Raw genomic sequence first — 69,685 nt, 5'->3', positions numbered from 1 at the left:
AAGAAACAAAAGAAAATCTCTCTCAATATCTCTCTCTCTCTCTCTCTCTCTCTCTCTCTCTCTCTCTCTCTCTCTCACACACACACACACACACACACACACACACACACACACACACACACACACACGAATATTATTCATCCCTAAAGAATGAAAGTATGTCATATGCAGGAAAAACAGATGGACCTGGAAGTCATCATGTTAAACAAGATTAGCCAGATTCAGAAAGACAGGTGTTGCCAGGTGTAGGGGCACACACTTTTCATCCCAGTATTCAGAAGGCAGAGGCAGGTGGATCTCTGTGAATCTGAGGCCAGCCTAGTCTACATAGTGAGTTCCACGCCAGCCAGAATTATATAGTGAGAACCTGTCTCAAGATAAGAGAGAAAAATAAAGTGTCATGCTTCCCTTCACATGTGGAATCTGGGAGGGATGAAAGCAGAAGGGACTCTAGGAGGGAGAAGGATGGGAAGGGAGGGGCAGACAAGGAGGGGAAGACACCATCCAAGTCTGTTACCATACAAACAAACAGGATCTGTCACATGGAACTCATTATTTTGTACATTTAATGTACACTAATAAAAACAGAAACTGGTAGAGAGATATGTATGACATTCGGTCTACCATTTTAAGCATATTTAAGTGTACAAATCAGAGGCATTAAGAACTGTAGAGGGAAAAACAGCATTCGCTCTACCTTTCACAGTTCTTTTAATAACTGAGAGTAAAGCAAACAGAAGCTTAACAAGGTGTACCCCTCAAGCACACAGGGAGGAGCCCAGTGAAGGAACTAATCATGAAGAGGTAGCTTAGAGGCTCGCCCTCTCGGGACTGAGATACAGCTCAGAAGACCCATCAGGCAACTCACAACTGCCTACAACTCCAACTCTAGGGGACAAAACGCCCTCTCCTGGCCTCCACTGGCACTGCACTCACATGTGCGTGCACATGCACACTTAAAAATAAAAAATAATCTTAAAAGAAGAAAATCAGGCTTGAATGGAAGTCAGGAAGGCATACAGACTAGTACAACAGCATGGGACTCCTTGGTTTCGGTCATGCACACACCCCACTCTGACCTAGCAACCTGCAAGCAACCCCACCCACCTTGGGCTGCATGCATGCCAACTTGGAACAGCAGAGGTTTCTCCTTCGCTGAAGTCCAGCACTATTCTATTGCATCATACTCTGCCTGTGTCTGGTAAGAAGACAGGCAAGGGCTGCCATACCCTGCTGCATCAGTGTTTTGACCAATTGTCTTTTAGTGATTATATCCCAGTGCATGCAGCAGCAGCACCTGGCACATTAGGCACTTAATTATTTTTTTAAAAAAAGGCATGAGAAACTAGTGGTCTAGACTGTGTGAATGAAGGACGAACCCACACCTGGGCACGACCTAGACAGCTCTACACCTGTCTCCCAGAGGTTGGGCTCCTACGCCAGGCTGGTGCGTCGGGGAAGAGCCTGATCTGTCTGGACCTGAGGAAATCAGACACTCCCCAACCTGGGTGTGTCACCTTTACCTCAGCCTGCTGTATCACTGGAGGCCAAGCCCTGCCATCCCTGGGTGAGTAACCAAACAGTAACCCGGGGAGGTGTAGCTGAGGAATTCCTTCCTCAGGGACACGTGAGGCCCACTCACTGCATGCCAGACTGCCCTGCAGCAATGCCACCATCAGCTGCCTGCCTGCTGACTCTGCCAGGTGACCCCTGAGGAGCGTTGGGATGTGGCTGCTGCTTCGGAGCTTCTGCTTTTAGGGAGGTCTCACTGTGTAGCCCAGACAGACTCAAACTCTGGACTCTCCTTCAGCCTCCTCGATGCTGAGATGACAGTGGGTGACTTTGCCTACCCAGCATAAGCTTTTCACCTCGCACAATCCCAGCAGGAGAGCCAAGCTACCAGAAACAACAGAATGCTTCCATCGGTTGCTGCTCCATCTTGATGTATTTAACTTGGCACGGTGACAAGTGGCTGTTTTCTTTGTTTGTTTGAGACAGGGTTTCTCTGTGTCGCCCTGGCCATCCTGGAATTCACTCTGTAGACCAGGCTGGCCTAGAACCAGATATTTGCCTGCTTCGGGTGCTGGGACTAAAGGTGTGCGCCACCATCAGCAGGCCAGGTGGCAGCTTTCTTAAGAAAGAGCCATCACAGACATGTGACCCCAACACTCAAGAAGCTGAGGCAGGAGGATCATAAATTCTAGGTTAGCCTGAGCTACATAGTAAGACTCTATCCCAAAAAACAAAAACAAGGAGGAGGAAGACGAGGAGAGGGGAAAAGTGTGGTACACACTGTAATTCTAGTTCTTGGAAGGCTGAGGGAAGAGGACCATGAGTTCCAGGCCTGCCTGGGCTACATGAGACCTTTCTCAAAAACAGAGACAAAAAGAAGAATGAGACGCTGACATCGGCTCTGACCTGTCTGCAGCCCTGACCCACATCCCTGTCTTTCCTATACTCCTGATCCCAAGAATGAATGCCACTCATGTTGGCAGTGGGGGTGCTGAGGAAACACTTCATAAATTACTTGTGGGGTCCTCACAGCCACCGTCATCCAGGGAGCCATCATGTGATGCCAGTCTTCTTTGACCAGACCTGAGTGTCTCTATCCATGCCACTTGCCAAGTCCTAGAGAAGTAGGAATCCAGAGGGCTCTGGAGTGGATGTCAAAGCCCTTCCTTACCCCAAGAGGGTAAAAAGTATGTTTGCGTGGAGACAGAAGGCATGGCCAGCAACCTGTAAAGTGTCAGACCCCAGGCCAACTACGGGGCAGCATGAGGATCCCCAAGATCGGAACGCAAACAGAGCAAGGACTGAGTCTGCAGCAGTGACAGGGTCCGGAAGTAAGCATCACAATGACAGCTACTATTTTCTTTTCTTCCTGAGAACCTTGAGTAACCACTTTGTGATATTGTGATTTATAATGACACATACACCACCCCATTCCCAGTACAGCGCTCATAAGATGCTTGGAATTCTCTAAATTATTCATAATAAGCCCTTTCAACCCCAGTGTATGCTAATGAGGTGACTCGTAGGAATATGGAGCTGGGTCCTGGGAAACAAAGTGTGACCAGAAGACTGGAAGGTCCAGCCCCACCCATGACTAGGGAGGTAGAGGCAGGCAGTTTGCGTCAACTTCCAGGGGCCAAGAAGCTCATGACTCATGCCCTGGGACTAAGTCTCCCCAAAGGAGGGGTTCAGCTTCCACAGAGATGAACACATGGGGTGCTGGCAGGGTGGATCCCCAGAGGAGAGGCAGCGCTACGCCCCTCAACTGCTAAGCAATCATCTTACTGCTGAAATGGTAATTCCCAGACCTTTTTGAAACACGGTTTTCCATTGTGTGCATGCTAGTGGCAGTCAGAAGACGACCTGTGGGAGTCGGGTCTCTCCTTCAATCACATGGGCCCCAGGACCAAACTCAGGTTGGTCAGCAGGTACCTTTCCTGATAAGCCACCTCACCAGTGCCCCTCTCCCACACAGGGTATGAGAAAGAGAGGCAGAGGGGCAGAGAGAGACAGAGACAGAGACAGAGAGACAGAGGGGGGGCAGAGAGAGACAGAGAGAGAGAGAGAGAGAGACAGAGACAGAGACAGAGAGACAGAAAGAGAGGGGGGCAGAGAGGCAGAGAGAGAGAGAGCGGCTTCTCTGAGTTCCGTGGGGGTTCTGGGAACCTCTGATTTGTAGCCAGTCAGTCAGGAGGTCAAACTGAGGCAGCCGTGAAGCTAGCTGCAGACTGCAGGTTCCATGTCAACTCTATGCAGTTCGGAGCTGATCTCAATCACAAGTTGGCCACTGGCAGTGGAGAACGGGTCGCTGTGGGGAAAACCACCCCTAACGGTATCAGAAATAAACTACAGACAGTAGTTGACACCGGACAGAGAGAAACAGGATGTTTCTTCCACAACTTTGAGCACAGCTCTTCTGCAAAGGCTCTGTAAATAGGGCAAAATCACCAGCATTACCCTCATCACCACCATCACCCCCACCCCCCACCCCCCACCGCCCCAGTGCTGAGGATGGAGCCCTTGGCTTCCTCCATGCTAGGCAAGTCCCACCACTGTGCTGCGTCCTCAGCCCCACGCGGACATTCCTAACCAGCATGTTTCTTAATGAGGTAGTTCGGGTTCACAATCAACCTCAGCAGCCCCTCCCACCTGCACACCTCCTTTCAGAATGACTTTCGACACTCCTAGACATCATCAGGATAAAGTCTTGGTTGGCCCAGTGGCTTGCTCAACTTAGGGCAGTGGTTCTCAACCTCGATTATGCTGCGACCCTTTAATACAGTTCCTCATGTTGTGGTGACCACTGCCATAAAATTATTTTCACTGCTACTTTGTGACTGTAATTTTGCTACTGTTATGAATTGTAAATATCTGTGTTTTCTGATGGTCTTAGGTGACCCCTGTGAAAGGGTCGTTCAACACCCCAAAGGAGTCATGACCCACAGCTTGAGGACCACTGACTTAGTGGAGGCAGGAGTCAGAACCTTGTGTGACTCCAAAGCCCTGGCAACAAGAGGCCTCTTGGTGTCTGGCTTATGCAGCCATGCTGAGGGAAGATGATGTCATCTAAGGAGGACTGGGAGGCCTGGGGATGAGTGCTGAGGCTTCAGGTGAGGACTGATATCTACTGCCAGGCCAGAGCCCTGACCTGTCTTCCCCAGCAGAGCTCCCATCTGACAGAGTAGCAGCAAAAGGTCCCAGACCCCAGATATATGACCAAAATGGGGGCTGAGTCATCAAGACTTAGGGGAGGGGCTTAGCAGATTGAAGATAAGAAGAATATTTGTTAAAACTGACCCTTCTGTCTACCCAGCTCTGATGAGTTATTAATATCCTCTACCTGGAATCTCAATCCTTTTCTGCCTCTTACAATGACTTGTGTGTGATCCTTACAGGGCAGGGGCCAGGACCCTAGGAGAGGTGTTACCAGCCGAACTTGGAGAGGTGACAGAAGAAAATGAATCTCACTCACCATCATTATAGCCCTCAGTTCTGGGTGGGAGCCAGACCTACTTAGCTTCATTTGGGGAACCTGAGGAGTAGAAGGATAGTGCTTGGTACCTCTGCCACCAGGAAACAGAGTCTCCAGATAAGATTCATAACCCTGGAATAATGATGGCCCACTCAAGACCGTATGCAAATGTATGGGTTGAGTGGATGCTCTATAGCTCACAGATATGCCTGGGGTTATTAGAGAAGGACTGAGGTGGGAGTGGGCCTGGAGCAGAACCCTGAAAATGGAAAGGACTCATTAGGGTGGGGGGTCCCTTAGTGTGGTCATGGAGAGGAGAGAAGTATAACACATCAGCCTGGGTACAAAGCGGGGAGCCAGCGTGGGAACCCTCCACTGTCGTTTATTTCACCTAGCGCTGCCTGATTCCTGGGGATGGTCAATGCCCTCAGATCTAACACTAGCAAGGCCTGGTTAAAGTTCTAGGGGAAACACAAGACCTCTAGGGAAACGTGTCTGTCACCAAAGCAGGCCCAAGAGAAGCAGGAATCAAGGTGGGGCCTGGTCTAGAAGGGCTTTGCTGATGCTTGGTTTAGGAGAAGGTGAACACTGCCACACTGGTGGCTCCGTCCAGACGGCTCCATCAAGCAGGCTACCTACTGGCTTCTGTGCACAACTCCACGCTCAGCCCCATAGGAGGCATCTCTTGGCCAATGTTTTTGCCAGTTTACAGGGACACTCTGCTCTTAGGGAAGATCCATGTCAGAAACTTTTCTGGGAAGCTACACTTCCCCAGTGCTCCTTCTCCACTCCTTTGCGGGTGCCTGGTCCCCTGACAGCCTGCTCCCTGGTTCTTCCTGTCATTTCACAGTGCCCAGGGGTATGGTGGGGGTGTGCACCCACTACACTACACAGAAATAAAGAACATTCCCACCCACCAACTCTTCAACTCGGGAGGGGCTATTTTAGGCTGCACCTGCCCCAAGGAAAGATCAACAGCCAATGTCCTTATTTACATGTGGAAAGGCTGAGTCATGGCACTGACTTATCAAGGCATCCTCAACACTCCAGTGACTCAGTGAGGTCAATATGCCACCAAACCCAACAGACAACTTTATGCCTTCAGGCCCTACTGTGTGCACGGTTATGGGGCTTAGCCAGAGCCAACACTTCCCGCTGTGGTCCTACATGAATGCAGCCCAGCATCATGAGGTCAATAACGCTGGAATCCTAGCTAAGTGTGGTAGCTCAGGCCTGTAATTACAGTATTCAGGTTTAGGCAAGAGGATCTGGAGTTCAGGCAAGCCAGGGCTACATATCAAGTTCAAGGCTAGCCTGAGTTATATGGAGAGACCCTATATTAAAATGAACAAACAAGTCGGGCGGTGGTGGTGGTGGTGCACGCCTTTAATCCTAGCACTTGGGAAGCAGAGGCAGGTGGATCTCTGTGAGTTCGAGGCCAGCCTGGGCTACAGAGTGAGTTCCAGGAAAGGCACAAAGCTACACAGAGAAACCCTGTTTCGAAAAACAAAAAACAAAAACAAACAAACAAAAATGAACAAACAAAAAACAGCAAGGGATATGATTTTGCCTGGGATGTTAAATCCTCTGGACACACTGAGAGGCAACCCATACACACACGCAGGCACACACACAGAGGCAGATAGATAGATGATCAAAAGACAAACAGACAGACAGACACCTCCTGTATGCAAAGGACTTGCTAATAACAAGTTTGTGGATCCTGTGGTTTTATTTCTCTGAGAGACACAGCACCAACGGAGTCTGTCCATTTTGTTACAACTGTTAAGTACAACCTTTTTTATGGTGAAGCATCCCTAACAGGGCTCTGTAGAGTTACAAGTGAGTGTTTGCCAAGCATGTAGGAGGCCCTAGCTTCAATCCAGAATAATCTTTAAAAAAAAAAAAAAAGTAATTCTGAAGTATCACCAGGTTGAAACTTCCAGTCTCACTGTAGATCCAGCCTGAAAAGGCCAGATCCCCAACTCTAGGTACTAGGGCCAGGCCCTACTCAGACTTGGACATCTGACTACTTGGCTTTCTCATCCCATCACCCAGGACACCACCCCATCCATCCATCTTCACTGCTCAGCTCCAGCAGCAGCAGGAATTCGAGCAGCAGCTGTGAAGAGCAGTTTAGGACCCAAAGTGCCCAGAGGCATGTACTGCCCAACTCTCCACACTTCCTACAAGTCTAGTGAGTGTGTACACCTGTTGAATCTTTCTAAGGCTCGTACTGAGGAATCAGCATTTACTCTCATTGCTCGTTTTCTCCTATTCCTTCCCCTTCCAATAAATATCTTTAATCTTTCTCTTCCATCTTAATCTTCTCTTTTCTCCCAGCCCCAGTGGGATTGGGGATCAAATCTAGCCTTGTGCATGCTAGGTAAGCACCATCCTGAGCCATATCTCTAGCCTGTCATACTCATCTTTGCTAGAAGACATCAGGTCACTCTACAAAGGAGGTGAGAAAGAAATAGGACGAGGGAAGGAAGGAGGGAGTCAGGGAGAGAGACAGAGAGAAAGAACACTATGGACACTGGAAACATACCTAACAATCAAATTACAAAGTTACATTTAACTTCACTCTGGGGCTCCTGCTGTGTAGTTACCAGAAACATTTACATTTTTGCTTTTTAAAAAATTATTATTAAAAACACATCCTGGCTGGTGAGATGGCTCAGCAGGTAAAGGTACCTGCTACCAGGCCTGCTGACCCAAGTTCAATTCCCAGAACCCACATGGTTAGAAGGAGCGAACTGACTCCCTCAAGTTGAACACACACACACACACACACACACACACACAAATCCCAGTGAAGATAAACAGAAGCTGAACTCTGGGCACTACTAGGGAAAAGTAAAACAGTGGACCTACTATGGAAAACAGTGAGGACAAAGTGAAGCAGAATCACCACATGACCCAGGACCCAGGAATGCCATACCTGAGTGGGCACTCAGTGTCTGAGTAGACACTCAGAAACAGCTACCTCAGCCTGGCCAGTCTCTGCAACACTGTGGGCGGCAACCCCCGAGAGGGAACTGCAGTCCTCCCAGACAAAGTGTTCATTACCCTTCATCCACAGTGCCTGCGACGAAGAACGTCTCATACGCAAGGGTGCTTGGGATTGGGGAACACTTTCAGGGATCTCACTGGTGGAGCACCTTCAGTCTGGATCAGAAAGCCCACACGTGGGCCAGTGCGATGGCTCAGCGGGCAGAGGCCACCAAGCCTGACGACCTGAGTTCTATCTACCTGAGCCCCACATGGTGGAGGGACCCTGACCTCCACATGCACACCGCGGCACACACACACACCACACAGATAAATGTGGTAATAAAAACTTGGAGCATCTGGGTAAAGCAGTAGACTGGAAGCTGCCTCCATAGGACCCAGCGAAAAGTCACAATGAGTAAAAACAGACTATTCCAAAAAGAGGCGGAACTTTGGGAAAATCACAAAGGTGGTGCCCGAACAGCTGAGAAATACAAAGAAAAAGATGGGCGAACCAAAGGACAGGGAGCAAGCCAAGCACAACTCCGGACACAGCTCCCTGGCAGGGGAGAAGCAGAAGCCTCATCCAAGAGGAAAGCCAGGCAGCCCTGATGAGGAGGCTGGCGGTTCACCCTCACGACAGCCAGCCCCACAAACCTCAGGGCCTATTGGGAGTTTTGGTGAGACGATATTCCTTCTGGCCAACGGATCCACAAGTGAAGAGGAATCCCATTCCATGGCCTGGGGCCACCTTGAGAGGCAGCCTACTACTTCAAACTGAGGACCCTGGGGGCTGGAACAAGGAACCACCATAGGTCAGGGAGATGGAATCGAACCTGTCCTCGCTGTCGGGTCGAACAGCCCTGGGAGGCAGGTGTGTGGAGAGCACAGGGCTAGATAACGACAAGCCAACAAGTGCACGCAGCAGGCAGTTCAGCTCAGGCCAGGAAGAGGGAAAGGTGGCCTTGATCTCAGGGCCTGGAAGCAGACTCCATCAACTGAGAAGAGCCCTGAGGTCTCACAGCCCGAGCCGAGGCCAACAGGGTTAACCTGTAGCACCTGGCCGCTCGGAAGCTCCTGTGGCTGACCCCTGTAGCAGGAAGGCCGGTATTTAGGAGGTTTGGATACAGGAAGTCAGGTCCTCCGTGTGGACACATTACAACACTCTAGCTACTTCCCCCACTCTAAAAACTTGAAAGAGTCCTTCAGCTGTGACATCAGGAACCCAGCAGGTAGGATCCAGAGTTTCAGGGCAGACTGATGAGAAGGGAAGCTACCACAGTGAAGACGGCTCTAGCAACCATCAGATGCTGGTCCAGTGCAGGCTCAGCACCACCACAAGCCTTGGAAAGGCGAGAGTCCACACAACCTCCTGGCCCTCCCTGCGCATCTAACTAGCAGTCTCCCATTTTCGAGGATCCAGAAACCTGCTCCAACAATACTAAAAGCTGCAAGAGAAAAACACCAAGTCACTGACAAAAGAGAATATAATCTCAGATTTCTAATCAGCAATAATATAAATCAGGAAAGCACGAAGCAGTGGTTCAAGCCTTGAAAGTCAGTACCTATCAGCCACGGCTGAATGTCCAGCAAAGCTACTGCTTACAACGACATGAGACTGACACTCTGCTTATTGTGCCCAGAGGGCAATTATCTTTTTTTTTTTTTTTAATATTTTTATTTACTTTTTAAATTTAATTGTTTTTTTCTTTTTTAAAAAAAATATTTATTTATTTATTATGTATACAGTGTTCTGTCTGCACAACAGAAGAGGGCACCAGATCTCATTACAGATGGTTGTGAGCCACTATGTGGTTGCTGGGAATTGAACTCAAGACCTCTGGAAAAACAGCCAGTGCTCTTAACCTCTGAGCCATCTCTCCAGCCCAGGCAATTATCTTTTACCTGACAGAAGAATAAGGACATGTCAAGGCAAGCACAAACTATGGCAGTTCATGGCCACTAGGTCTTACTTCAGAGGATACATAAAGGAACAATATACACAGAGGAGCGCTACGTAAGGAATCCATCATGTCTAGCACAGTAAATCAGCAAACCCTTAATACCAACAGGGAGAAAGAAAAACAAACAAACTAACTAAACCCAACCAACCAGGAAAACAAACAAGAAAATTAAAGCAACTAGCAAACATTCTCAATAATAACCTTAAGTGTAAACGGCTCAACTTGCCAAGAGACACAGACACTGACTGGATTGAAAAGCAAGGTCCACCTACTGGGCAGGTCATCCAAAGTAAAAATCAACAAAGACCTCAGAGTTAAATTACACCATAGGTCCCATGGACTAACAGATCCACAAGATGTCCCATCTAACAGATATGGGATATCTATTCTCTAAACAGCCTACAGAACATTCTAAAACAGACCACAATGTAAGTTTCCACAAGCACACAACCCCACCTAGCTTTAGCCACTTAACCTTTATTTTAGCAAGGTGTCAAAAACAAAGGGGCGGGAGCTCTTCAACAAATGGTGCTAGGGAGGCTAGGTATTCACGCGAGAAACAATGGAACTAAATCTGCATCTCTCACAGCGCACAAACATTACTTTAAAATGGATCCAAGACCTTTCTGTGAGATGAGAAACTGCTTGAGAAAGCATCCATAAAACACAGGCATGGGGTGGGGTGGGGGGTGGGAGGTGGGGATGGCCACTCACATGCTTTGAGGGGTCAGGCCTGGCCACGGGCAGGGAAAGCCACCCCATGAACAACCAGCATCCCCCCTTTTTTGTTTACTGGTGATGAACAAAAGTCAGAAGAAGGGGCAATGCTATCATTAGACTACCTCCTGTTGAATGGGAGCGTCCAAGTCCTCGGGGCAGGCGTGATCTTCACTGTCATGGTGTCACAGGGGGTCGCAGGCCTCTGGCTCTGTAATAACAAGTGTTTAAAAGTCTACCCAGCCTGGTACAAAGCTTCCAGTACAGCCAGGGTTGTTACACACACACACACACACACACACACACACACACACACACACTGTCTCCAAAAATCAAAAACCAAAAACCATATAAAAAAGAAAAAGAAAAAGAAAAAGCAAGAAAAGAGAAATCTTTTGGATGTGTTGTTGAAGACATCCAGACAGGAAGTTTATGAAGCAGGGTGAGACTAGTAGGATTAAGAAAAAGAGAATGGGGTTTAAGAAGGGCATGTCCAATTCCATATTGGACTGCCAACGAGCCACTGGCCAGAGGCATCAAGCTGCTCCTTATGTTTTTGGAGCTCCATCTGGAGATGTCAGATCTTGTCTTTTACTATACCTGACTGGTTAACACAGAAGCAACATCCCTCCCTGAGGAAGAAACAAAGACCACCTCTCTCTGTTGTTAGTGAATCCAATCCTCTAGGACTTTGTAGCTCTACGGCCAGTGAGTCTACTTGGCCCTGAAAGGTAAGGATGGTCTGAACAACGCATTGGAGAACCTGGATGAACTGAGAAGTAAATCAACAGTGTAGCTAGGGGACTAGTCATCCCGCTGTCCAGTGTTGACACCAGCGGTTCTATCCAGGACTGCTAGAAAGGGTATGACCTGAACAGCTCATCTGTCACACCATGCTGCTATAAACCCTGTGATGGGAATCAGCAAGGGTTCTTCACCTAGTATCTAGGTACCACCCCTAGTTTTAGAAAAAGGAATACCAGGGCACAAGTCCCAGACCACCCAGGGGGTAGGAAGTGGTAAATTGAGTGCCATAAAGAATTCGAGGCATTGTGCATGTCTGGGCATAGGGTCTGGGTGGTAGTACTAAGGGTTATGGTATTATTACAGTCTGTAGAATCCAGTGTGCCCTGGAAGTGTGTTCCTGAAGAGTTAAAGCAGTCTGTGATATGAAAGAGAGAGATGTGGGAGAGATAAGGGATGGTAGTGCTATTTGGCTTAGAGCAATTATTAAGTGTCGAGGTGAGAGTCTACTAAGACAATGGGCAAGGCCACAAATGGTGGTCATGAGTTTGACCTGGAGGGACACACAACCAACATTCTCCAAAGTGACCAGGCAGAGTGTTACTTAATAGGTAATGCTTGGAGGTTAAAGGCTGAAACAAGAGATGGTGTGACAGGGAGGTAGTATCAATATCGTCTAAGATGATACTATGAGGGAGGTAAGGACCACTGAGGAGCTTTGGACCACTTCTACTGTGTCTATACCCAGGGGTTGAGAGTGGGGCATGTACCATCTGTATTTTGATGGTGCCTGATGGGAGGCCGTGATAAATGCTATAGTAAAGTTTACCCATGACCCCCGTCTCCCATCCGGGGTGCCATGGGTTCTTATTTAGGATATAAAAGATCCCTCACTTTGCACAAATGGTAGAATACCTTCCTGAATATGCATCATGTCTCCTATAGGACCAATAAGGGCAGCCTCCACAAGTCTCTGCCAATGTTGACAGTAATCTCTAGAGAGAAAGCAAGCATAGGGGACAAGTGTTTTAGAAGTTGATGTAGATGTTACAGGGACAAGTATTTCCTTTTGGCAACCTGCTGGTGAGCAGTCTCCATAACCCACCACGCAAGTGGTCTGGTTGAACCATTACATATAGATTTCATAAACCTCTGAAATTTTAATATAACAATAGCATAGAGGGTGAAAGAAATCTGGAACACTTTTCATTAACTGAGATCCCTTTCTTATACCTTTACAACGTACGTACCTTAAGACACCAGCTTTCCCATCCTCGGACACTTGCATAGTCTCCCATTGCTTACTTCAGCGTTCACGATCCCAGACCTTTATAACCCTTTCTTAGACCCCCAGAGCTTATTTCCGCTTTCACGGTCTCCATCCAACCATTTACCACAGACATGAGTAGTTATCACCGAGAACAGTCACGGCAAAGCAAGTTCCTCCAGATCCTTCTGTCCTCCTCTCCTCTTTCTGTCACAGTCTGGTGGCCCACGTGACACGGGACAGAGATTGGAGAGGGAGTCATAACCCAACTCCAGAGCTAGCTTTCCAACAAGGCAGAACAATTTTAATATCACCCTCACTCAAAAGACATCTGAATCCCTGCAAAACTGAATCTAGTGGCCAGAAAGCCCAGAAATAAATTCTAAGCCCTTGCCCTCAAAGTAGTCATGGCAAGTGGCATTAGCGGTGATGGCTGGCAGCTAGCAGCATCAGAGGGGGGGAAAAAACAATAAATACAGAAGATAGAAAGCTCACACACTCACAGGAGACCAGTCAGAAGCAAAACATGCAGTCAGAAGCAAAACATGCAGTGGCCATCATCACTCATACATTTAGCTGAGCCTGACCCATTTGCATCTCTGCTTCCATATCTGTCACAAGACTTATGGACACACCAGAAAACACAGATTCATTTGCACAGACAGACAGAAAAAAACTTTCCAAACAACCAGGACCAAGTAGGTGGGTGGCATCTGCTTCTGCACTGGATGGGAGTGAAAAGATTTTGTACTTGGATGATGATTTTGTTTGTCTACATGGGGGGGTTGGGGTGTCACATACTGGGGGATGCACCTGGGAGGCCAGCAAGGGAAAAGGTGTTGGATTGTGTGATTTGGAGGAAGAGGAGGAGGGCAATGATCAGCAAGCCTGGGGTCCAGTGGAATGGAGGAGTAAAAGAAACAGAAGCTCCTATTTGGGCTAAGAGGTCCCTTTCCAGCAAGGGGACAGGACAGGCTGGCACTACTAGGAAGGAGCGGGTAAGGTGCCGGTCCCTAAAGATACAAAACTAAGTGGTAGGATTTGGTGAGGCTGGTAAGCTGTCCCCCTAACCTGATGATAGAGGAACTAGGAGAAGTGCACCCCTAAAACAACGTCAGGACAAGCAGGTGGCCCCAGTGTCCAAAAGGAAGGCGATAGATGCCCTGATACTGTGGAATTCACCTGAAGTTTCCTGTCAGAGATGTCTGCGGTTGGGTCCAGACTCCCCGTCATCCATGGCCAGACCAGGAAGTTGGCTAAAGGGCGACCTGGGCTTGATGTCCTCACATCACGAGGGACATGGAGGCAGTCAACACCCCAATGCCTTTCTTGATGGCACCGTGGACATGGTTCAGGTGGTTCACGGGGGGTTTGGACAAGCCTGGGATCTGTGAAACTTCTGACTGCATTTGAAACAGGGACCTGGAGCTTCTCAGGTTTTGGGAGGCCAGGGAGCCTTGGCAGTTGTTATGGCCTGTCGAAAGGCCTTTGCCAGCATCAAGTATTTTTGTTTGGGGGCTTTTTCATGTCCCCCATGGTACACGTTAAAGGCCATTGCTAAGACTTCTGCCTGTGGTGTCAGGGATCCTTTCTTTAGACATTTAGGTTTGCCCTAATATCAGGGAAACTCCGGGAGAAGTAGTAGGTCGTGAGAAGTTCCTTTCCATCTGGGGTCTTAAGATCCAGTTTGATATATATTAAGAGGGCCTTCATAAGGCAGTCTAGGAATTGGATCAGTTTTTTGTGTTTGACCTGGATGACCTCTTAGATTTTTTCATAATTAGCACATTAAGGGTGGCCTTGTGGAGACTGGCCAGGAGGCAAATTATAAATTGGTCTGCAGCTCAAATGCCCTCAGCAGTATTGTAGTTCCATTCCTGGTCCTGGTCGGGACCACCTCAGGAGCATTAGTTTGGCGGATTTCATCTGTGTGTACCCTAGCCTGGTCCCAGACTCGCTCGCACTCCTCAGGGAGGCTACTGGTGAGAATCGTAGATTGGGAGATATACTAGAACTCTTTAATGACAGTGATCGAGAGAGATCGCCTAATAAGAAAGGAGTATGTACCCTGACCAAGTCGTCCACCCCATCAACACCACAAAGGGCCAGATTAGGCCGGGGAAGGGGGGAAGAGAGGGAGGGGTTCCATGGTGGGAGGACTAAGGGCTGCCAGTGGGCTGAAGGTGGGGGCCAGGGAGATTGATTAGGGTGGCCTGTCTGAAAAGGGAGGGGCGGGAGGAGAAAGAGCTGTGGGTTGACGCCAACAGCAGGGAGGCCGAATCCAGAGTGGTTTGGGCTTCATAGCTGGGAAGTTAGTGGTGAACAGCAAGAACAGAGCGAGGACTTGAAGAGTGTAAGAGGAAGCTGGAAACACAGGGGATGGGACTCTTTCCATTTCCCCCATCATTCACAGTATTTGTAAAGGCCTCAAATAATACTAGGATCTAGCATGCCATTAGGTGGCCATTTGGATTGATTGTCTAAGGGGTACTGAGGCCAAATTTGATTGGAAAGATGAGCAAATTTAGGGCCCTTCAGATCGGGTGCTACATGGAGAGCCTGAAAGTTTTCTAAAGGCATCCCAAGGGGGAATGAGAGGGTGTGGAAAACCGTTCCCATGCATGAGAAGGGGAAAGAAAAATGTCACTGCAGCCTGTAGTCACAGGTCTCCCCAGGACTCAAGGAGGACTGAATGAGAACCAAGTTGTTCATGGGTCACCAACACTCAACAGGGGCCAGGAGCTTAGGCTGACTAAGCCAGAGGAGGGACTCAGCACCTGGTATCCGGGCTTTGTAGAGGACAGAAGACCAGGACAAAAACCGAGCTCTACAAGGGTGTGTGTGTGTCATTCACGGGAAAGGGTTGGGGAATGGAGTCGCAAAAGCCCTAAGGGTCTAGAGGAGCTGAGGGATTGTGGCAGCTCTGGAGGGAAGGCAGAAAAGGGCAGGAAGGGGAGCAATAGCTCAGTTAGGCCTAAGGAAACCAGGATGGCAGCTCCAAGGGTGGGGGATGGGGTCAGGTGAAGAGGGCCAGCCAATTAGCGCCTTAGAGATCTGGCTGGTCTGGGAGCACCTCTGCTGCCAAGAGTGCCAGAGGGATGCTGTATGCTCAATGGTCACCTCCTTGGACTCAGAGAAATGTTTACACTGACCAAAGGGGAAACTTACCTAATTGCCACTGTTGGATGGGGTGTCGAGTGATTGGTGAGCCAACGTTCTGTTGCAGTGGACTGGAGATGAGGGATAGGGTCCCAGTGCAACTCAGACCCCGAGGGGGCGTACAAACTCCAGGAGAGCCCATCCAAGTCACAGCAGCAATGTAAGTGTTGCAGCTCTAAGGGGAAAGGTATCTTGGCAGCTGGGAGCCAAGGAATACCACAAAGTCACCACCGCATTACAAACCTCACGTAAGAGATTTACTGTACTAAGAGGGGAAAAAAGACCCAGGAGGGTGGCTGGGTCTGCTTGGGTGAGAAGAAGCAGAGGACTGAGCAGAAGACAGCGTTTATATAGGGTTTCTGGGGAGCGGGGAGTACTTTCCAGGGTGGCCTGAAATTGGAGGGATTATGTGGCCTAATCTTGGGGCAAGTTCAGAGATTGGTGGGATTTATTTTCTGTAGGGCAGGGCCTGGCTACTCTCCCACCTCAGGGCAAGGGCAAGGCTGGGCTGCTCACTTTGAGGGGTCAGGCCTGGCCACCAGAGTAGTCTAGGGATGGAGCCTGGTGGCCAGAGGTCTCTAGGGGCAGGGCTTACACCAGGAGTCTCTGAGCACACTGGCAGGGAGAGCCGTCCTGCTGCCAAGAGTTGTCATGAGTAGCCAACACCACAGACACTGCCACGTGACCCCAAGCCCTCAGGGCTGCCAGTGTGTACCTTATAGGACGTGCATTCCTGGTGTCACATTCTGTTGAGCGTGAGTCTCCTAACTATGAACGATACTTCACAACTGCTTCAGGAAAACTGATTCACAGTGCTTGCTCTTGAGAGGCTGGTGCCCACAGACTGCTTCTGCTTTCAGCTGCCATCTCAACTGACTGATATGACAGGAGTCCGACAGTTTGAATACAAAGTGGCCCCCAAGGCTCCTAGGGTGACTGACTGCCTGGTCCCCAGCTGGCAGCACTGCTCTTGCAGTAGAAAAGTTTGGGCTGATCTAGCAGATCCCCTGGAGACTGCCTCTGAAGCATGATCCCCAGTCCCTTCCTGTCTGCCAGGAAGGGAGACCCTCCTCTACCATCCTCCACTGGTGATCACGACTTAATGAACCCCGTCCTGCCCCAGGTCCTTCAGCTGAGAAGCCACCATGACTGTTACTAATTAATAGCTGCTCCAGTGCACAGGAGGGAGTTCCCAGCAGGCCGGCTTCTCTCGGAAGGCAGTGCAGGGACGCTGACCGACACACAGTCTGATTCTTTCTACCCCGCACTGTCCACTGAACTCTGCGCAACTCCACACTGCAGATTAAATTTTAACCACAGTCCCATGCTTCTGTGGGGGTGAGGGAGTGCTGGGGGTTGAATTCAGGACTTTACAGGACAGGCAAATGCTCTCCAATGAGCTACATCTCTGGTTCCACAGTCCCATGTGTAATGTTGGGCCAGCCCCAATCATATTACAAAAACCAAATGATCACCCACTACCATTTGGCTTGCTATCACTCAAATGCAAAATTCCCACCAGGAAGGCTTGGACAGCCCCACTCCTTGCAGAATCAGGTACTCTGGTCCTAGTGAGTTCTCCATGGGAGGGTTTCACGTAGAAATTTCACACAGAAGGCATTTCATGCAATAAGAGTAACGTCAAAATGATCTACCAACAGGCAGGTTTTGTGAGAGCTTTAATGGCACAAAATGTTTATAGCTACAAGTTACACGTGTTCTGTAAACTGTAAGGAATGTCGAGAGTGCTGACGAGACAGACGAAGGATGCTCATCACTCTGGCTCAGTTAATGCCAGCAGTTCCAACAACTGGTTCACTGTGAGATTCGTCTCACGGGTGAGTCTCCATTTCACTCTTTACTGTAACTGAGTGACTCTGCTGTGCTGTTCTCTGTGGCGCTTTCCTCTTGACTTACAAACATCTGAGCCAGTTTTCATCAAACTTAAAACGAAGCCTGCTTTCCATTCCAAATTGTAAACAGGAATAAAGCTTTTCAAACATTATCTTAAATTTCAACTCCTGGTTGAATTCTGCTTTGCAATAGGACAATCTGTTTTCACTCAATGAGAATCTGTGTAGGAACATAAACATCCCGTATGTCAGGGTTGCAAATCAACACCACACAAGCTCACTGGTGGGCAGTTGTACTGTGACGTGTTCCATGATCTTACTGATACTTTCACACATGGTAAAACTAAACTCAGCTGTAATGTAGAAACAAAATCCTCAGTGTCCCCACAGTCCGATGGCACTGCTGATAAACTGCTACTGAACTTATGAAGAAGGTGACGTCTGCCTGTGAGATCACCTAATGAGCGACTGCTCTGCTTGCTCACACACAAGCACTGCCGACCGTGCTGTAGTTTAGCTTCAGCAGCCTTGCCAATCTGATTCAGGCTTTTCAAAAACAAACAAACAAATAAACAGGCCACCGGCTTTACTTTCTTCCTAAAGAAATTCAAATACAAACACTTGAAATAAATAGGCGAGAAGGCAAATCAAGCGTCACCAGGTTTAAGAGCAAGACAGGAAAAGGGCAAAAGACGCCCACAATCCTTTAGACATTAAATGCTAGAAAGAAAATAACTCACAAAAACTATTTTGGATATATTATCTTTCTTAAAGATAAACAGCTATGTTCTTGAAAAAACGATAGAAATGTCTTCCTAGCTGTGTTACTTTCCATTTCCATATAACACACCAATTTTATAACCCTTTATGTGAGAGAGGAGTTAGTTTCTACATGCTAGCAAACCTGGTTGCCATATTTATTCAAGTCAACCTGGTGCACCATGTAGGTTGCTAGCTTTGAAATTCACAAAGGTTCTTTCTGCAACTATAGCAAGTCTACATCATAAACAGTAATTAATTATATATAAAACAGAATCCTTTAGAGTCATGCTATGTTCTTTAATCCAACAAAATCTACTTGAGATAATCTGCAGTCCCGATGCTGTCTAACAATTTGGTCCTAGCGCTTCACATTTTAGAAACAGACAAAAGAGAGTCTGCCATTCAAAGAATTTTCTGAGTATTGCAGAACTGAAAAGACAGCTATGTGAGAAAGTCACCAGGGCCTGGGAGATCCTAGGGACGCATTGAGAAGACCGCAGCCAACGGCAGGAAGTAAGGGACCACAGAGAATGAATGGCATCTTTCCAGAACTTTGTCAACTCTTCCCAAAATCCAGGTCTGCTTTCTGAAGATACACAAGTGCTTGGAGTAACTCTGAAGTTATTCTTCAGAGTGCAAAGGCTTCAGGGTGTAAGCAAAGCTTCCTAAGACAAGAAGCCTCTAGTAACACCACAAATCAGACTCGTTCCAAGTCTCTTCTTAGAAAAAAAAGAGAGAGAGAGAAAAGAAACTAGAAAAACAAGTAAAGAAAGTCATGAGAAATTCACATGCAGATAACACATGAAAATACCAAACGCACAAAAATCTCAAAAGCAATTTCATGTATGTCTAGGCCTGAGGCATTCCTTAAAAATAAAGATTCTCTATCATAGAAAAGATAGCATTGCAACATACTAATGTTAGAATCTGCCAGTATGTTCTAGCCTTCTATTTCCTATCTGTCACTCCTACAGGCAGAACAGGAGGCTTAGGAAAACAGTGGTTCCAAAGCTGGTTGAAAGTAATTTTTATTGCCCAGGATATTTTTTTCCTTGTGTCTTGCTTTTTTTTTTTGGTTTTGTTTTCTTTTGTTTTTAATAACTATAAATTCAAGCTTAGGGAAGCTTGTTTTTGTCCTGGAAAACAAAAACTAAACAAAGCTTTTATAGTATTGTTTGCAAACCTGACCTCATTTAGAAAGAGATGTAGTTGCATGGCTAGAATCCAGTTTCTAGCATGGATGATGCAGGTGTGACTCTGGTGGTACTAAGAGGAGACGATGGCATTGTTGACAAGATTATCATCTGCTGGTGGCATTGCTGAAAAAAGCCCTTGCAAATTTCTAAACGACAGTAAACTCTGTTAGGAATCTCTAAAGTGTCTTACAGGCCAAAAAGGGAACAAGGTTAGTAAAATGCCTCACAGAGCCTGAGGAAAATACTGGATTTGAGAGTTACTGGAATTGGGTATGTAAAAATGGGGTTGTAGGTTGGGGATCATGCTTACAATAGGTCTCAAATTCAAACTACAATACACCACTTCACAGGCCACGCGCATTTCCAGAGGCTTTTCGTTTCCCTCAGTAGGTGCTGGCAGAAGGTGTGCTCAGTCGTTTTCCAATATAGATGCTGAAAGGAAGCAGAGCGTATCATGGCCTGTCCATTCCCACAATTCCCCCAGCCCGGCCGGCCCATAGGTCATCTCTATTGAAAGCCTCAGCAAACACGTCCCAGACTCCCTGAGCCTCCACCCCTCTTCTTCCCTGTCTGCTAATCACGCATGCTCCCACTGAGTTACAGCCCACCGACTAGCTCAGCCCAGATGGTTTTACAGGGTTCCGTCTACCCATTAAGTCAGGACTGGAAATCACAAGGGCAGTGATGTTAGGACCAGGTCAAGCTAGGAAAAAAAGAGACCCCTTCAAAACTCAAAACAGTCTTCCCCAGCCCTCAAGTGTTTCTGTTTGGATAAATGTTCTACTGCTATTTCAGATCTAAAGAGATGGTCACAGAGACAGTGCTTTTAAGATGGGACCTAATGTGAGTTTCCAACACCAAGCAAGAAAACGACCCCTTCCACAGCAAAAGCAGAGTGCCAAGGAAAACAAATGGCACAATCCTCAACATAGTAATAGCAATTTTTAAGACCCTTAAAAATATTCACCTGCAGCAAGAGTTAAACTTAATTAAAGCAACAAAAACAGCTTAAAGATACAGGAAAGCAAGAAATATTGCCAGGCCTCAAAACCAAGCTTTTTAAGGTAAATGAACTGAACAGTTGCTATTAAGCAGGTATTGGTAAGAGTCCTCCCAAGCTGCACAGTGCTCCTACCCTGCTTCCTCCACAAGTGCCTCCTACGCCACTGTCTGTAAATACCGGCCCTGTCTTTACCAGCAGGTCCTCTACCAAGGAGACGGTAAAAGATGCACATGTGCCCATGCTCCAGAGCAGGCACTTCCCTCTGCTATGCTGAACCACTCACAGCAAGATCAGGGATGATCCACTTTCCATGCATCAGATACAGAAAATGACTCACTGCACATGCTCATAGTGTGGCAGGTAGGTCTTGGAAAATTAATTAAGCTAATGCTTACAAATTGAAATCCTTCTGAAGTATATTTTCTTAAATATTCAAATCAAGAGAAAAAAGCCATTAATTGAAAAAACATGCCACAAGTTAATGAATTAAGGTAAACATGAGGCTGACTTTTGAATAAATGCCACAAAGTTAAAAGAAAAAGACAGTACCTACAGCAGTCTACCAGTGTATTCAAGAATCATCCTCCACAATGGTGTGTTTTACCATCTGGGGGGAAAACCATTTTGCATTTACTCCTACATTTATATTGAATAACATAAATTACTCACAATTAGCTAAATTTTAAATAACTCAAAAAAGACAAGTAATCATGGAAGAACCCCCTTGGGCAGTACTACCCAGGGAAGGAAGGAGCGCAGACGGCTCTTTTGATCTGAACACCTTACTGCCCATTACCAGTAAGTAATGCACTGGCATCAGGGTACTTACCCTAGCCCCAAAGCCAACACGTGAGAGAGGAAGAGAGACGGGATGAAGACCTTTAGGAACTCGGCAGAGAAAATGCCCCCTTTCTTCATGGCTCCACTCTTCCTCATGCTGAGAGACACAGCACGTTTAGGGTGTCTGAAATGGAACTCTCTGGGGAAGAAGTTGAGACAGAGACTGGGTTCAGAACACAAGATTCGGGACTACACCAGCCCTGAAGACAAGCACATAAAACACACCACCAAGACGCATGCAGGACTTACTTGGGTGGGATGTTTTCAGGTCTACTGGACCAGTCTGATACCCAGTCTGCACTTTTCTTCAAAGCCTCAACTTCTTTCTCTCCTTCAACAACTTCTTCTTCTGACTAAAAAGAATTCAAATAGTGAGAGGAGAGGAACAAGAGAAAAACAGAAAAGGAAGACCAATTCCTTTAAATACAAAAAAAAACCTAAAAAGTTATGCATTAGTCATTTTTATGTAGGAAACAATCTGTTTTCTGAAACGGCTCCAAACTGACCTAAGAGCATACCAGAAGAGCAAGTGAGCCTGACAGAGGCTGCACTGAAGGACAGACCTTGCAAAAGCCCTCATTAGGGAGGTGACGACACCCTGGAGCTGATGCTGTTGAACCTAAGGATGCACACGAACAGTTTACTATATCTTATTTTCAACTGCATTTAAATTTTTCAGAACTAGAAAAAAATAAAGAGAACACACCAAAAAAGATGTGGAAACAAAATAAATCGATGAGAAAGTTGGCAGAGATGTGGTAAATCACAATGCTGCCAAACACCTGAGAGAGAGCAACATCTACTTAAGCTGCTCACATGCACTAATCTTGACCTTGGTCAATCCCCAAACAGAAATTGTGCACTCCATTCTACTGAGGAGGGCAGGGCTTGTGTGGAAGAAAAAAAAAAAGTTTACATTTCCACAAGCTTTTTCTTGTTTTCCTTTCTTTGAGAAAGTATCTTGTTCTGTAGCCTAGGCTGACCTGTAATTCATTATGTAGCCCAGGGTGGCCTTTCACCTCCCAAGTGCTGGGATTATAGACTTGAGCTACCATGCCTGGAAAGCTCTCCTTTAACAGAAACTAAGGGGATGAGAAACTAAAAATGATACATTAGTTGTATTTACTCAGTTTTAAGGAATGTGAGGCTGCGACTGCAAAGTACAGTCTTAAAACTACTGAACACTCTGATTTTTGACTAACAGGTGAAACCACCCGGTCCACTCACAGACACTGTCCACAGCTCCACCTGGTCCACTCACAGACACTGTCCACAGCTCCACCCAGTCCACTCACAGACACTGTCCACAGCTCCACGTGGTCCACTCACAGGACACTTTCCCACAGCTCCAGCTCCTAGAGACTCAGCAGTCTGGGAAAGGAGCTTAAGCCTGGCTCTACACATAATGCCAGTTGACCACCAAATCCAGGCCAAAGTGCAGGGGATGTTTGCAAGCCTTTGTCAGCTCCGTCCTTATCTAATTCTGCTGAAGCTGGCAGATTCCACTGAATAACAACACAATGCAACATTTAGGACGGACGGACAGAGCTTTGTCCAGCAGGCACTGAGACTCCTCAGCATCATGAGCTGGCTCTCTGGAGTAACCCTGAAGTCATCCCGGGCAGAAACAAGTCAGCAGCCACACGGCAAGCACTGAGCAGTCTGGTCGCACCATTTCTGAGTCTCCGGCCTGTTCTGATTTGACTTGGGTGGTGCTGTTTAGTTAGGAGGGTGGTGCCTGCGCTAGAGCACACATGTGTAGAGGCTGCTTTCCTCCTTCTACCACGTGGGGGCTGGGGCTCCAATGTGGGATGGGACTGAGGTGGTCAGGCCACCTCGCTGGCCCTCTTCTTACTTTGGTTTGATTTCAGCAATGCTGGAGACTTCAGCCTAGGGCCTCCAGCATGCTAGCAAGGGCTTTACCTCAGTCACTCCTCCCCAGCCTTACAGCAGTTTGTTCTGCTCAGTTCCTCCTCGGGTCTCCCAGGATTTCTAACTGCCTGCCGGTTTGGTTTAGGAGTTTTTGAACAAATTAGTACTTTATCATTTTCAGAGAAAACAAAGTGAGATTTGTGCTCTGAATTTTTCAAGATAATGGGATTTTCTTGAATGAAAAGGGGAATGAAATAAAGTTACTTTTGAATTCATACAGTTGTTTAAATCCATGGACATATTTCTCACCTTTCTTTAATGTTTACTATAGCTCTGCATTTCCTTTATAAATCTTAAACTTGTCAGTCCCAGGTTCAGGGAGAGGGTGGGTGAGACAGCCTCACCAAACACTCAAGGCTGGCCTCAAACTTACTTATAGCCTTGGCTAGCCTTCAGACCTCATGATTCTCAGCTCTGAATTCAGAAACTACAATACAGATCTTAACATCATGTTTGGTCCGTTTTGAGGTTTTGAATCATCTTCCTGTAATTAAAGAATATGGCAAAAGGGCACCTCACCTAACCACACAGGACTTTGCTCTTTGCTCATCCCGTCAAACTGTCCTGGGAGGTGGGAGGGTTGGTCCTTATTTCATACCCATTTAGTTCTGCATTCTCTGGCCCACCTCCAGCTCTCTTAAGGTCTCTAAACAAGGATCTTAAACTTCATGCCTGTATCCACATATAGATAAACCAGTCTCACAAGACCAAAAAGGAGGCCATTTCCAAAGACAGCAACCCCATGCTGGACCCATCCTAAAAAAAACAACACAATGTCTTCATGAGACTGTGAGTCTGCATGAGACTGAGTAGATTTCTTGCTACACAATGGAGCCTCATCAATACCATCATCCTTTCAGTAAGAGGAGGAACACTTTGCCCTGGCTGTGCCTGCTTAGGAATCCCCCTCACAGGGTTCTGCAGACCTCTCAGCTCATTTGCATGCCTAGTCTCCGGGGACTGATTCCCTTCAGAGGTTAGTTTCAGTGGAAGGACTGGAACACAGGCTTAGATTTGCTTTCAGTCCTGGTTCTAACACTGACTTGCTTTGTCATCTCAGGTGATAACCACATGAAGACAAAGTGTCTCTCTCCCCATTTCCCCGGTAGAATAACATTATCCCCAACCCCGCAACTGGACTGAGAATCTTAGCACCCAGAACAACACATTGGTAATCACTGGTGTCTCTTCTCATTCTCTGGGTAAAGCTGGAACATGACATCTCATTTAGTCCTCGCAGGCACACATAAGAAAATGAACAGCCTTAGTCAACTGTTCTTAACTTTCTAACAAAAAAACCTTTCTCATTCATGAAATATCATTTGCCTAATCCCTGGTGACTAATTTTTCAATTATTTCTTTAATCTTAAAACTATAAATGCTTTATATGCAATATAAAGCATCATCTACTAATATAGCTCCCTTATTTTAAAATTCTTACTCCACAGACCCAACACTGTCTTTATAGCATTACACTACCTTGCCAAAACCCATGCTTGTCCTCGCTGGCCAGTCCATCAGCCTGACTTATCTCCTGCTTAAGGTCAATCTCACTGACAACCTATCACTGACAATCTAACAAGCTCTCGAGCTCCCGCTCGCTCTCCCTCCCCCCTCCCTCCCTCCCTCCCCCTCCCCCTCCCTCCCTCTCTCTCACTCACTCACTCACACACAGATTTCTTTCTAATTCTATGATGGCTGCATTCAGCCCTAAAATCGAAGTTAAACTCAGTGACCACATGTGAGTCAGGGCTGTACACATCAGTGTTTCACTGAGCTAGCAGAAGTGCCCAGGGAGGATGGGGTGGGGCTGGGGGGGAGACAGAGCTCTGAAGGCAAAGGAGCTTGGGAAAGACTTGGCTTCAGCTGGCGTCTTTCTCTTTGGGCTCCGCACAGCCTGACAAGACAACTCATGGGGCAAGGACACAGGACTGCCACTTATTTGACTTCCGAGTGAGTTTATGGAGCTTCCCCACAGAGGACTACTCTTGAAGACACTTTTTGGAAAATGTCTAAGCAAAAGCTATCAGACTGAAGAACATCTGTAGCAGAGTACCAACTCTCTCCCCTCTACTGCCCAGGGGATCCCTTTTTGCCACGAACTTCATGTGCTCTTTCCACACCAGTTACAGCATCCTGCATATGGCCAAAAGAGAGTTAACTATTTCGGCCAACTACTACCAAGCTTCTTTATACGACAAAGTACATCACAGAGTAAACTGGTGCTGCAAGTTTCAGCATGCGAGCGGCTAGAGTGAGCTTAAGTAAGGCACTGCCGAGTGCGTGGACTTCCAGCCTCAGAAAGTACCGAAGGGAGAGCAGTGAGAGCGGAAAGCTGTGCAGGCTTCTGGCAGAAGACTAGAAGCACGGCACTAGGCACACAGCTCTAGCACAGGGGCCTGTGCTTGTGCAGTGAGAGAACACCACAAACAAGACATCTGCAGGCCTCCCTCAGATTCCACCAGTAACTTTCAGTTGAGCACAACAGAGTTTAAGAAACAAGGAATTCCTGCCCTCAGTTTACTGTCTTTATGCCTGCTGTAGCCTTAAGGGCCAGCCTTATACAACTGGGACCAGGCCCAGCAGTCAAAGGGACAGGTCCATGAGCTCACCGAGGCGCTGTTTCCCTCTGTACTCTGGCTAGAAGCACCAATCTTGGTAGAGCAACACTCCAGAGGCTTCAGAATGCAATCAGGCTTGGAGCCCAGCTCCATATTTCAGCCAATGAACTTTAGAGACTCTTGTGTGCTTTCCAAATCCAAGCAGAACACACACCCACCTGAGAGCTATGGTCCCTGCTGGTGTGCATCTCAACATCAAACATGATCTGTCCATCTTCCTGTGGTGAAGGGCTAGGAAAGAGAGCACTCAGTCATTAGTCTGTACTTGTTTTTTACACTTTACTTATTTTTCTGGACATGTATGTCTCTGTGTGTGGCTGCAAATATGTCCTGGTGCACATGTGAAAGTCAGTGGACAACGATTGGGAGTCTATTCTCCCCTCCCACATGTGGGCTCCTGGAACTAGAACTCAGGTCGTTGGGCTTGGCAACAATCACCTTTATCAACTGAGCCATCTGGCTAGCCTCATTCAGTAGTTTTAATTCTTGTTCTGTCATATCTTAAGACTTCACTGAAAAACAGAAAATGAAAGTTACAGCCAAATAGCTTTGAAACAGGAGCAAATTTAGAGTCTATCGGCCGGGCGGTGGTGGCACACGCCTTTAATCCCAGCACTTGGGAGGCAGAGGCAGGCAGATCTCTATGAGTTCGAGGCCAGCCTGGTCTCCAAAGCGAGTTCCAGGAAAGGCGCAAAGCTAAACAGAGAAACCCTGTCTTGAAAAACAAAAACAAAAACAAACAAACAAAAAAATTTAGAGTCTATCTAACACCAAAGAAGCAAATCATATGTTGAGAGTAAGTGGCAAATGTAATGGGGTGATCTCATAGTGACAAGCCACAATACATGGCCTGCAGATGTGGAAGCACCACGCTTTCTTGTTGTGCCGCTGTCCAATAATGGTGAAATCACCTTCAAAATCCAAACAGCCTGAGTTCTTTTGTAACAAGCCCCCAGACCTTCGCACAACTGACTTCATGCAGGAGGCACCATTCTGACCTTAAAATCCAGCACACAGGCCCCAACACCTGCCAAAGCAGGAGCAAAGACTTAATCCATCAAAAACCCAAACCATAATTCCAGGATCCAAGAAAGCCCCTAAATGTACTCACTTTGCTTTCTGGCTTCTTGCTACCTGAAGTGTGCCAACCAGGATGTGGGTTGTGTGCATAAAGACAAACGGTGAAGCCTGGGGATGCATGATTCAGGCTGGCTCCCTGTGCAGCCGCTGGCTGCCAATACAAGCTTCCTATTCAGCTTTAAGAGTGTCTATCTATATGTGTTCTTTGATGGAAGTACCTCACAACACTTTCTCTCAACACTGTTGTGCATACACAACTCTTCAACATTTCTCAGTCTCTTTAGAGCAGCGTTTCACATCTGGTGGGCTGCAACCTCTTTCACAGGGGTCGCATATCAAATATCCTACATATCAGATATTTATATTTAAAATCATAACATAGCAAAATTACAGTTATGAAGTGGAATAAAAACAATTTTATGGTTGGGGGTCACCACAACACAAAGAAATGTGTTAAAGGGTTGCAGCATTAGGAAAGTTGAAAACCACTGCTTTAGAGAATTCTGTAAGGCATGACCTGTTTTTGTGGTCCTGTCAGGATTTGTCTTTTTCATTGCCACCCTCTTGTGAGTATACACTACAGCTTTTTATTAGGAGAGAGAGAGGAGGGGAGGGAGGGAGGGAGGGGGGGGAGAGAGAGAGAGAGAGAGACAGAGAGAGAGAGAGAGAGAGAGAGAGAGAGAGAGAGAGAGAGAGAGAGACCCCGTGGAGGACAGAGGGAATACGCGGAGAGAGCTACACTACAGCTTTTAAAGGCTACAAGACACATGTGTTGGCTAGTTTCATGTCACTTGATACAGCAAGAGTCATTTTCGAAGAGGGGCCTGTGGACAAGCCTATAGTGAATTCTCCTGATTACTGATCAATGTGGAGGGCCCAGCTCACTGTGAGCAGTGCCATCCCTGGGCTGCTGGTCCTGGGTGCCTAAGAAAACAGGCTGAACAAGCCTGGAGGAGCAAGCCAGTAAGCAGCATCTCTTGGCCTCTGCTTCGGTCCTTGCCTAGAGTTCTTGCCCTGACTTCCCTAGATGATGGACTATAAGCTGTAAGATGAAACAAACCCTTTCCTCAAATTGTTCTGGGTCAGGGTGTTCATCATAGCACAGAAACCTTAAGACAGTATGTGATATCGCCAGATTGAACGCAAAAGTAGATGAGAATATAGATGTCTTGTTGAGCCAGAAATTAAAGAGGTCTGCAAAACTGTAAAACAACTGCTATTATTCATAACATTTTTGGTGATGGAGCTGAGCATGGTGACACACGCCTTTAATCCCAGCACCTGGGAGGCAGAGGCAGGTAGATCTCTGTGTGTTTGAGCCCAGCCTGGCCTACATCAATGTTCCAAGATAACCAATATTACAAAAACCCCATCTCAAACAAACAAGCAAACAAGAACGCCAAAAACAAAACAAATCAAAACTTTGTTATGGGAAACAGTTATTTTTCATCATGAAAGAATTATGTATGGGAGAAAGAATTACGTATGGATCGCTGAAATGGCTCCGTGGGGAAAGGCACTTCTTGCCTGCAATCTGAGCTTGATTCCCAGAACTTATGTAAAGGTATAGGGAGAGAACCCAATTCAAGAAGTTGCCCTCTGACCTACACACAATACACTGTGGCACGTATGCTCGAGAAAAGCATATGCATATATATAATCAATTTTTTTTCAAAAGGAGTCTTAAATGGGAATAGAAAAGGTTCACATCAAACAAGCATTATATAAATTTAGAAAAATTTTATCTTGGACAAGCATGTCCAGCTTCAGAAGCTGCAGCACAGAAAGCACACAAGACAAGGAATTCCTGTCTTCAGTTTACTGTCTTTGTGCTGCTAACACTATGGCATCCAGCCCCAGATACCTATAATGGGTCCGAGAGTCAAAATGACAGGTCGATAAGCCCACGGAAGTGCTGCTTTCCCTCTGCACTCTGTGCTGTTGACACCAATATTGTTAGAGAACTGCACCCTTCTTCACTAGTAAGCTGCTCACACCTGGCGATTCCGAATGCCATCAAGCTGGGAGCCCAGCTCCTCTCAGGCTCAGCTGGGGAGCCTGCAAGCCACTGTGCTGCACTTGTCCTGCACCGACAGCCAAGGGGGGAGCTCGAGGGGAGGTTCACACTGGGCTTTTAGAAACTGCCTGGGGTGGCAGAACAGAGCACAAGGCAAGGCATGCTGGCACATCTTCTAACCACCACTGCAGTGTCTGTCCTCGGACTCAAAGATCCACCTGCCTCTGTCTCTGGAATGCTGGGATTAAAGATTTGTACCTCCACACCTGGCATGGGATAACTTTTTAACTAAACATCTATAAAACAGGCTAGGCCTGGTCGCGTAGGCCTGAAATCCCAGCTATTCTAGACTCTGGGGCAGGGAATTTTCAAGTTCAATGCTTGCCCAGGCTACAGAGCAAGTTTAATCCCAGCCTGTGCCACTCAGAAGGACAGTTCCAAAACCAGAGTCACAAGAGGGCTAGGGATGCAGAGCAGCTCTTGCCCAGCATGCCAGAGGCACTGGGTTCAGTCCTCAGTACCAAGACAAGAAAGGGAAGAGAAGAGGAGGAAATGTACATCAGCTGAGATTACTATCCAACAAGTCTAAGAACCCCTCCACCTTCAAGAAAACACTTCCTAATAACTTCAACTACAAGTCAAATGACAGGAATCTTGAAGGCACCTTTTCTGTTGCAGCGTAGTGCTGTGCATGTTTGCTATACACATGTGTGTGCAGGTGCAAGTGTATGTCCTTGTGGAAGCTGAAAGTGACTCTCACTAGTGCCCTCTGTTGTTCTCTATCTTACTGTGAGGCAGTGTCTAACTGGACCTGGAACCCACTGTCTCAGTGAGACTAGATGGCCAGGGAGCCCCTTTGCTGTTCTTCTTCATTCAGGAACCTGACCTAAGCGGACCCCAGGAAGATGAGTTCACAGTCCATCACACACATCACTGCCATCATAAGCTAAACCGGATGCCCAACAAGCTAGTGACTTCTTTGCACCTTGTGAACAATGGGCTCGTGGACACATGGTACCAACGATCAGGCTCATGCATGCACATGTACAAAAATAGGCTACAGAGGACGAAAACCATCAGAAACCCAAACAGAAAGCTCTAGAAATCCTTCATCTAAATCCTGGATCTAAAACTTGATTCTGGCCAGGCACGGTGGCACACACCTTTAATCCCCGCACTCAAGAACTCTGTAAGTTCAAGGGCAGCCTGGTCTACATAAAGTTCTAGGACAGCCAGGGCTATGCAGAGACCCTGTCACAAAAACAAACAAAAACACTGAAAGACAGTTCTGCAGCCTCCAGAACTGATGGCAACTGTTGAGAAAGAACCATGCGCTCACTTCTGCTTGTGACAGGAGACAGAGACAACACGGAGGTGGCAGGGTGCTCACTGTGCCAAACAGCCAACAAACCCGTCCTCCAGCTGCCTTGGAGACAGAACTGGGTCATAAGACATGCAGGAAGGTCAGCTGCAGTTTAACTTTCTCTTTTTCTCAAATATTAACCATGTGCTTTAGACAAATTTCCTCCTTCAGACATAACTACCCTGCTGCTTCCATTTTTAAATACCCCTCAATCTCCTTCCTGCACACATGCATCTTCAACGTGGTGAATCATCAGCTAGCTGCAAATGAACCAGATCATCGAGGCATCCCGTAGTCTATGAGGCTAACATCCTGCTGGGAACTTTTCCCTACTTTTGGAGATGGGTTATCACTGTGTACTGTTATGTAGCCCAGGCAGACCTTCAACTTGTGGCAATCCTCCTGCTCAGCCTCTTGAGTGATGAAACCATAGGTATGTCTTACCTATATCCAGCTTACAACTGTTCATGTTATTTAATACCTAGTCTCTCAGGAAGGAAAGGGAAAAAGGCTCAGATGCAGCAAATGAAGTAACCACTTGTTTTCCTCTCCTTCCTACATCTTTCTGTGTATTTACTCCTCACCGTAACAGTCCACAATGACTGGGATCAGCTCTCCAGACGGAAACAGTCATGCAGTGAGATGGAAGTAACTGTTCCTCTGAGAGAATCTATGGCCTTCAGCACACTGTTTATTGAGTGCCACACAGACATGGCTGGAACCTCCATCAACTTGCAGGTGCTATGCGCAGAGCACTTACTGAACGCCTCATGTGTGCCAGCCTGTTACTGTGAAGGGTGCAAAAAGGCCACATGGTCCCTGCCTCTGGCTGCCCAGAAAGAGAGACAGAATGTTACTGTGACTCATAACAGGCTAAAAAACAAAGGAAAATGGGAAACTCACATTAACTCTGTAAGTTTACATTAATGGTGCTAAATTTTATTTTCACTTTAAAATTGCGTTTAGTTTGTGTGTGTAGACACCTGTACATGTGTGGCTGTGCATGTGGAGGCCAGAGGACAACCTGAGGAAATCAGTTCTTTCCTTCCACCACGTGGGACCCAGGATGAAATGCAGGTCAACAAAGCTTAGCAGCAATGCCTTCATCAGCTTGACCAGTTTGCTGGCCTGCTACTCAATTTGAAACACCTGAAAATAATTCAGTCTGAGAATAAAAATAACAATGGGGGGAGGGGGCAACAGCGAGCACTCTGGTGCCTATCCATTAGCTTTTCAGTTTTTAATTTTTCTTGAGACACGATCTCACCATAAAGCCACGACTAGCCTGGAACTCGAGATGTATGTAGACCATGCTGGCCTCAAACTCACAGGCTGCCTCTGCCTCCCAAGTGCTGAGATTAAAGGTGTGCATCACCATGCCTGGCCTAGCTGTCTAGTTTAAACATGTACGCTACAATAAATCTGGAGGCCTATTCTCTTAATGACTATTTAAGCAAACGAGCCTTCTCCTAATGAGAATTACCTTCATAACTATTCAACTCCTGACTTACACCACACAGGGCCTTCACATACCTGTCACAGTGAGAACTTCCTCTTGAGCTGCTCTGTCCTGACTCATGCTGTGCATCCAGAAGGATCTTCTCCATGTCTCCATTGTGGATTGAGGATGAGGAAGGGACGTGCTCCAGCCCCCCATTCTTCCCGTTGCCATTCTCATTGCCATTGCTGCTGTTCATGGGGAGCTCCACCCAGGAACCTGTTGGACGGGTCAGATAACAAGTCAGAACCATAGTGGGGTTGAAATCCCTCCTATGCACACAGATGGCCATATGCTGAGTTCAGATAAGAATTCTGACTTGACTCAAACTGAAGCCAAAGTATTCTGAAGAAAATAAACACACAGAAAGTCCGAATCCATGTTGTTCTGCTCCCAAAGGAACTCATGCATTAAATCCACTCGGAAGGTAGAAATCTAAAACTAAAGAAGACGTGCTTTCCGGCCACTTTCCTTTCTGATTAAATCTTCATTTATGTCCAATCAATGCTTCGGTGAAAACTCAGGCTGTTCTTCAAACACTGTCTGCCTCTCCCTTTACTAGACAGGCCGTTACCTTTAACGTTTCAGTTACACACAAACAGACTGCCGTCGGTGCCACAGGGTCTGCACCAAATTAAACCAACACATGACTTAGAGACATCACACAGCTCACCTCAACAGGGTGACAGTTGTCTCCTAACTAACACAAACTGAAAAGCTCCTGGAGTAGAAACCTGAATGTAATCACAAAGCTCTCACTTTGATCCCAAACCCAGAGCGTGCATTAATGCAGCTGGTCCTTAATAAACAAAATGAAATTAAAAACGGGGGTGTGGGGAGCATCGGCTCCGTCCCACCGATGTGTGTCTCCTTTCCTTCCTGCCACACTCTTTCAAGTCTTTCTCTTCCACACTGAACGTACCTTATCAGGTGGTTCCTTCCCTTTTCTCTCCCAAGACCTCTACTTTCTAGGGTTTTCATTAAGTCCTGATTGTGTGCAGGAGGAGAAGCCACTGCAGATGGGCTACAGGCAGAGAAGTTTGGGATAGACAGTTGAAGGGGGTGGGGCCACAGGAAAAGGGGATTGGCCTTTGTAATCTGCATGTTCTTCAAAATTCTTATTGGCCCAATAAGCTGAATGACTAAGGTGCTTAAATTTTAATAGGAATCAGTAACAATGGCCAATTATTCAACTTCACAAAAAAGAAATACTCTACATTCCCTTCTGAACAGTACTTCGCTTTAGGAAATGTGACCAACAGCCAGATACAGTGCTCACATCTGCACTTGGGAGTCTGAGGCAGGATGAGTGATGATCAAGAGTAAGTCTGAGCCTGGCTTGGACTACAGAGTAAAGCCCTATCTCAAAAGAAAATGGAAAAACAAACAAAATTCCCCCAAACTAAAACCCTACAACCTCCAAAATATAACCAAGCAGGTCAGCAGAGCCAAATCTCTAAATTTTTAGCACATCAATCCAAATCACCAAAAGAACGCCTCAAACCCTAAAATGCACTCCAAATGAGGCAATGACAGCGGATCCAGCAGGAGGGTGAGCTCCCCTAAGGGAGGAATGGACTCCAGCACTTTACCCCTTCTGTCCTCCTCCTCACCAGTCAACAGAGCTCGTGACAGAGGGAACCTACTTCCCAGAGCTGCCAGAACTAACCAGCGACATCAACACCAGCAAACAGCTTCCATACCAAGGAGTTTGCATCTGTTACTAAAGAGTTAGCCTGTCCTCTCAATCAAAGGCAGCCTATTCCCCAGCAGTCCTGAAATCACCAATGAATCCCAAACAAGACAGGAACACAACAGCACCTGGCCTCATTCTACATCTACGTGAAGATGGGCATGGATGAGAACCCAGGAGGAGGAGCAAATAAAACCAGTATCACTAAGAAAGATCTAGTATAATTAACTATTCAGAGTGTCCGTGGAGAGGGGACAAACGTGCCAGAGCACGTCTAAATTTAGATCTCTGTAAACTATTCTAGAGGGAGGACGAAGAGAACAATCTTTCCCTATTCCCACTGCTTGTAGGGTTTTCAAATGTCTGTTAAAACCAATGGGGGGCTGGAGAGATGGCTCAGAGGTTAAGAGCACGGGCTGCTCTTCCAGAGGTCCTGAGTTCAATTCCCAGCAACCACATGGTGGCTCACAACCACCTGTAATGAGATCTGGTGCCCTCTTCTGGCCTGCAAGGACACATGTAGGCAGAATACTGTATACCTAATAAATAAATAAATCTAAAAAAAAAAAAAAAAAAAAAAAAAACCAATGGGATTGGTTCTTGTAGACAGCCCAATGTGCAAAATAAACAAAAGCTTTAAACAAAGCCCAGGGCTGCTCTGGCAGGAGCACTAAGGACCCAGGGCTCCAGACAGGTCTCGAGACAATCACCATGTGCTTGGAGAATTTAATCAAAGAATGCCCACAGAACTGGGTTTCTGCTCTTCACTTTACTGAAGGACTTCTAAGCCACCAGTCAACTCTATTTTCTGCATTAAACATACATGGCCACTACCCTAACATAAGGAACTTGAGAAGACACACCTAGAAAAGCTTAAAAATGACCCCTGCTGTGGCCTCAACAGACTGGAGCACACTGCCCCCATTCCCACCTTAAGGCAGAAGGTATTCGAGTGGCATATACCAGCACTACAGTTAACAGCACAGGCTGAAACCATACCCCGTGCTAATGCTTACAGCTTATACCAGGACAGGTGCCTTAACCTCTGTGTCTCAGTTTCCTTATCTGTAAACAGGGATAATAGCCATATCTATTTCAGAATTATCAGGAGGGCAAAAATAAAGCACACAGAAAATTACAGAGAAATGCCACATACAGGTCAGTCACTATGATAAGTATATTCTTTATGTCTTCAAAAACACTGGATTGCAAAAGTATGTTCCTTGAATACAGAAATGTCAGTACATAAAACTAAGAATCAGGACTAGAGAAATGGCTCAGCAGTTAAAAGCACTGGCTGCTCTTGCAGAAGACAAGGGTTTAATTCCCAGCACCCACATGGTGGCTCACAGCCATCTATTACTTCAGTTTCAAAGGATCCCTACTTCCTTTCTGGAATCCTTGGACACTAGGCACATGCAAGCAAAACACTCACACATTTATTTTTTTTTTTAATCTTAAAAACAAGTCCTAATAATTCTTCTCTCCTCCCATCCTAGTGCCTAGTTTTGTTGTTTGTTTTTGTGGGACTGAGGACTGAACACAGGTACAACAGGCCTAGCGCACAGGTGTTCTGCCTCTGTATATAACCAAAGCTTTGATTTTTATTTTCTGGGAACTCATAGCGTCTGTAACCCCAGTTCCAGGGGATCCAACACCCTCACACATACATACATGCAGGCAGAACACCAATGTACATAAAATAAAAATTAAAAAATTAAAATTATTTATTTTACTTATTTACTTATAGGGTTTTTTTGTTTGTTTGTTTGTTTTTTTAGACAGGGCTTCTCTGTGTACCCCTGGCTGTCCTAGAACTCACTCTATAGACCAGGCTGGCCTCAAAAGGAAAAAAAAATTTTTTTTTTTTTTTTCCGAGACAGGATTTCTCTGTGTAACAGTACTAGCTATCCTGGAACTCGATTTGTAGATCAAGCTGGCCTGGAACTCACAGAGATGCACCTGCCTGTGGTGATATATTGTGTACCCTAGTGAAATTTTCCTGAAGATCAGAGGACAGAACAAGCCACTAGATTAAACAGAAGCCAGGCAGTGGTGGCACACACCTTTAATCCTAGCACTCAGGAGGCAGAGATCCATCTGGATCTCTTTGAGTTCAAAGCAACCCTGGACTACATGAGATTGACTCAGTCTAGAAGAGAAACAAAGTCAGGCAGTGGTAGCACATAATTTTAACCCCAGTATTTGGGAATCACACCTTTAATCCCACCAAGAAAGGTATATAAGGCATGAGGAGACAGGAACTAGAAGCTTTTTCAGGCTGAGGAGTCCTAGAGGTAAGAGGTGTCTGTGGCTTGTTCCTCTGTCTCTCTGATCTTTCAGCATTTACCCCAATATCTGGCCCCGGGTTTTTTATCAAAAGATCTTTTAGAATTCGTGTTACATCTGCCTCTGCCTCTTAAGTGCTGGGATTAAATGAATGTGCCACTGCTGCCCAGCTAAAAGACAAATTTTTAAATAAACAAATGGAATTGTACTGTGTGTGTGTGTGTATATATATATATATGTGTGTGTGTATATATATATATACATATATAAATATATATATATGTATGTATGTTCCTCTAAGTCACGATTCTCAACCTGCGGTTGTACCCCATTGGGGTCACATATCAGATATCCTGCATAGCAGATATTTGCATTATGATTCATAATAGTAGCGAAATTAGTTATGAAGTAGCAAGGAAGTAATTTTATGGCTGGGTCACCACAACATGAGGAACTGCGTTAAAGGGTCATAGCATTAGGAAGGTTGAGAACCACTGGTCTAAGTACTGATTTTCAACTAAAACTCTGATATGTCTTTCAATGCTAGTATGTGCTTTCTTTTGAATACCCTGAATCTCACTTTTAAAATTTCTTTTACAACTTCATGCATATGGCTGTTTGGCCTGCATGATGTCTGTGCACCACATGGATGCCCAATGCCTGTGAAGGCCAGAAGAGAGGGTCAGAAGCCCTGGAACTGGAGTTATCAGTTATGAGCCGCCATGTGGGTGCTAGGAATAAAACTTGAGACCTTTTGAGAGCAATCGATGCTCTTAACCACTGAGTACTCTCTCCAGCTACCTGGAATCTCTTATAAAGACACAGCACACTTTAACCATTATCCAATGACAACGGTTAGCAATTACCCAGAAGACTATATTCCCAATATTTTATTACACTGAGGGCTTCAGTAAACATTCTGAAAGGTTATCTGGCAATATGTAACAAGAGCCTTTAAAAGTTAGATTATTGCTGGGAAGTGGTGGCACACGCCTTTAATCCCAGCACTCAGGAGGCAGAGCCAGGCGGATCCCTGTGAGTTCGAGGCCAGCCTGGTCTACAGAGCAAGCTCCAGGAGAGGTACCAAAACTACACGGAGAAACCCTGTGTGTGTGTGTGGGGGGGATCCTTAACTCAGCAACTGTCTTTCAGAAATAATCTAAGTATGTGTACATGTGTATCTGTGTAACTGCATGTGTGTATGGAGGTCAGAGGTCACCCTCAGGTAGTTCCTCAAGAACCATCCTCATTTTCTGAGACAGGATGTCTCATTGGCCTGGAAGCTGGTAATTAGATGATGGTGGCTAGCCAGCGAGCCCCCGGGGAATCTCCCATCTCTACCTCCCCAGTGCCAGGACTCCAATGTAGACCATGGTGCCTGGCTTTTCCTAGACTCCAGGAAACTCAAATCCTCATTTTGCAGGCATTTTAATGACGGCACCATCTCCCTGACCCCAGAAATATTCTCTTTGGAAGCATGCAGGGCCACAGGGAAAGCTAGGCACACAATCCTGACAAGGAAACCCATTAGACAGGTGTGGTAGCTCACACCTGTAATTTTGGCCGTGGGAATCTGAGGCAGGAGGGCTGCTACAAACCCAAGGTCATCCTGCGCCGCACAATGTGACCAAGTCTTACAGCAAAACTAAATAATCTGGTGTTGATAAGAGAAATAGAAACTTTTAAGACATGAACTTTATCTCCTGAGTATGACTACAAGCCTAGGCTGCCCTGGACCTTACTCATTATGCCACCTAGGTTACCTTAGGCCACCATCTTGCCTCAGCCTTCCCAGTGCTAGAATTATGTCTTAACAGACAAACGCTCCACCTAAATCACTCATTTACAGTCTCGGGTCCTTTTAATGTGTTAACTCTGAAAATCCTCACAAAGTCCCCTCTTATTTAGAAAGGAAACTAGGCAAAGATTTCATGTCATACCAGAAACACATGGAGAACCACCGCCAAGTCCATTCTCTTCCTAACAAGCAAACTTTCAAGAAAGAGCTGAAGCTGTTACTGTCAGGACTGTTTACATGTGGGAGTTGTTCCTCTGTGCTAGTTTGTACAAAGCCACGGTGACTTATCTTCTGGAATGGCAGGAGTGGGCATCCAAGTTCTGGCCCGTGTTCTGCAGCTTGCAGACCCTAAGCTTCCACCAACAATGAAATCCTCTTACAGGTCACAGGAAACATTTCTTATTTCCTCCCAACTTTTCAAGGCTTCCCATCCTCAAAGCCTTTCTGTCTGCTTGTTTCAGGTACTGGATGTAGTTGTGGGTGATGCTGGGACCCCAGATCACCCTGCAACAGTCCCTCGAACTCTTCTGCACAGTGGTCATAACACACTAGTGACTCCGAGGCAGTGGTATTTCATGTGCCACAGGCAGAACCGCTTACCAGTGGGGACAGCAAGGGCACACACAGTCTGTGAAGAGCTGTCAAAAGGAAAGGCAGTAACTCCAATTACACAAGAGTTACGATACTCTGATCTTCCTTATGCCATTTCTGCAGTCTCCTATGCTTCTTACTCATCTCCTGAGAGACTTGACAGTTTCCTTAATTATAAAAGTAACAACTGGAAACATCCTTTTAACTTGGGGAGAAGTTTGGGTATTTGTCCTCCAGTTTGTAATAGAACTGAACAGTCCCTCTACAGTGGTAAACAAGGAATCAGAGAAAGGTTTCATTGTTTCTATTGTATCAATAATTTGGGCTGGAAAGATGGTTCAGCTGTTAAGAGCATGCACTGCTCTTACAGAGGACGAGAGTTCAATTCCCAGCCCCCTTATCTGGTTGTATTCCAGGTCTCAAGGACCTAATGCCCTCTTCTGGCCTCTATGGGTATCTGCACTCAAGTGGACATATTCTGATAGACACATAGATATATAATTTAATAATCTTTAAGAAATTTGCCATTAAAACTCTGGTGTGGGGCTGGAGAGATGGCTCAACAGTTAAGCACAGAGTCTGCTCTTCCAGAGGACCTGGGTTTGATTCCAGCATGACACAGATGCTCACAATCATCTGTAACTCCAGTTCCAGGGGATCTAATGCCCTCTTCTGGCCCCGGTGGGCACTAGGCAAGAACACAGTGTACATACATACATGCAGGCACACACATACAAAAACCCCTCTGCCATGATCCTTGAACTAAAGATAAAAATCTCAAGCCCGAGATAATCCGCATTCATTTCAGCTCCTGTTTTCCAGTCAGTGGAACTGCAGCCAGCAAAGTACTTGGACTTATCAGGAATTCAGATAGTATTAGATGCCTGAATAAGTTGTTTTGCTCAGTGCAAAAAAAAAAAAAAAAAAAAAAAATCACTTGGAGGAATCAATAAGGCTTGTTTTGTTCAACTCAGGGCTGTGTGAAGAGCTTTAGAAAGCAAACAAAGAGGCAAGGCCAGTAGTTAAACCTGGCATCATCTAACAGCTTTTCGGTGACTTTTCCAAGTGCAGCCTAGCCCAAGTACAATGCTTTCTATCTAGCAGACGTCCCAAAGCAACATCTGGTATCACATGTAGACCGAAGTTTTGTCTGCTTCAGGAAAAGCCATCAAAAACGAAGCAGAAGTTGATTGGCCCATGACAAACACCTCGAAGATCTGTCAGACTCTGGAATAAAGAGTCCAAGGAATGTGAAAATCCCTTTGTATTCTGTGAAACCACATACCCACACTGACCAGACATTTAAGTATTAAGAAGACTCTGAACACAATTGACTCAGAAGGGACCAGGCAGGAAGTACACACATAAATAAGCATGCCCACCACAAGAGAAGGCTCCTGAAAGCACCATGGGAACTCAAAGCAGAACCACCGCTTCTAGAAATAACACAGAAGAGGTATCTCTTTCGTCTAATCATTTCTAAAACTGTATGCTAAAGATGGGTAAAAAAAAAAAAAATTAATTCCATATTATGTGATATGAGTAACATTTAAGGACATATTGACTAAATCTTTTTAAAAGCCAGCATCTAGAAATGTGGCTTATCAAAAGATAGGGCAGAGGCAGAGCATCTTAACATATCTGAATTCTTTTTATTTACTTCTTTTTTGGTTTTGTTGTTTTCTGAGACAGTCTTACTCTGGGGCCCAGGCTGGCCTCTACTTCGACAGTGCTGGGGAATGACAGGTATGTGTCACCGCAACAGGCTAAAATACCCAAATGCCCTTCCCATCCTGGAGGCTCAGCAACAGCTCTTCACCAAACTGTTCTGGCCACGCTTGAAGCACCCCCTCTTCTGAAAGACACCGCCTGACCTTAAAGCATCCAAATGGCCTTTAAAGAACTTCGACTCGCCATATGCCAACTGCCCCCACTACCTCTTTCATAAGACACGAAGTACATAGAGAAAGGTTGGGCAAGAAGGTCGGTCGATCTCACAACAGGGGACACTGTGGGGACATGATGTCTGTTAGGAGTGCACTACATTTGACTGCAACTCTAACCTGACCATCAACTTCCAACTTCCAGTGCCTGTGCCCTGGATCTGTTGTGTTGTTTCCTGCCTAGACTGGATGGTGAGTATGGTGTGAGGGGATGTGCTGGGCACTCGATCCATTTAACACAAGAAACAGCACTTGAAAAGCCCCGGGTATGGTGGCCTACGCCTGTCATCCCAGAACTTGGGAGGTGGAAGGCAGGAGGATCAGGAGTTCAGAGCATCATCAGCTAAGTTCGAGGCCAGCGTGGGCTACAGGAGACTGTCTCAAAAAAGAAAAAGTAGTACAATAAAATAATTCATGGTTAACACCAACAATAAAAAACTCACTTAAGGAACTTGGAAATTTTTTCAGAAAAAAAGGTAGGTAAATGCCAGGAGCGGAACAAGCACCCGGCACAAAACTCCAGTGATCCTGGACTGGCATGTGGCAGCAGGCGAGCCCCGCACACCTGCGCTGCCGCACGTCCACCCGCCACGCCCGGCCGGCCGCGTCCATCTCCCGGCGTCCCCGCCGCACGTCCCCTGCCCCGCTCCGCCCGCCAGCTCCGGCCCGCCGCCCCCAGCTGCGCGCGCCGCCGGCTTCCGACGCCCGCCGCGACCCTAAGCCTCAGCGCCCAGAGCGCAGGCCGCGAGCCAGCGCCGAGCGCCTGCTCCTGACCGGAGCGCGCCGCTGTCAGTCACACGCGCAGCCTCGGCCCCGACCAATGGGCTGCCGTCTGCTCCCGCCCCCCGCACAGTGGCGGCGGCGGCGGCGGCGGCGGTGGCGGCCGAACGGCTCCTCCTCCCCCATCCCTCCGCCGAGCCCGGCGGCCCCGCGCTCACTGTTGAGGCCGGCGGGCGGCGGCAGGGACTGCTCCCCTTCCTCGCAGTTGTTGTTGTTGTTGTGCAGGGGTGGCGGCGGCTCAACTAAGTGAGACATGGTCGGGAGACGGGGAGCGGCGCGGCCGCGGCACGACAGTATCCGGCTCTCGGGCAGCAACACAACAAGTCGAGTCCCCCCGCCCCCTTTTCTGCGCCTGCGCAGTCCCTCCCCGCGTGACATCAGGACCCTCCCGAACCACGTGATGACAACACAGGCGGCAGGGGGTGGGGTCTGAGCTGAGAGGGGGCGTGCTCAGGCTGAGCTGGGGCGTGGCATTCGATGGCTGGTCCGGACGTGCGGGTGTCGGAGCAGCGCTGACTCGGGCGCCAGGAACGAATTCCTGAGAGTCAATAGCACTAGCCAGAGTGCAGCCTGGAAGCGCGGGGCGTGAACGGAGCCCCTCCCACGCCTGCATCGTACACGTAAGAACTCAACCCTGGCTTTAAAGAAGCAGAAAACCCCAGTTCCTCCCCTTGGTGAAACATACATCCGTGTGAGGACACCGTGTGAGCTACCTTGGAGCCAATCACCTTGTCGGAATTTCTGAAATTCTGATTGCAAAGGTGACATGCAATCCCAGTGAAGAAGAATCAGTAATGGCTGGGCGTGGCGCACACCTGTCATCCCACCTCTCCCACAGGAGGATAATGAGTTCCCTAAATCCTAGGCTATAGAGCAAGCCTTTGCCTTCAAAGACAAATTTTAAAACAAAACACAAAACAATTTACCCAAAACCTTGACACTTATCTGTCTCTTGAAATGACCTACCTCTTGTGTGCTTCTGACTCTGTTACTTAATGTTCCTAAATACTCCTACATCAAATCTTTGCCAAGTTTCCTTGACCTGATTTTGTATAGGGAAAGTTTCTCTCGATACAGTGATACAGTACTTGTCTTTTGTTTCAGTCTGCAGAAGCTGAAAATGTTCGTGTACTTGTCCTTTTTTTTTTATATGGTCTGGGAGTGTCCACACACCGAGCCATTATTCTAGGACCAGCCTGTGAAATGGCTCAGCTGGTAAAAGTGCTTGCTCTGCAGACCTCGTGACTGAGTTCGTTTCCAGAACTCAGGGTAGATGGAAAGTTAACACCACAAAGTTGTCCTCTGACCTCCACAGAGGCATGCGCCCTCCCCCTATAGATCACACACACACACACACACACACACACACACACACACGATTTATTTTTAATTAAGCACGTGTGGTGTGTGTGTGTGTGTGTGTGTGTTAGCTAGGGCCAAGGTGCCTTTACAGGCCAGAGGTATCAGATCGCGCTAGTGCTGGACTTTCTGGAAGTTGTGAGCCACCCGAAATGGGTGCTGAAAATCGAATTCAGGTCCTTGGCAAGAGCAGCACATGCTCTATAAACTGCTCAACCATCTCTCCTGCCCACGAATAATAACTTTTTAAAGATTATTAATTTATTGTAAAACTCTAATTCTTAGGCTTAGTTTTACACTAGATGCTCCCTTAATTCTCCTGAAATTAACTTTCATGTTGTAAACTGTCTTTGATTCTTTCCAACTTTGTACCAACCCAATGATATATATCTACCCATCTATTTCATTTACTGGCCTTTTTGAGAGAGTCTCACTTTGTAACCCACTCTGGTCTGCAATGCACTACAAAGTCCAGTCTGATCTCTAGCCTGGGCAACTTTCCCTCAGCCTCCTATGTGTGAGCTTTTTCTCTCTCTTAGATACACAAGACTGAATATGACACTCTAGCTTACCGTAACCACTCAGTTCTTCGCTATTTGAGATAACTCCATTACCAAGTAAACTAGTGTACAACAATTCAATCTAGATAAGAAAGCAAAATATCACCAGGTGTGGCAGCACCTCAGGAGGCAGAGGCAGGTAGATAGATGTCCGTGAGTTTGAGGCCATCCTGATCAATATAGTGAGTTCCAGGAAAGCCAGAGCTATATAGTGACACCCTGTCTCAAAACAAGCAAACAAAAATGTTTGCATGAAGGCAAACATACAACCCCGGGTTTATTCCTCAGCATTGTGGAAAAGAACTCAAAATAATGCTAATATACATTTTCAAAAACTATATAAAGGTATATAAAGAAACTTACACAGTTGGATATATACTTTTCTGAGTGCCTCTCTTTGGTGTCTAAATCTACTGAAAACTATTTTTAAAAATTATGAATATATATATATATATATATATATATATATATATATATATATATATATATACATGTCTGAGTATGGGTTTGTGCATGTGAGGGCAGTACCCATGGAAGCCAGAAGGCATCAGGCGCCTTTGGATCTGGAATTACAGGCAGTTGCAAGCCATCCCTCCTGGGTGCTGAGAACTGAATGGGGGTCCTCTACAAGAGCAACCAGTGTGCTTAACTCCTGAACCATCTCTCTAGCCTCCATGAGAAAAAAATCTATGAATAACCCCCAACTCTGCAAAGAAAAAAAGGGGAGCCTAAACTAGCAAAACAACTTTTAAAAAATTATTCACATACACTACTTTATTTCCAGATTTATTTACTATAGTAATCAAGACAATATAATGTTGGGGAAAGCATAGACCTGTATATTAATGGAATAGTTCAGAAATAGACTCACAGGCAGATAGTCAGTTGAATTTCAAGAACATTGTGAAAAAAATGATTCTCTACAACTTTCCTCAAACTTTTTGTTTTATACAACACCTCAAAAAAAAAAAAAACCTCAAATGAGTCATAGACATAAATTTAAAACCTAAAAGTACTAAAAATTAGTCTTTGCCACTTTGAATTAGGCAAAAATTTTAATTAAAAGACAGCAAAAAAAAAACACAGTCCATAAGAAAAAAAATGCATATAAACCATGAGATTTAAGAACTACTTTCAGGGCCTGGAGGGATGGCTCAGGAGTTAAGCACAACGGATGCTCTTGCAGAGGACTCAGATTTGTTTTAAAACACCCACATGATGGCTCAGAGGGGATTCAATGTTGTCTTCTGGCTTCTGAGGGCATGAGACACACACATGGTGCACAGACATACTTGCAGGCAAACACTTATATGCATTTAAAAACAAAACAAAACCCCGCTCGGAGGGTAAAGATGCTTGTTACCTAGACTTATTACCGGAGTGCAATCCCCAGGGTCCACATAGTAAATGGAAAGAACCCACTCCCACAGCATGTCCTTAGTCCTCCACATGTCCACTGTGATACACATACATACAAATAAAATGTAATAAAAATCAACTTCAAGGTCTCTTTTCTAGGTAGTGTTATATTTATAAAAGAATTATTCAGGTATAAAAACATCCCTTTGGGTTTTCTCGTTGTGGAATAATTTCATTTTGTTTAAAATTTTTATGCATCTGAGACTTACTTAGCATATATCTCAGAACAGCCACCTTCATCTTGTTCTTTGACCTCCACAGGCATGTGCTTCCCTCAAATAAATAAATGTAATAAAATTAGCATAAAAGCCCACTTTTTTTTTGTTTTGTTTTTGTTTTTGGAGATAGGGTTTTTCTGTGTAACAGTCCTGCTGGCTGTCATGGAACTCACTTTGTAGACCAGGCTGGCCTCGAACTCACAGAGATCCGCCTGCCTCTGCCTCCTAAGCGCTGGGATTAAAGGCAAGGCCCACTCTTCAAAAGACCCCATTAGGAATAAAAAGAAACAAGGCTCATACTGAGAGAATATACTTTAGGAAGTAAATCCTATAAAGGTCTTACGTCTAGACTGCAGACACTGGGAACACACAAAGAGAGTTACATTGTTTTCTTTCTTTTTCTTTTTTTTTTAAAGATTTTGTGTCAATGAGTGTTTTGCTTATATGTATGTATATATAGCATGTGTATGCTTTGCTCCCTCCAAGGCAAGCAGAGGGCACTGGATTCCTCTGGAACTGGGATCACAGATGGTTAGGATACACCATGTAGGTGCCACAAGCTGAACTAAGTCCTCTGGAAGAGCAACAAATACTCTTAACAGCTGAGCCATCACTCCAGCTCCCCCCCCCACCCCACTTTTCTGATAGTGTCTCCTGTAGTCCAGGCTGGACTGGAACCTATATAAGATGAGGATGACTGTGAACTCCTGATCATCCTTCCTCTTTCCAAGGCTGCTGTGATTACAGGTGTGCACCACTACACCCAATATAGGTTACAATTTTTTCAAATTGATAAAAATGAAAACACAGGTGTTTGTGTAGTTAATGGGTATGAAAATGTAGTGATATAATAATTATGACCCAAGTCTTTGATATTTTGGAAATTATTTTTGTCAACATGTCCCAGATCTTAAATGGCTGTTTCCTATAAGGTACTAATTCTGTCTCTAGCACAGTATCCTAACAGTTTAAACACTGAAACTGGCAAGGTTATTATTCCAATATTTTTTACCTGAAAAATAAAAACAGAAATCAATCAACAGGAACTGGCCCTAGAGCAATGCATACAAGTGAGGCTATGCAGACAAGAAAATTCTGTTTACAGAAAATACTTCAAAGTCAGGCGTGATGGCACACACCTGTAATCCCAGCACTTAGAAGACAAAGCAGCAAGATCATGAACTCAAGACCACCCTGTCTCAAAACAAAACCCTCAATATGCGAATCTGCTCAAGAGGTCAGGTGGAGAAATAGGAAGACATTAGGATTATATTGGATGATTCCAGTCCCTATAGAAAAACAAGCCGAAGAACATGTGAGTGAAGGCCCTCTCTGCTTAAGTGTTTTTTAATTGTCCAAAGAGTCAAATTTGCACACATTGCCATTAACTCAGCACAAAGGTACATGAAGGTTCTGGCCTTGGAACAGGATGCATAGGATCTGCCTTTGCAAGGGACAAACAGTAAGCTCTTTCCCAGTGAGGCTGATACATTCCAGACATGGGATGGTTTTAGGTTGTCTCTCAAGAGTATCACTGGTCTTCACTCACTGCAGGGTGGCACTGAATAGGGGACTAACCTGGACACAAGCATGTTTTAGAATTGCCCTTCATTTGATCTGATTTGGGTTTTTTTGTTTTTGTTTTTGTTTTGTGTCTTTTTGGTTTTTCGAGACAAGGTTTCTCTGTGTAGCTTCGCACCTTTCCTGGAACTCACTCTGTAGCCCAGGCGGGCCTCAAACACAGAGATCCGCCTGCCTCTGGGATTAAAGACGTGTACCACCAGCATCTGGCCTGATTTGAGTTTTAATGGGGCTCTCCCAGATCAGAAACCTAACTCTCCTGTTCATGTAGTTTCAAAAACATACCACAAAGACTGGTCAAGATTTAACTACTGCCCCCTAGTGGGAAATTACCCAAATAACCTACTGCTGGTCCCCTTTAAGTCTTTATGCCAGTTTAATTAACTTCCTGCTTGGATAATTCTTTGTGGTTTTCTACATGAGAAGCAAGGTGTTATGGAGAGACATTTTATGTTAACTTCAAGTCTGTAAAGTGTCTAATTCAAACACGGGGTTAGTGGCTCACACAGCCTAATACCACCACAAATAACCAACTCAAATTATCCAGTATCTTAAGCATGTGAGAACACTGACAGGCTCTACGGAGTCACTAGACACTTCACCTAACAGCTCGATGCAACATTTCTAGTCACATACACAGATATAAATGAAGTAGGGCAGTTGCCAAGAGTTGATTGAAAGTGCAATGTAAGAAACTTTGTTACCTGGCTTCAACTCACCATCTTGACATCTCAAATAATGAAGAAAACTGGTGAGATTCTTCATTAATTAGGACACACTTAATCTTCTTTTAAACAACAAAACCCAGGGTCTCCATATGTAGTTCTGGAATCTATGTAGACTAGCCTGCCTCTCATCTAGTGGAACTGAAAGTGTGCACCCACAACACCAGACCCCCCCAAATACGTATTTTTTACATTTAACGTGTGTCAAAGAATGAACATGCAGCTGTGGTCATAGGACAACTGAGTCACTTCTGTTATGTAGGATCTTGGCTGGGATTGAGCTCAAATCAGGTTTGGTTCTGAATGCCTTACCCACTGAGCTATCCTGACACTGGCCCAGGAGGCCATTTCCTTCATAGGGCTAGGGAGACAGTGCATATTATAATTTGAAATCATGTCAGGTAGAAAAGATGGTCATTTCTAAATAACCAAATGGTTTAAAAATTTCACTAAAAATGCTTTTGCTAGTACTTAGCTCTACATGCACACAATTGTCTAAAAATACACATTAATATCATAAAAGTTACATGCGACTGTTTGCATTTCTCTAGGCTTTGTGGGATGGTCTGTTCAAGCCTGATGACCTGCAGTTTGACCCCACAAATCCATAGTGGAAGAGAGGCAATTCCTGCAGGCTGTTCTCTGACCTCCACATGTATGCTGTGCCAAATGCACACCCACACACCATACCTACATCTAATTAAAAACAAAAAACTCTAGCCATGACTAAGTCTCCTGTATAAGAAAGATCTAGTGGTTAAAAAACCTTCAGCAGGAAAAAAGTTCATGGATACTTCAGTCCTGAGGGTTATACCACTTAATACCTAGAAATTAGTTGTTATATAAGCGTACTATAGCTTTATAAATTGTATCTCCTTACTGCCCAGCCACCAAGTGAAGACTGACATTTAACAGAATGAGAGCTCTCCCATCCTAGCGTCAAAAACATTGAAAAAGGATAAAATATATGTACTGATTTTAAGAGATTAGGAAAATACAATCAAGTTGACAAGACTAAGTTTATTCTATAATTTTTATTAATAAAAGTTGAAGATATAAAATGAGTGGCTGGGCTTATAGTTTGCTACACCAAAGAAATGTAAAAACCACTTAAGATGTTACAATAGCTTATGACAGCAATCCTGATAGAGGCATCTTAAGCTTGGCAGGTAGGTTTCCTTTGACTATATAAAACTAACCCTTATAGTTATGAATGTCAATCATTAAAACTACCATTTGAATTAAAAAAAAAAAAGATAGGTTCTAAGATCTGCTTGGTGGTTTCAAAGCCAAACTGTAGAGAAACCACCATCCCAAAAGATCTGGAAAGTTACCCAATCAAAAATAGCTGATCCTTCTGGATGGACAACTATGCAAGCCAAAGGAATAAATAACAGACTAGGAATGCACCCAAGATCCCCAAATAAATTAGTAAAAGTGCCATTAAGAATCAGACATACCATCATTGTTTAAATACAAATTCAAATTTAAGTCCAAAAGATACAGTAACTTTATTACATAAAATTTCCCCTGTGTGCTAAAAATGTTAACGTACAAGACATATTTGTGTAAGTGTAGAGGGAATTGTGGTGGTGTTGTTTAATCATTTTTCATTGCTGAAGAACAATAGGCAGTGGAAATATATAAGCACACAGAGTCCTCTAAATTCAACATTGTTATATTCCTGTTCAACCAAAATATACTACCATTCTCATATAAATGCCTGCTCATTCATCTTTTAAAAATAAAGTCCATTCTCTCTCCATAAAGCTTCCTGCAGGACTGACTAAGGTCAGTCCCACGCTAACTGGGGCACTCTCCATCTTTGGCTAGGGCCTCAGCACTGGGACAATGTGGGTCAACACACATCTGGTGCTTATGCAGCTGTTGCAGTCCGTGCAGCACTGTACCTTTAAAAGCTTGTCCCGAATGTACCTTTGGAAAACCAAAAGAAAAGATGTATCTATGGCAAAGTACAAATTCATCCTCATTCCAGAATAATCAGAACAAAACAGCTCTTTAGTGCAGCTGGGGTTTCATCTACCAAGTTACTTCCAGATGGAATTCCACTGCTGTGCTCGAACAACAAGAAGTCAGCTCGTCTACTTGGTATTTCCTAAGGCAAAAATGAAATTAAGCACTGGAAGAAGAGTCCAGAGTGAAGCTCTACAACTGTGGTTCTCATTTACAGCAAATTCATTAACAGATGAATTAAGTACAGACACAAAACACAGAGCCCTCTAGCATCTTAGACCGTGAACCCCTTAACAATAACATATGTTTAACACATGGGCGCACAGAACCACGCCTCTCTGAGGCTCCATGGAAAAGAATACTTGTTAAAAATAGTTCATAAAAATACCAAGGAGACAATAGAAACCCATTTCATTTCATTGCACCCAAGAATATGACACAAAATATTGGTTTAAAGAGGTAGATGAAAAAGAAAAAGAAAACCAGATTCTCCATTCTTTGTCACTTTTATTCAGTAGTAGGTTTTTTTTCCTTATTTTCAGTGCCAGACATGGCAAGGAGTGATTACAGCCAACTGTTATTAAAACATTTGTTCGCAACATATACCCCCATTACCACTGACCCCAAACTGACTCATTTTGTGTGCTTTCGTTCTTCCGTTTTAATATGCCACCACCGAGACCAGGTGGAAAGGGCAAGGGTAAGAGATGGAGGGGAAGAGTCCAGGAGGTCAGAGAGGAGGAATGCTACAAGCCACAGTAAGAATGAGCTGTATTTAATTTAAAAAAGAGAGGAGGGGTGTACCCCACAAATGATACAGTAATGAGGATACACAAATCCCATAGCATGACTGAAGGCGTTCACTGTGTTTGACGTCATCACAATGGAAGGCATAAAAAGTGGAGTACATCAATGCTGACACAGTCCAGTCCAGTCCATCAGGCAAGATGGTGCAAGAAGTCATTAAATTAAAAGTGCCCTGCCCTTCCCTAATGGCTAGCAGACATGGAGAACAGCCCGGGATGCATCCACACAGCTTTCTCCATGTGGCTATCAAATGTGTTGTCGAATGGCACACTGTCAACACTGGAAAGGGGCGCCACAATGGACCGCTCTCTTATAGGTATGAATGCTAGATTCAACTATCTCACTAAGCAGGAAGTGGCTCCTGGCTAGGACTGCCAGCCTAATTCACTTTGTCTTGAAATATGTACAGATTGTTTGTAGTCGCTACAGCAATGATGTTCTCCTTGGGGTGCCAGGCCGTATGAAGGATTTTCTTGTTGAAGTCTAGGCTGTCAACACTTATTTCATCTTTCTTTCGCTTGCCACTTGCACAGACTTTGCGTGGCTTCAAAACCGTGCGAGGCTTATTGTTTTCCCGTGATGCTTCTAGAGTTATATCCCGCTTTGTGTTCCTGTCGAACATTCTGAAGAAATTATTGTAGGATCCAGTCATGACAACACTGTAAAGGTAGAACACCCAATCAAATTGTTAACGAGAGACTGTTTACTGTAGCAATTCAGTGACCAACCTGGCCTAGCACTCGGCAGGAAGCAACTTTTTTAAGCTTATTTGAATTAAGACATATAGAGGCTATTGATACCAAACCAAAAACACTCGAATCCCCCTCCCCCAGCAAAAAAAAAAAAAAAAAACAAATTTACAAAACTGAACAAAGCTGGTAGCACCCAAGTACATTTCTCTTCTTGGTATAAATTACCTTCATTGAGTAATTTTTGCAACTGTAGGCCATATAACCAACCAAACTAGGGAGCTTCTAGAAGTAGCAACCTATTCATTCTAACCTCCTCTAAAATGGGGAGGAAGGAAAAAAAGGTTGTTGCTATGTTTCATGATGTAAATTATGACCTATTTTACTTGCCCAGATAATCCTTTTTTTTTTTTTTTGAGATGAGGTCTCATTATACAGTCCAGATTGGCCTCAGAATCATAACCCTCAATCAATATTCCTAGTACAGGGATTATAGGCATGTATTTACCATCCCTAGTTCAGATAATGTTTTATGACATTATCTTACAATATGACAATTATGATATTAGCTTACAATAAACCTACTCAAGGAAATAACATAATATCTTAATATCTTCATTAACAAAAAAATTATTGTACCTGTAACACAAAACAATTTATTTATTTTTTTTTTATTCTCATGCAGCCCATGATGCTCTCAAAACTCACTATGTAGTACAGGATGACCTTTTGTCCTAAATGCTGTGGTTTCAGGTTGTGTGCCATGAGACCTATTTTCCAAACACACCTTAACTAGCCACTTGTTCAACTTTCACAAATATCTTCGAAAGCAGATTTTGACATCTGAAACCTTTGAGTTTACCCACCTTTCTTCTTGAGTCACAGAGTCTCTATAATGTCTGTGCACAAGGCAAACTAGGGACTGGTCAGCTAATACATGGGGTGTCACAAAGGATTCTGAGCTATTCAGAATGTCAGTCCCTCAAAGAACAACTGACAATATCAATCCAACTCAGGATGGTGCATATCTGACAACAAAACTGTTTCTTTAAAAACGATTCCATAAATTAATCTGGTGGTGCCCCGGATCCAGGTTTGTAAAGTTTGTACAGAACCTATATTCAATGAGGAAATGCAATGCTCACACTGAGAAACCATCTATACAATAACTTATTTTGTAACAGAAAATTCTCAGGTTATGAAAGACAAGAAAGGACTGAAGAACTCTTTTAGAATAAACAAATTATGACACCATGTCACTTTAGGACAAGAGCAGGGTTTTCCCTGCCATGAAGGGACTGAGACCACCTGGTGGCTCACTGAATTCTGGACAGCACTGACCAAAGCCGGCTTTGAAGCTGGAGCTGTGGCAGATGGGGTGGGTCTCTGTCCTTTAGGAAGTGGTGTGGGGGCTGAGAGGGTTTAGTGGTTAACAACATTTTCTGTTTTTACAAAGGCCCAGGTTTCTGTTCCCAGCAACCCACGGTGGCTCATGACCATCTGTTACTCCAGTTCCAGAAGATCCACTTGTCTTTTTTGGCCTCTACAGGCACCAGGCACAAACATGCTACACATACATGCAGGCAAACATTTATACACATAAAATTAAGATAAACAATCAGAAGAAAGAGTTTGAAAAATAATTTTTTAACATATAATGTAAAAGGAATTATTCCAGAAATATTTCTCGTGATTTTGTGTGTGTGAGAGAGACAAGTGGAGGTCAGAAGACAACCTTCAGGGGTTGGTTCTTCCTTCTACTGTGGGTTTGAGGAATCCAACTCAGGTTGTTGGGCTTGGAAGCCTTTTTGCTGTGTCCCTCACCGTGCCTGTCCTCAGAAAGTATTCTGAATTTGAAAATCACTTCCTTGATGATGGAAAGGAACTGAGAACTGCTAACCACACAGCTCCCAGCCATTGGGAAACTGGCTGTACAGATGCCCACCTACACACCAGTATGTTCTCTTCACATCTGTCCTCCCTGCCTCACATTTAGTAATGACACCACAGGCGCTTACCCTACAGCAGGTATCTGAGTAGGTAATCAGCCCATTATTGGGCCTCATGTGAAACTCAGGTAACTATAACTTAAAAGCCAGATAAAAGACAAGCATCTCAAGTTCCAGGGCTCTCTGTAATGGCTAACACCAAGAAATCTGAATCATATCAAGCTTTTAAAATTCAATTACTACCGAATAAAGTACCTGTAACTGCTTTAGATATAGCCTGAAGTAACTTCAAAACTATGCTCTGTTTTAATCAGAATACAGTAAGCAGTAAGTGCTTACAATAACATACAAATGACTGCTTCTGCAAAGTGATTGGTTTATTTTATTTGATGTGCATGTGAAGATGCCCTGGAATGTGAGTTACAGACAGCTGTGAGCTGCCACTTGGATGCTGGGAACTGAACCCATTGCTCTGGAAGAGCAGCCAGTGCTCTTAGCTGCAGCCTCCATGAGTGCAGTGCTAACAGGCACTGAAGTACAGCACTGCATCAGTCCCTGCTACAGAAACAGTTCTCCAAACAGCAGAGAGACAGTCATACAAACCCACCACTTTAACTAACTGCTGGCACATCAGAGTTGTGATTGGTGTTTTCAATGTTTCTGGAAACATGGTTTGTGCTACTCAGGTTGTCATCACACTCCTGAGCTCAAACACTCCTGCTTCAGCTGCCCAAGTAGGTGGAACTGCAAACACATACTGTACTTGGCTAGCAATGTCATTAATGGGACTCATAAAAAGAGGGGGCAAGATTTTAAAATGGTAATTTAAAGACCTATAACTTCTTGTTATAGATCTCTTATGCTTTACTTTTATTTCAAAAGTCAATGCTTTGGTTTTGTCACTATAGCTCTGTGATTACTAGGTTTATTTCACAAGTACCTGGAAGAAAAATGAATGACGCCTAACTTCTGTCAAAAAAAAAAAAAAAAAAAAAAAAAAATCACAGTCATATTTTTACCTAGTGTGACAAGAGGGATGAAATAGCAAGTTTCTTTCCTTACCTGTCAGATCCATTCCAACAACATTCAAATTTGTCAAATATGCAGTCATTTTCATACAGCGAACAAAGTTTACTTCTGAGGTATTCATGTACCTGAGGAGAAAACACATACTCAGTTTATTTCAGTTTATTTTCCTCTCAAAACAGAAAAATAGCCGGGCGGTGGTGGCCACGCCTTTAATCCCAGCACTCGGGAGGCAGAGGCAGGCGGATCTCTGTGAGTTCAAGGCCAGCCTGGGCTACCAAGTGAGTTCCAGGAAAGGCGCAAAGCTACACAGAGAAACCCTGTCTCGAAAAAAAACAACAACACAAAAAAACAAACAAACAAAAAAAAACCAGAAAAATAACCAAAAATCCATTTAAAGAGTGTGTATCCACACAATTGAGCCTGTATGATAATGAGTATTCAAAGACGGGTAATGCCTGGGGGGTGCTCACCAACCTAAGACAGAGCGCCTGTGTGGCCTGGGCAGGCGTCTCCATGACGGGTAAGGTGACCTGCTGACTTCCCACGCAACCTAAGTCAGAAGCTCATCTTTTAGTAAAAGGGGGACCTATAGGTCCCTGGCCCCCGTTTTGGGTAACTGTTGCCTTGCTTGCTGACCTTGACCTTGATATCCTCCCTATGCTAATTCCCTGCCGGGTTCCACCCTCCTGAATGCTTAAGGGAAGTTCCTTGTCTGTGTATCCTGCATAATGGGCGTTAACAGCTTAGATGCAAGATTGTAAAACATCGGTAGCGAACTTCTGCTCTCTGGGGTTCTCCCATTGTGCTGTAAGCCTGTATTTAAGACCTCTTCCCTCCTTCAATAAACAGCATTCGGCAAAAAAGAGTGTGTATCCAGAATCACACACCCTCTAATCTTACTTCTCTTAGTCCTTTAGGCACAACTGAGGAAAACCACCTTTCTGGGCATTTCGATGTACCCTGACAAGCCTAACTAAAACATCTGATTATTCAAATAAGAATGCACACCCCTCCATAGGTTCATATAGCTGAATGTTTGTTCCACAGTTGGTAATCTATTTAGGAAAGATTGGGTAGTGTTGCATTTTGGAAGAGGTGATCACTGAGGGTGGGCTTTGAGGTTTAAAAAGCCCAAGCCAGGCCCAGTCTACCTCTGCCTCCTGCCTGTGAATCAGATATAAGCTCTCAGCTACTCTTCCACCACTATGCCTGCCTGCTTGCTGCCCACATCCCCCACCATGATGAAACTCTTAAGAAAGTCTCCCCTTAAATGCTCCCCACCTTTCCTCCCAGAGACAGGGTTTCTCTGTGTAGTACTGACTGCCCTCAAACTCAGAGATCCATCTGCCTCTGCCTCCCAAGTTAAAGACCTGTACCACCACCACCCATCTTACATGTTTTCTTTTATAAATTGCCTTTGTCATGGTGTCTCTTTACATAAACAAAACAGGAACTGAGACATATAAGCCAGAAGGTATTTGAAGATGGCAGATAACAGACTAACAAAAGAATGTTGCAACAGAATTTAATTTTCACTTCGCACTCCATCATTACTGCTGATAAGAATGTTGCAGCCGGGTGGTGGTGGCACATGCCTTTAATCTCAGCACTCAGGAAGCAGAAGCAGGTGGATCTCTTGTGAGTTCAAAGCCAGCCTGGTATAAGAGCCAAGTTCCAGGACAGGCTCCAAAACTACAGAGAGAAACCCTGTCTCAAAAAAACAAACAAAAAAAGAATGTTGCTTCCTTTCCTTTAAGTACCATTTTCTGAGCACAAATTTAACTTTGGTCTATTATTTTAAACTAAATATACAGCATGGCAAGGCTTTGGCTTAGTGACAAACTGATTTCTCTCAGCTGTTTGTCCCCATCGCCTCACTCTCATTTACCCACATCATTTGAAAATTCAATAATGGGCTATGAAATGGCTTGGTGGGTAAATATACTTGCCACCAAGCCTGAGATTGATTCCCAAGATAAGCACATTAGAGAGAACTGAATCCTGAAAGTTATTCTCCCACACGTGTGCTACGCATGCACACACCACACTCACATACAAAGTATAGTAAAATATTTGAGTGTCGCTTCCTATTATTTATTCAATATAAAAAGCCAACAAAGATGTATCTCTTTTTGAGGTGTAATTCTACATTTACTAATATTTCAAAAAAAGGGTAATTTTGGAAATTAAGTTGGATAAACTAGAAAATAAGTAAATCTATTCTTTAAAAGAAGCATGGGACATTTCTACACAGACAGTGCTTATAGGCATTTCCCAGTTGCTGTGGGATATTTTTCTGTATGTTGTGAATAAATAAAACGCTGACTGGCCAGTAGCCAGCAGGAAGTATAGGATAGGCGGGACAAACAGAGAGAAGAGGCTGGGAAGTGGAAGGCTGAGGCAGGGAGAGGCTGCCAGCCACCTCCATGAAAAGTGAGATGTAAGGTACCGGTAAGCCACGAGCCACATGGCAACTTATAGACTAATAGATATGGGTTAATTTAAGATATAAGAACTAGATAACAAGAAGCCTGCTGTGGCCATACAGTTTATAAATAATATAAACGTCTGTATGTTTATTTTTTAAGTGGGCTATAGGACTGCCGGGGCTTGGCAGGACCCAGAGAGAAAAACTCTAGCTACACCCAGTGTTTGCTGAGATCGGAGAAAAAAGAAGTGTCAGTCGTCAGCCATTTCCTTTTTGCTGAATGAGAACCTTAAAAAGTGACAGCCACCAGTAGGCACCTTCTACTTGTCTATTTACTTATGCTGCCCAGGTTGGTCTCAAACTTGGGGACTCTATAACAATCCCCCTGCCTCACATTCCAGAGTTCTGGGATTTATGTGCGTGTAAGCAAGCTCATTGTAAATGTTCACTTTACTTGATGTAAGTACCGATAGATTCCAGCCATGTCTATGACATTAAGTAAAAATTTCTAACACTCAGAAATTGCAACTGACACAGAATTAGGACAGGATTGGTGGAAAGAAAAGCAGACATCAGAAATAGCCTCCCAGTCTCACAGGGGCCAGCAAGACGCTCTGCCATAATGTGGCGTCTTCCTCAATAGATAATCCAATTCTACAGGCAGAACAGCAAGTCAAGTAACATGTAAGTCAAGTAACATGTAAGGTAGGCACCAAATCCAGCATTCACAATGGTGCAGGACCTCTCCCCAAACAAGAGCAGACTATGAAGCTAGGGTCTCAGTGTCATGCATAGGGAAGACAGCTAGAAGATGTAGCTCTCCTGGATATTGTCAATACTTTGAAAACAAAACACTATTTCACTCTTTGATTTTGTTTCAATATAACATTTATTTTGAAATTTGAAAAGTTAGAATTCACAGAGATCCACTGTGCCTCCTGAGTGCTGGGATTAAAGGTGTGCACTGCCACCACCCAGCTGAAAAGTTAGATTCTTGAGGGCTGTATGTTTGTCCTAATTTTTTAAGTGCCATGCATTTCCTAAGTCTGCTCCACAGCACTGCTTTCCACACCCTGGTCCACAGGCTCTGCTGAGCTGGCTTGTGCTGCACTGCCAACCTCAGTCTCACTTGGGTCAAGGATAGTAGCTATATGACATGGAGAGAATACTGAACTTACATTCTGCACTGAAGAGGTAACTCCTAAAGCCATCAGCTGAGAATTCAGGCCATTTTAAACTAGAAACGATTAGCCAAAGGGTAGATGAGTCATACAATTGGCGGGTCAAATTTAAGCCCTGGTTCACTATATTCCACGCTGTCTATCTGCTGAGAGTGCTGCCCACACTTCTCACATCCATGTACAAAGCAGCATACCAAGTAGCCAACATTAAACCACGTGAGTTAACAAAATTAAGTTTACCTGCAATCCTGAACACACAACATACACTTTACACAGGCAACAGTAATACATTCATGGCTCTCTGAGAGAAATGGATCATTCCCAACACCCTGGAGGAAGCACCTCTATACTGTCCACAAGTATACACCCTTCAAAAGAAACACACTGCAAATACCTGGTATGTCTCCACAGGCCTGTTTTCCATATTCAAGTCCCAAATTTTGACTGACAAATAGTCTCTAGTCATCATATAGCGGCCACTATGGCTGAATTTTACATCAGAAATAGAGGAGATGATTTCAGAAAAAAATGACCTGTTGCTGGGATCTTCCGGCTCTTCAAACACTGAAAACAAAGGAGAAAAGTTTAATATTTTCTAAAATAACCATTTAAGTGAGGGGGGAAAAAAATCGCAGACTGATCCAGAAAATACAAAACATTTTGCCAGCCTTGGAAACATGTTTCCTCACAAAATCTTTTCAGAAAAATGATGACTACGAAGTGCAGAGTCCTGTTAATGTAGGATCTGATTTGCACAGGATTCACACGGGACTTTTCACATTAGTGCACAATCTGCCACTCTATCTGCCTCTATTATTGGTACTCTGGAAATTCCCCCGTCCTACCCATCCAAATCTGCAGCTGCCCCGCCCCCCATATAAGGATTTTGTTAACTGGCATGTATCTGAATTTTTTAATGTAACCAAAGGCAAGAAAATAATTTTACAACTTCATCCTTTTATTTTAGATGTATGGTGTATATATATATATGCTCACGTATGTAAAGTGTACTATGTGTGTGCAGTGTCTAAGGAGACCAGAAAAAGGTGTCAGATTCCCTGGAACTAGAGCCACACATTCACAGTTTTGAGCTGCCATGCTCTTAAACTGATGAGCCTTCTCTCCAGCCTCACCCATTTTAATGCCAGTGTTTCCCCAATATTTTATAAGGATAAGAGAATCTTTCATGAGGGGATAGGGGCTTTTAGTAAGTTCAAAAGGTTAAGGAAGGAAGGATAAGAAAGGAAGAGAAGACTCAACCACACCTCCATCCCCACCAGACACTCCCACCCCAAGTGCTTCCTGTGGAATAAGCAAAGACTCAGATGGTGTTGGGCAGTTACCCACAGGCACACAGGCCAGGTTGAGTCTGAGTAGACCACTTTAAAGACAGGGCAGAAACAGACTTACATTTAGAATGCCTGTCACAGAGCGCAGATGCCCTCATGTCACATAACCGAATAGTTCCTTTACTGCTGCTGTACACGAATGTGTTACAGCTGTTGGGATGGAATTCTGCTGCTGTAATCACCTCTGTGAGCTCTTCCATATTGGCAGGCTTGATATCCACAATATCTAGACAGCATTTCATTAAGGAATCTCCACTCAGAAAAGGGCAAATAACTATTTCTTCTTAATGACACTCTAACCCTTTTTATGAGCAAACCCCAGAAATGTTAAAATGTGTTTGTTTTTTCTTACCATATATATATATATATATATATATAGCTCATATATATATATATATATATATATAGCTTATGCTGGCCTGGAACTCTTGTTCATCCAGTCTCAGCCCACTCAATGCTAGGATTGTTAAGACAGCACTATAACACACAGGCAGTAATAAATCTTTAAACCAGTTTCATGTTCCAACGTTAATGAGAATATTTTTGTAATTAAAATCTTAGATATATTAAAAATACAGCAAAACACTTGATTTCAATTTTCTTAGGCACAAAAGAAATTCCCTAGAACTCCATAGATTCTATTTTGGGATTAGCTCATATGATACTTATTTTTATTTTCTCATTATGCTAACTTTTTCTCAGTTTTAATTACTTAGTGAGAAGATGCCACAAAAATAGAAAGACATTACAAAGCAAAGGACTCAGATACATGGAAAGAGAAGATAAATCTAATATGGACACAATATTTCTTTACCAAACACCAAATTAAACAAATCAAATGGATACTAAAACTCCTGTCTGTAATTTCCAGATGCCAGAGATTAATCCGCAAATCATCCGCTGATAAGTAGGTTTCGTAATCACTATTGATAGAAATTGAGTTGATGTGGTAGGTATGAGCATTGGCAAATATTCTCCGTGGACTGGCCTCCACCATTAGATCCATGGGCCTAAACACTGGCACCTGTCAACAAAAATGAAAATGCAGATTCACAAGACCATTATTCCACTTTTGAGAATATAAAACGTAGGAGAATTAAGAATGAGGTTTTTTATTAAAGCCACTGATGTTGGTTCTGTTTAAGCACCAAAATGGGAGAAAAAAATAATCTGAACAACTACCTTCTTCTTCAGGAAGAAACAATACTAGTTTACAAATCATAGTTATGGTATAAAATTAGTACATGTTTATGGTTTGAATTAACAAGGCTAAAAAGAAACCCAGTTTCTTATTCTTAGCATCTTTAGCATAAACTGTAAGATTCTGTCCATTTCTACTTTCTGAGCTCCAAAGAAGCTTACATTGTAGCAACTAAGATTCCAACTCTGAAAGCCAAAACCAGAGATAGAATAGTATGAAACAGTCTATGTGCCGTCCAGCTCTGTCCCCGGCAGCAGTTGAGACTTCTCCAGAGCTGTTTTCTGTTTCAATGAGAAAGAGACAGTGTCCCATAAAGAACTGTCCACCCGTGGGGCTGGGAACAGAGCCCTAATGGCATCTGCTTGGTAGCCAGGCTACACAAATACTGACAAAAATCCAATCCGAGGCAGTTTTCTTTCTTTGAAGTCGGGGTTTCTTTCTAGCCCTGACTGTCCTGGAACACATACTATGAAGACCAGGCTGGCCTCAAATTCAGAGATCCACCTTCCTTTGCCCTGCTGTGCAAGAACTGAGTCATTTTTATTAAGTGCTTACCCGTAATGTAGTGACTGTAGTAGGATCTCTATACCTTCCATCTTCCTCTTTCAAGTTATAACCTTCTGGTCTTTTGTCTCTTTCACTGATTTTCCATAATTTTATTGTTTTATCTGGGGAAAAAATGAAGAAAGTCTTAAAAAATGGCAGGAAAAAACAATTGATAGAAAAGCTATTTTAAAATCTTTTAAGTATGCCATATAATAATTCACAGAAAGGAATTTTTACTCCCCCCACCCTTTCTTTCGTCAAGGTTTCAGTGGGTAGCCTTGACTATCCTAGAACTTGCTATACAGACCAGGCCAGCTTCAAACTCACAAAGATCTTCCTATTTTTTGTCTTCCAAATGCTGGGATTAAAGGCACAGGCAATCCTAGCAGGCTTTTTGTTTTGTTTGTAGACAGGGTTTCACTCTGTAAACCAGGCTTCCCTAGAACTCTTAAGCAGCTCAGGTGCTGGGATTAAGAGTGCCCCCCCCCCCCCAAGCTACGCTTAACAACAACAAAAAGAATTCATGTGCCTTTTCATCATCAAGTCTAATTAAGGTTTCCAACTTTCAAAAGTAAATGTATATGTATAAACACATGTCTACGTGCACAAGCATGTGTGCGCAAACTTGCCCAGCATTCAATGTTAAAGGTAGAAAATACTCAATGGACTCAGCACTTCCTATTACTGAGTTCAACTGGCAAGGCCCAGCTCCTTGGATCCCATCCCAATATATCTCATGGAAGACCAGAATCCTTGATAGCATAGGATGATTTCTTTGAATTTGCCCTTTCTCCTCTTGGATCAGTGACTCCCTAAATACAAAACAGGGACCTGAAAAACAGTGTTTAAAAGTAAATCCTCACTGGGCGATGGTGGCACATGCCTGTAATCCTAGCATTTAGGAGGCAGAGGAAGGCCTATCTTTGTGAGTTCAAGGCCAGTCTGGTCTACAAATCAAAGTTCCAAGACAGCCAGAGCTGCTACACAGAGAAACTCTGCCGTGTGTTTGTGTGTGTGTAAATCCTTAAGCCCTTCAAGACAAAAATCCCTATAAGGGATTATACAATAGCCCACTTAAAATTATAATATATATTATATAAAACACCTTGGAATAAGTTTAGACTTACAGAAAGAGTCAAAGATAGGTATACTCTCATATACATTTTACCCAGTCTCTCTAACGTCAACATCTTAAGCAACAAGGACATACTTGTCAAAACCATGTATAATACTAGTAAAACTAAGGTATCCCTGAGATTTGAGTAAGTTTCCTACTAACACCCTTTTTCTGTCCCAGGATCCAACTACCACAGCATTTAGCCATCAAGCCTCCTCAGTCTTTAAATCTGCCTCTCAGACTTTGATCATTTGTCTTTATCTAGACAGCTGTGAGCAGTGGTTTCTGAATGTTCCTCTTTGGAGTTTGGAAGAACACAACGGTGAAGTGATCTCTAAGCTTACTATACAAGGGTACAGACTCTGTCAGCATAACTTATGGTTGGTGGCTGATGCTGCCAGGCTTCTCCACTGCACAGTTGCACACGTGCTCACATGATTCTTTGAAAATAAAATCTACCCATGTGTTATTTGTAATTATTTACTATGGATTCCTGTATGATTATATCTAGTTATAGTTCTAAAATGGTATTTTTTTCCAAAAGCAAGACATCTCTAATGTTCTTACACACGCAAAATTGAATATCCTAGTTTTAAATAGCTTGGAAGCCATTTTACAAGTGGAACAAAACACCTGCTACAGGGAGACATCAGTGACAGTGTGGCCATTTCCACTGCCTGCTTACAACACTTGATACAAGATGAAATGGAAACGTAAAAACTGCTAGCTTTGGTGACTTACCATCTACTTCTAAGCTCTAGTGTAGATCTTGTTTGTAATTCTCTTGTAGCTGAGTTATGTGCTTCCTGTGCACTATTTAGTTTATAAAAAGATGATTAAGAAATACATGCTCAGATACGAGCCATATGCCTGCTTAGAAATCTCCTTCAATGGTTGATGAGGATGACAGGTGCCCCACCACCTCAGCTGTCTTCAGCCTACTGAAATTCATCAACCATGTAAAAAGTCCAGATAGGAAACCACAACATACTTACCAAACTTTCAGATGGGATGAATTAGTTAATGTTTTTTTTTTTTTTCACATTTACAAGAGAAAACAAAACAACAAAAAGCCCTCTAAAGCAAACAAACCATCCTGAAAAACTTGGATATTCTTTTTAGGCATATTTTCTTAACTGTGAAGCTTGTGGCTCAAGAATTAAAACAAAAATAATATTGAGGTACTAGGACAGCTACATGATCTCAGTGTAGTGCTTTGGGGAGCAGTCAGACAGGAAATAAATCATCACATGAAAATTCATTTTACCTAGCATTTCTGCCCCATAGCAGGTATTATGTGAGAATGACCAACTCCACAGAACCACACAATGGAGTGTGATTTTATACCTCGCTGGAAATGACCATTCATTTCTCAAGCTCTCTTCTTTCTGAAATGTCTACTCTGCTATTTCCCTAAACTGCCAACAAGTAACTCAAGTGTTCCACCAATCCAAAGGTCTCTGTAATTCTCCTGCTACAAGGAGAGGGTAAGGAAAACCATGTGGCAAAGTTTGTTTTGTGGAAATGCAGCTTTATGTGTGTTTTAAAACTTCTTGCCAAAAGCTGTGAGAACAACCTATTTACTAGGGGCTCATGTTCAACATGGTAATCAGGTGTCTTGGGTGTAGAAGAATTACCAGGACTCAGGGAGAGGCAAATGAAGTTTTGTTTTTAAATTTGCACTTAATTTTATGTGTATGGATTTTGTCTACATGCATATTGTGTGAACCATGTATATTCCTGGTACCCACAGTCTCCAGAAGAGGGTGTTGGATCCCCTGGAACTGGAGTTAGATATGCTATGAGTGCTAGAAACCAAACTTGAGGGCTCTTAACCAGTAAACCATCTTTCCGACCCAAGGATTTTGTTTTGTTTTTAAAGAACACTCAAAGAACATAGACTTGATGCAGTTATCTCAAGTAATATCTATCTTTTTATTGGTATAAAGACCAATGTTGGGGGAGGGCTATGATGCTGTATCTCACAGTTAACAAGGACCATACTATAGATGCTGACATTTCCCAAATGTTTTCTCTCCCTCAAAGTGTTGGGGTAGCTCAAGTCCTACTCTTCCTATACCTCCTCTATCCCCCCTCACACTCAGACACAACAGTTTATAAAATGCTGACCTTTTTTTTTTAAACTTTATTTTTATTTTATGTGTAATTTTTTTCTGCATGTCTGTGTGACGGTACCAGATCCCCTGGAACAGAAGTTACAGATAGTTGTAAGCTGCCATGTGGGTGCTGGGAGTTGAACCCAGGTCCTCTGGAAGAGCAGTCAGTGCTCTTAACCACAGAGCCATCTCTCCAGCCCATAAAATGCTGACCTTTTTTTAATACTGTCATATTGAACCCTATTTTCAAATACATACACATAACTCCCTGAGGTATCACTTAGTTCTGTCTTATTTAGAAATCAGCAATAACAAAAAAATTGCAATCTGTTCTATCAGGCCTATAGTGGTTTGAATAATCATGGCCCCCATAGGCTCATTTATTTGAATGCTTAGTCACCAGGGAATGGTAGTATTTGAAAGGATTAGGAGGTGTGGCCTCATTGGAAGAGGTGTGTCACTGGGGGGTGGGCTTTGAGGTTCTTTTTTTGAGGGGTGGGCTTTGCTCATTTTCAGTTTCTCCTCCACCCTCACTCCAACTCCCAGCTTGCAGATCGGGATGTAGTTCTCAAATACTTTTCTGGCACCATACCATACCTGCCTTCATGGTTCCCACCATGATAACAGACTAACCCTCTGAAACAGTAAACAAACCCCAGAACAGTGACTAAGACAAGGCCCTTAAATAATATGTAAAAGTAGTCAGTATTTTCAAATGTAGGCACCCAGTGTTGAGAGGTATTATCTACTGTCTACAGATAAAGACTACAGACTTATAGACCCGTGGCCTAGTCATGGGAATTTCTAGTAGCCTCACCTCACAAACAGCCCCCAAGTGCTCAGTGCCTAAATTAAGGCTCATCACAGTTGGGCAGTGACTTATACCTATAAACCCCATCTCAAAGCCAAACAAAGGCAATGCTTATTTGGTGACACTTTTGCTAGAAGAGCAAGACAAGGCAGTCTACAGAAGCTGCATCTGGACATACATAAGTGAGTGATAACTAATGATTTGCAATGAGGAAGAGAAGGGAGACTTGAGCACCTATCGGCCCGCATTACACTACTGTCTCTACTTGAACTCTTGAAAGGCCTGTACTCCCCCTTTAGAAAAAGTGAAAATATGAATTGCCATGAGGTCTTGTGGCCCAAGCTTGTAATCCCAGCCTGCCTGGGTAATCTAAGGCTAGCCTGGGCTAAAATGTAAGACTGTCTCATTATCTCCCTTGCCTCATATTTACAAAGTACTATTTGTATGAAAAAAGAGGAAGACGGGGAGTAAAAAAAAAAAAAAAAAGTAATTGGGAGAAAAATAGGGCCCTGAGGTGGCAAATTCGTGGAATTAGGAGTGTCAATATTTTATGGACTGCATATGGACCCCAAAATTCAATGCAACAGACTACAGGGTACAGAGTGGATGAGGAGGGCTCTAGTTATCTTCAATTGTGTTTGTTACCCTAAGAAGTCATGAGTCTACACTCTGCAAACAGAAAGGTGTAAGTGCTAAGATTTGCTTCTATTAATAGTTAGATGAGAAAACATGAGATTTCTGCTACCATGTTATCAGCCTCAAAAAAGTTTTCATCTAAATTTTTCTAGACCATGCCACCCAGATCTCTAAGTACCACTCTCATCTCATCTCTTTAATCTCAAGGTCCCAGTGACTGGGGGGGGGGGGGGGAGGGGGGAGAGACACTCAACTCTAATTTGTCATACAGGACTTCAAATTTTGACCTCCATCTCACACAGCTCTAAGCCTCAATAACAACTTTCCATGCACACAAGTACAGTTAGTATAAGAATCTTCTTCCAGCATGAGGCTCTGTTGAGAAGAAAGTGATATGCTAATGGAAGTCAAAGAAGGATACTCTCCTAGAGATCATCCTGGCCCAGAAACCATCCTCTGCCCAGTTTAGAAATGAACATTTTCTGAACACTGGTTCTGCATGCATGCCAAGGTACCGCATTACTATGTATTCGTAACAGTACTGCAATACAGACACTGCTGTCTCTATGTCTGCTCGTAAGAAACAGTCAACTCCATATTCTGGATCAGCCCAAGGCCACAAGGCTTAAAGGAGGCAGAAATAAAAGCAGCCTAAATAGAAATTGGTACCCTAGAATCTGAGACTTGCAAGTCAACAATAAAAGAAGCAAAAGTAGTAGACTTTACATTCTGTACAAGGAAGGGGCTGTATCCTCTACAGGACATGTGCCCACGTGGGTGCCTGAAAACAGAAGATGCATACTTACCATTGGTAGACAATAAAAACTGGGCAGCATTTTTCTGGGGTAACCACCTAATTTTGTTGATCTTCTCTTCTATTTCTAAGCTTTTCAAGTAGTCAAATTCTGGCTCATGGCTCTGGAAGGTGCTGTAAACATTGTATTCTCCTCTGCTATGAGACTGGATTTTGTTCTACAACAGAAAAGAAAATATTTGGACTATGTTGAAATATGTATCTAACCATAATCAACTCCAACAGACTTTGGAATTGTCGGTGAGCCCACCAGGCAGCTCTATCTTACGTGTTATTACACCATTTTCTGTATTTAAAGTCCTTCAAGGAGCAAGAAAGCTTTACAAAGAATAAACAAGAAATACTTCATAAGTAAATTCATTCAATAGGCAAACAGTGGACCAAATACAGACTAATTTGATTAACTTGCATACTAAATAGCATGGTTATAGTGTTAAGAAATCTGAACACCCACAAAATGGATACCATCCAAAATGTAAAAATTAAGGAGACAATGCTCAGAAACAGCTGGCTGGAGCACGTTTTATCTGCTTTGTTATCTAATGTGATGATTGGTATTGTCTGTTCTGAAGTCTCCTTCCTGTATTTTACTGTTGAAAACCCCTTAAGAAAGGTGCTCTCATAAATCCAACAACACCATGTGACCCTTACCACCCATCCTGAGAACACTGTTAGGGAGAACTCTGCTACCAATCAAGTATGTATCAGCACCCTGATGATGCCTGCCTGAACCTCTGCTACACAGCTTACTCTACTGAGTTCTGATCACAGGAACCTTGCACACTTGATGCTTACTTAGTTCACTTAGTGTCAGTCTGCTGAAATATACTGGTTCAGTTGAAGGGATTAATATGAACAGTACTTGTGAAGGGCTTCAGTTAACACCAATACCTCAGCAAGTACAAACTATAATCAAACAATCAGAAACACTTTCATGAAAAATACTGTTGAAAAATCTTATTCAAAAAGAACTATTGGAAACCTGGGAAAATAGTTTAAATAAAAATGTAATTTTACAGATAGACCTAATCATTTTAATGAAAACTGAGTTATCAATTGAAACATTTACAGCTGTAACCTGTTCCCAATCCCCATCAGAAGAAAACTGTTCAACTATCTTGGAAACATACACTTTGGTTTGTTTTTCTAACAGGGTCCCCAGGACTGTTATAACTGTCAGTTATTCTTGGACACACCAATTATCAGTGAGCGGGTCTGCCAATGTTAAGAATGCAGAGCATACCAAGCTGGGCAGTGGTGGCGCACGCCTTTAATCCCAGCACTCGGGAGGCAGAGCCAGGTGGATCTCTGTGAGTTTGAGGCCAGCCTGGGCTACCAAGTGAGTTCCAGGAAAGGCGCAAAGCTACACAGTGAAACCCTGTCTCGAAACACCCCCCCAAAAAAAAAAGAATGCAAAGCACACCAATAACATACCCAATTTTGGGGGTATGCTGATGTGAAAGCCAATTTTAGTCTTTGTCCCACTGCCACACTCATATGCCAAATTCCATAAGGTAAACCATGGACCCTATATACTCAAGTATCACGTTAGAAGGAATGATGTCAAACTTCCACCTAAATTTATCCAACCAGCCTCACAAGAAATAATAAATGGAACTATAATTACTATAGTGAATACTGTTCTAGCCTTTTTTATATCCTATTTAAACAAGAACAATTGTATATAGTACTATGACTAACTAAGGCTTAAAAGGGTTAACAGAATCCTGTGTCACAAGTATACATACTTCAAGTACAGTGTATAAAATAAAGAGAAACTACACACTGTATTTAATAAAAAATGCAAACCCATGAAATCAAAATTCTCAGAAACAGAACCAAAATACCATCCTACAGACTCCTCAAGAATCACACAAGGTTCACACATGACCTATTACAAGCTCCCAAAACAAAATCAAGGAGGAGTCTGGTAGCTACAGACTATTAAGTACCTTTTCCAAGGGAAAAAATTTCCCACAGAGAAAACTGTAAAAGTTAAAAGAAGCCACACACCACTACACTACAGAAGAGCAGTGAAGAACATGGTTAACAGACAAAATGGCCCAGTACTAACAAAAAGATATCTCAGACTACAGAAATGAGCTTGCAGCCAGTCCTGACCTTTCCTCCAACAAAGAACCTGTGCTTAGATTAAGTGACCATGGCAGCAGTGTTCTCTAATGATAGTGAACAAGTATGAAGAATAAGAAAGTCTTACATCTTCAACACAGATCAAAGTCAGAAAAAGGCTTTCTGGGTTTCACTAAAACAGCAACAACAATAAAAAATCAGCTCTCCTGTATCACAGAGAATTATGATGCATTCTAAAATGTATTACGCTTGGGTTTTCTTCCATTGCCTTTCTTTTCACATCCCCTTTTTCTTAGTTTGCCTTTGATCACAAGAAATCTATTCTTCATCAGATGCTCTATTTGTGTGAATCTTCTGTAACAAATGTACAGGTGGTTTATCCTCAACTGTAGCAGCCAGAAGAACGAATAAGGGGAAGCTTGGGCAGAAAAGGGGGCTCAGAAGTGCACAACGAACCACACAGAAAGAGCTTCCAAGGGAAGCGCCAAGACCTACTTAGATTCACTCCACACAGCACATTCCCAAGAGTGACCACAGAAGAGAGACAAGACAAGAGAAGAAGAACCTGTCCTAACAAGACTGAGTACAGCTAGGAAGGCAGAGCCACACTCTACAGGGACAAGCAGAGACGCAAACAAGGCACACATGCCAGAGGGGGCCAGGCTTGGATTCTGACCATGAGAGCCTTGCTGTGCAGCATCCACTGGCAACCAGGCCCCTATCTCAAGCCAAAAAACACATTACAGACACAAAGGTGAGTGAGCAACCATAATTTGAGGACAACTCTCTTTTCTACCTGCCACATGTGAAGCACTGGCCACACATTGAATACCTAAAATATGGCTACTATAATCAAAGGGAAATTCACTCACTCCTTCATTCACTCCAGTTTTGCTATATAAACCAGGATTGGCCGGGCGGTGGTGGCGCACGCCTTTAATCCCAGTACTTGGGAGGCAGAGCCAGGCGGATCTCTGTGAGTTCCTGGCCAGCCTGGACTACCAAGTGAGTTCCAGGAAAGGCGCAAAGCTACACAAAGAAACCCTGTCTCGGAAAAAAAAAAAAAAAACAGGCCGGGCGGTGGTGGCGCACGCTTTTAATCCCAGCACTCGGGAGGCAGAGCCAGGCGGATCTCTGTGAGTTCGAGGCCAGCCTGGGCTACCAAGTGAGTTCCAGGAAAAGGCACAAAGCTACACAGAGAAACCCTGTCTCGAAAAAAGAAAAAAAAAAAAAAAAAACAGGATTGCCTCAGACCTGTGATTCTCCCCTATCAGCCTCCCCTGTGCTGGATTACAGGCACGCACCACAATTCTTGGATGGGATTACTGTCCTGCTAGTTCATTCATTCGTTCATTCATTTTCCAGCTTTTAAGATGGGTTTATCAGTAACTTGAGTGAACAACTCACCACTGAAAAGTCCAACCCCCATCCATTTTTGCATCTTCCATACGTCAGCATTTCTAAGATGGCATCCCATTGTAGCAGGAGAGCATAGTGCCAAGAGTCTCAGGTGGAGGCCTTGGGAATATCAGCAGCCTCATTACCACAGCCCTAACTATCGTATGGTATTTTCTCTTCACTTCCCTACCACGACTACAGGGAGCTGGCTTATCTAGTCTCTTTGGGGGGGGGGGTGTTTACAAGACAGGGTTTCTCTGTGTAGCTTTGTGCCTTTACTGGATCTCGCTCTGTAGACCAGGCTGGCCTTGAACTCACAAATATCCCCCTGCCTCTGCCTCCCAAATGCTGGGATTAAAGGCGTGTGCCACCCTGCCCGACTGGCTTATCTATTCTTTAATAAACTGAATTGCAAATGGCCACATGACCAGTGGCTACACACTAAACAATATAGCTCTAAGTCACCATGGGAGTATCATCCAGGATCTTGTGGCAGAAAAGTATTTCCAACTGGATTCATATTAATAACCTGTTTATAGAAATATATCATCTAGTAAAAGAAAATGCAAGCCAAACCATGGAACACACTGTCAACTAA

At 44.3% G+C, this 69,685-nt stretch overlaps 2 protein-coding genes across 3 annotated transcripts; both read right to left on the bottom strand.

Annotated features, from left to right (window-relative positions):
* Positions 1 to 17,491: 17,491 nt before the first annotated feature.
* Bnip3l (BCL2 interacting protein 3 like) lies at positions 17,492 to 41,437 on the bottom strand. 2 transcript variants are annotated; one of them, XM_052732871.1, is made up of 6 exons: positions 41,247 to 41,436; positions 32,030 to 32,213; positions 26,195 to 26,267; positions 21,733 to 21,836; positions 21,473 to 21,622; positions 17,492 to 20,072 (listed from the first exon to the last, which is right to left on the bottom strand). In XM_052732871.1, the coding sequence occupies exons 1-6, from the start codon at positions 41,341 to 41,343 to the stop codon at positions 20,024 to 20,026; spliced, it is 657 nt and encodes a 218-aa protein (XP_052588831.1). In that variant the 5' UTR covers positions 41,344 to 41,436; the 3' UTR covers positions 17,492 to 20,023. The 2 variants fall into 2 exon arrangements, with proteins under 2 accessions (XP_052588831.1, XP_052588832.1); XM_052732872.1 differs by lacking the exon at positions 17,492 to 20,072 and adding an exon at positions 20,094 to 21,250 and having other exon boundaries at positions 41,247 to 41,437.
* A 6,999-nt stretch (positions 41,438 to 48,436) lies between these two features.
* Positions 48,437 to 67,095, bottom strand: Ppp2r2a (protein phosphatase 2 regulatory subunit Balpha). Its single transcript, XM_052734262.1, has 8 exons — positions 67,033 to 67,095; positions 65,591 to 65,756; positions 60,113 to 60,225; positions 59,203 to 59,380; positions 58,418 to 58,582; positions 57,402 to 57,571; positions 53,432 to 53,523; positions 48,437 to 50,390 (listed from the first exon to the last, which is right to left on the bottom strand). Exons 1-8 carry the CDS (start codon positions 67,093 to 67,095, stop codon positions 50,111 to 50,113), a joined length of 1,227 nt encoding a protein of 408 aa, XP_052590222.1. The 3' UTR covers positions 48,437 to 50,110.
* Between the last annotated feature and the right edge of the window lie 2,590 nt (positions 67,096 to 69,685).

This window comes from Peromyscus californicus, unplaced genomic scaffold, assembly GCF_007827085.1.
Source record: "Peromyscus californicus insignis strain IS unplaced genomic scaffold, ASM782708v3 Scaffold_12__1_contigs__length_115047231, whole genome shotgun sequence".
NCBI lineage: Eukaryota > Metazoa > Chordata > Mammalia > Rodentia > Cricetidae > Peromyscus > Peromyscus californicus.
This window is presented reverse-complemented; position numbering and strand designations above follow the sequence as displayed.

What these genes read in the sequence shown, in the direction of transcription:
- Bnip3l (XM_052732871.1), bottom strand. Translation starts at nt 41,343, where the DNA reads ATGTCTCACTTAGTTGAGCCGCCGCCACCCCTGCACAACAACAACAAC. An exon ending in GCAGGGACCATAGCTCTCAG is followed by an intron (nt 21,837 to 26,194) that starts GTGGGTGTGTGT and finishes AATTCTTTTTAG; the next exon opens with TCAGAAGAAGAAGTTGTTGA. An exon ending in GTGTTGGCTTTGGGGCTAGG is followed by an intron (nt 20,073 to 21,472) that starts GTAAGTACCCTG and finishes GCTTCCTTTCAG; the next exon opens with CATCTATATTGGAAAACGAC.
- Ppp2r2a (XM_052734262.1), bottom strand. Translation starts at nt 67,095, where the DNA reads ATGAGTGTGGCAGTGGGACAAAGACTAAAATTGGCTTTCACATCAGCA. An exon ending in GTTTTTATTGTCTACCAATG is followed by an intron (nt 60,226 to 65,590) that starts GTAAGTATGCAT and finishes TTTTTTCCCCAG; the next exon opens with ATAAAACAATAAAATTATGG. An exon ending in GGCCTGTGGAGACATACCAG is followed by an intron (nt 53,524 to 57,401) that starts GTATTTGCAGTG and finishes TTTTCTCCTCAG; the next exon opens with GTACATGAATACCTCAGAAG.